The 72089-nt window shown below is 44.0% G+C and overlaps 2 protein-coding genes and 1 non-coding gene across 3 annotated transcripts; 2 read left to right on the forward strand and 1 right to left on the reverse strand.

The window, feature by feature from the left end:
* The first annotated feature begins 10195 nt into the window (after window positions 1–10195).
* On the forward strand, window positions 10196–10267 carry TRNAP-CGG. Its single transcript has one exon. It is a non-coding gene; the product is annotated as a tRNA-Pro (tRNA).
* A 2847-nt stretch (window positions 10268–13114) lies between these two features.
* Window positions 13115–21166, reverse strand: LOC123427377 (SH3 domain-containing protein 2-like). Its single transcript, XM_045111402.1, has 10 exons — window positions 20878–21166; window positions 19213–19329; window positions 19064–19133; window positions 18791–18942; window positions 18403–18504; window positions 14207–14407; window positions 14051–14113; window positions 13762–13917; window positions 13561–13635; window positions 13115–13425 (listed from the first exon to the last, which is right to left on the reverse strand). The coding sequence occupies exons 1-10, from the start codon at window positions 20929–20931 to the stop codon at window positions 13309–13311; spliced, it is 1107 nt and encodes a 368-aa protein (XP_044967337.1). The 5' UTR covers window positions 20932–21166; the 3' UTR covers window positions 13115–13308.
* Window positions 21167–37044: 15878 nt separating this feature from the next.
* LOC123430592 lies at window positions 37045–41199 on the forward strand. The gene is made up of 4 exons (XM_045114448.1): window positions 37045–37226; window positions 37323–37576; window positions 38289–38346; window positions 40344–41199. The coding sequence occupies exon 4, from the start codon at window positions 40344–40346 to the stop codon at window positions 40986–40988; it is 645 nt and encodes a 214-aa protein (XP_044970383.1). The 5' UTR covers window positions 37045–37226; window positions 37323–37576; window positions 38289–38346; the 3' UTR covers window positions 40989–41199.
* The last annotated feature ends 30890 nt before the right edge of the window (window positions 41200–72089 follow it).

Here is a 72089-nt window from a genome sequence, read left to right on the forward strand (position 1 = left end):
GGTCGCGTCGAAAGATGCCGCAGAAACACTCGGTTCCCGACAGTCTGTTTCGCAAGCACTTCCACTCGGATCGCTGGTCAGGAAAGATAAAATGGATAGAGGCAAGCAACGCCCAAGCCAAACCTAGTCCAGTCGGATCTGGACCTCAAGCACCGCTTCGGCGTTTCAACCCCAATCCATTCGGGGACTAATGATGGGGTCATAGTCCTAGGGTAGGGACATAGGCCTGCCGTACATGTCCTACCCAAGGACTACCTCACACAAAGGACAAGACCCTAAGTCTGCCCCGACTGAATTAAGGAGTCCCCATCATCCAGTCGGTAACAGACCCTGAATCATCCAGTCGGAGATTAGCATTCGGAGGACACCAAGCTAACCGACTGGGTACACTCGGTACATCGTAACCTCTCCGGAAGGAAACTGCCGTACGTTTTCGGGTGCATTTATTAGCATTTAGAGCATACGTTACTTGTAACGTACGCATTCAATCGTCACTACTCCACCCGTGAATCAGAACCGTTGTGGAGGGCAGCGCACTCTATATAAGCCGCCCTCCCCCACTGATAAAAGGGTTAGCAAATCATTGTACTCCATATTACACTCGGTAACAAGCTCCGAGAGCACTGAGACGTAGGGTTGTTACCTCCACCGCAGAGGGGCCTGAACTTATACAACCTCGCCGTAGCTAGGACTCTGCCCATCTCATTCGTATCCTACACATCTACTGTCAGGCTTATACCCACGATAACTGGTTTTTGAAAGAAGCTATGGGCGACCAGAGCACCGGGGAAGATGAAAATTACTCTGTGGCGCTTCGCACACAACTGTCTTCCGAGTGGACAACAGTTGGCTAGGAGGAACATTCCTGCTTCCCAGGTCTGTGTAGACTGCTCAGTTGATGAAGATGTGGAGCATGCGATGTTGCGCTGCCCTTTTGCGAGAGAGGTTTGGAAATTTTTCTGCAGTACCTTCGATTTCCACATGCAGCGCAAACACTTTAATGCCCCAAAGTATTGGTTGGCTAACTTCTTGGAGCGCCACAATAGACTATGTGCAACAATGCTAGCTGTGATCTTTTGGCATTTGTGGGATACTCGTAACAAGATTAGGGAGGAGGGCGGCTCGATCAACCCCTCCTCGGTTGCTGGGAAGATTTAGGCGTATGTCGAGCTTATTCGAGAACACCTCCTGAAATCTTTCACTGTCGTGAGACTAACTTGGCAGTTTCCTGGTCTCCGCCACCGACAAGATATTTGCAGCTGAATGTGGACGCTGCTATTTTCTCTGTGTAAGGCAGGATGGGTGTGGGCTTGGTGCTTCATGATCACCGCGACATTTTTATTGTTGCGTTGGGTGACAGTCTCCCTGACGTCCCTATATCCTATGAACCAAAGGATGCCTTATCGTTGTCACGCATTAACCCGTGAGGAGAAGGCTACACATCGCTACAAATCCTACGAAACATGCACTTGTTCTTAAACTTCTAATCCATCCACCACGGAAGTCTCGCAGTCCATCACGGAAGATTCCCATACCGAAGATAAACATCTCCACCCTACACATTTGCACGTGCCGCGGTGTCGGTTCTTCCAATCCAAACATCCAACTTAGTACCACGACAGCCAGTCGGCTCTAGCGTGCAGGGACGGCTAAACTAAAGCGCGGGTCGGTTTGTTTAAACCCGAGCGCCCCGGGAATTTCGTCGCGAGGGTGGGGGGGCCGGACGAGGTTGGTTTGGACGGACGGACGGACCACGAGAAGTCGCACTCGGCCGGCGCGGATAAGCCGACGACGGGTGGGAATCATGCACGCACGCACCTGCACCGCACTGCGCACCGAATCCATCAGTCATCGATTCGCAAATTTTTCTATGGAGAAAAATAAATAAATACAGTACTAGGAGTAGATAGTAGGCTCGTACGCCGCACAGTCCGCCACGTGAGCCCACCGGGCCCGGCCGGTCTCGCGCATTCAAACCCTTGCTAAAGTCTCGGCCCTCCTCCCTTGCAACGTACTCAATGAATGGGTTGGTGGCCCGCCGCACGGCAGCACGGCCGCGTTTTGGGCAGCACTGCTTGCACTCCAACGTATTTTTGCCCATACGTACGAAGGCGAGACAATAAAAATGATGACGGGCCATCACGCAAAAATCGTTCTCTACAGGCGCTCATAAGTGTATAGTAAAAATTAAATGGAATGAAATATAGATATAATAAAAAAAATCAATTTTTTTTGCGGGATAAAGAAAACTTATGTTCAATCCTATTATATGATGCTCTTGAGTACGTGACAGTCAGGGGCGTACCCAGACCGAAAATTACCCAATATCTGCATAAAAGAACACATGCCCACATATCAAACAATTCAATGATCTATGAGCACACTAATTTGACAAGCAAGTGCAAATTGGACCCGGTGTCACTAACACCGGCTAGCTCAACATAGCTCCGTCCCTATTGACAATCTTCTATGACCTCCCCGCGAAAGCTCTTAGGGGGGCGGCAAGCAAAAAATGTTCTCGAGTGAAACAAAATATGGAAGAACCAAACATTTCTTGTGAAACATTTTTTTCTTTCCTTTGTTTTTGAGACAGGAGACGACATCACTCAGCCTCGACCTACCACTCCGTCGCAATTTTTAGGAAAACATAGATCCACGTGTCTGATTTGTGTTCATGTGGGTTTTAAAATCTTCGTTGACGGGATAATGTGACCGACATGAATAATGGTTACTTGGCTTTCTCCATGTCAATGGCCTTCCTCCAAGGGGTGCCCATCGAGTCGAAGGATGGTGCCAAACACGAGAAATTCGCTCCATGTCTTTAGCATTTTTTTCACAACAATTTCGTCCTGCAAATGAGATGACCTATGTATTTTTGTTCTGTAGTTCATACAACGAGGCCTGGCCACATACTATTTTGTCACGGAATTTTCCCCCGCCAACACACACATAGGGTGATGGAGTTGACATTATCGTCCGACCCTCCTTGGTGCTAGTTTTCCCATGACGGCGATCTTTTCATATTGCGATTGTTGGTGTCTTTTGATCTTTGTCGATGACCCATGGCCGATTTTTTTTATAAATTTATGGGTTTCGACATTGTTGCTCTAGTAAGATGGCGCACCAATGGTGTGTGCTCACGGAACGTCACCTGTGGATGCAGAAGGATAACTTCTAAAAAGACTTCGAGTAATTTAGTCAATTTAATTTTATATAAATTTCAATTTTTCTAAGAAAAGGATTTGAAAGGAGTGCGCAACAAAGGATGGGTCCAATTCTTTCTTGACTGCTACTCATTTGGCACGAGGCCAGAATATCACTCACACTTAATTATTTTTATGCGACAAATTGACAAGTAGCTACATAAAGTAGTGTAGTAGTAGTATATTTGCAGCAATCACGACCGGAACTATGAAAGTTTTGAATTACATGTAGAATTCCTGGACTTCTCCAGTTAGGTCGACGTACTCTACTTAAGGGCCTCTTGATTCGCGGGATTTTAAAATCAAGATAGTTGAAAAAAAAAGGATCCCATGGGATTTTGAGTTGTTTGATTGCATCATAAGAAAATGAATGATTTAGCCAGAAATTTGAGTGAATGTTAGAAATCCTATGTAACGTAGGAGTACAAGGAAATCCTTAGAAAAAACTCTTTAGGATTCAATCTTATGAATCAAACTACCAACATAGCAAAAAATCATAAATATTCTAATCCTTCAACATTTCCATATTAATCCTTTGAATCAAATCAAAGGAGCCATAAGGCCTTATACAGTGTTGGGTGCCTAGGCACAAGTGTTTAAAAGCATCTTCACGCGTTAAACAAGCGTCGCGTTAAAAAATTAGTTATTTTTACGCCCGCGCTATCACTCCGGACGCTCCAGCGAAGTCGCAAAAAACGCGCGCGCGACATAACCAGTTCAACGCGGGGGCGAAAACGCCATCGCGCGCCGTTTATTTGTTGGGTCCGCTCCCGCACGGTGCATACTCGAGCGCCCGCTCACAACTCCACCTACCCATCCAGCCGCAGCGCCGCCGCCGCCCGCGCCTCCCAATTTCTTCCGAGATCGTTCCGACGCTTCCCCGGCCTATCCCCTGCGCCGCCGCTGCTTCCTCCGTCTCTCTTTAGTCACCGCCGCCCCTCGCGTGCGGCAGTCGTCCGAAGAACAGCACCCGGCCGTCCACTACCGCTCGACGCCCGCAAGGTGTTCAGCAAAACGCCGGCAAGGTATGTATTGGATTCAACTACACATTTTTTACATGAATTTGATGCATGTTGTTTGTAGTTTTTTAAAGCTTAGTTTAAATTAAACATTGTAGATGAGTTCCTCATATGATTCTTTCGAAGAAGAATTTGATATGGAAGAGGAGGAGGATCTTGCAATGATTCTTGCTATTGTGGAGAGAGCTTTTGGGATTATGGGAGAGAGTTTTTGAGATTTTGCAAGCCCAATTTGCTATTGTGAGAGGACCGGCTAGATTTTGGGATCAAAAGATGCTTTGGCACATCATGTATGCTTGTGTGATCATGCACAACATGATCATCGAGATTTAGACTACTCTTAGTATGAGCTCTTGGGACATCCCGTGCGAGTGCGGCGGAGGGCTGAAAGGGTGGTCCGTTTTGTTGCCTCTTATCATGTCATTTGGCGTCCCGAAACACATATTGATCTTCACAAGGATCTCATCTAGGAATGGTGGGCATGGAATGCCTGACAAAGAGCATTATGATTTCTGCATTTGATGTTGTATTGTTAAACTATTTGTTGTATTAAAAGATAAACTATTTGTTTGAGTTGTAACGAAATTGAACTATTTTTGTTGATTTATTTTGTTTGTGTTTGATTTTCTTTGCTTGTGTTTTGAGCGACAGCGCGTTGCATTTTAACGCGTCTGTTGGAGCTACGCGCACTGCATTTTATAGTGGCCGTTGGAGTCGGCGTTGACCGCCGCGTCAAAGCAGACGAACGGCGCGCCGCAAACTGATTTTTAACGCATTGCATGTTGGGCGGCTATTGGAGATGCTTTAAGGAGAGAGAATAGCTCGTGGCGAAAAAAAGAAATGGTCTCGCAATGCAGAGTGCTCAGCATAGATGTTTAAGGGGGTGTTTGTTTTCAGGGATTTTTTGGTGTAGGGACTAAAAAAATCTTTTTTAGTCTCATGTGAAAAAAACATGAGGGACTTTTAGGGACTAAAATGGGGTATTTGAGACTAAAGGAAGAAGCCCCCTATGGGAGGGTCTTTTTGAGACTTTTTTGATACTTTTCCCAATAGTGCCCCTAATTTTAGCATGTCATTTAATAACTTCTACTATATTACTAAGGATAACATGTTCTTTTTGCATGTTATTTAATGACCTTTAGTTCCTCTTTAGTCCATGAAAACAAACGGATAGGAGTAGGGATTTTTTAGTTGGGACTAAAAAAGTTTTCGGACTTCTGAAACAAACAGGGCCTAAATTGCTTTATTAATGTTCATGTAGCACCTAGCTTGACACATGCGTTGCATCTAGCCTAGCTTGGCAACTGCTACTTTCAAAGCTGGGATGGACGTGTAGGGAGCAGTTATGTTAGTCCTCTCCCAATGCATTGGTGTTTAGATAGGGTGCTATGTATATAGAAATCTTAGCAACTAGTCTTCTCAATGCATAAGTGCTTAACTTTTGTTGGTAAGCTTTTCTTATGAAATTCTTTAATAATTAAACTTTTTCATGCATTGGTTGATACTTTTTTACATGTTCACGCGTTTAGCACTTTTTTTTATAGGATCACCATAATGCTCTCTCTTCTCTTTAATTGCTTTACCACGTTATTGTTTTGTCTATGTGGCACCCTTAGCATCGATGCACTCAGAAGGGCCTATGCAACCACGGCTGGCACCGAGAGCAAAACTTTGCTTCTGCCTCCTCTCCCTGAGCACCGGTGGAGTCTAATCTCAAAGAAAAAACCGGGTTTTTTTCTCTCTAGCACCTGCCTATGCACCTGCCATTGTACACGGCCTAAAAGAGGTGGTGGCTTCGGCGGGGCGGCCAGCGGATTCAGTGCGATTTCCCGGTGGCTCTTATTCAAACATGTTCGCACTAGTTTATCAACCCATCCTCATTCTCCCCTGTAACTTTGAGTGGGGAGCAATGATGCGTGCGGTGGAAGATTTTCTCAACAGCCGTTGGCCTCGCTTTTCATCTCAGCCATCAAGTGTTTCCATACATGTATTCGGACACCGGAAGTACATAAGAACTAGACATCGAGCCCACACAAGGCAAAAGCCCTGTACAATGATGTTATTTTAGGAATGTGACATAGAATAAATGATGAGGTGGAGGCAAGGCCGGTCCTAAGATTTCGATGGCCCAGGGCCAAATAAAAACTTGAGACCCTTTGATAAAAATATGAAAATACGATTCAATGCATGTATGATATATGAAATGTCTCTTAGTTATTATCAAGCTTACCCTAATTTCTTGATATGTAAATAACCATAGTAAAAACAAGTTTCTCGTCTACACTAGCATTATATAGGACATGAATTAAATAGAAGATCATGGTCACATATTTTGTTATCATGTCTCCTGTAGGATTATTTTCTTCTAGACTGATTAATTTGTTTCTCCGCAGCAGCGATTATCACCGACCTGTCGTGGATGAAGTGTTTGTTCTCTTATACACTAGTATAAATGGATCCATTATGTGATTCTATCAATGCATGCATATGTTTTCTCTTATCACCATCAGATGCATACTCTTCTAGACGACATGACGATGCTGAATACAAGTAAATACTTGAAGATTAGCACAAAAGTTACAGATCAATCCAATAAAATCTATATCAAATAACCCTAAAATTTGTCAAGTATCATGGCAAAACCAGTACCTTCTCTGAAATCGGTATCACGCTTCTCAACGTTGCGGTGTGGAAATTAACGATTGCGCAAGTCCGTCTTTCTAGCCAGCAGAGTAGCAATGCTACACTTCTAACTCGGCGGTGGCGATCAGGCGTGCCGCGAATCAAACAACAACCTTTGTCGGCCGGAGAGACGATCCCCGCCTGATCGTCAGATATGCATCAACGCAGCCATGACAGATCCAATCTCCAAATCGCGTAAAAGACAAAAAACCTGTTTCCGTTGTATTTTCTGCTTTGGTCTGTTGTGCCGCCTAGAGTTCAATAGATCTATCAAGGTAAGTAATCGTGTGCATCGATGCTGTCATTAAGTTTCCCTTTTTTCTATGGCCGATATCTCCGTTAATTAAGTACGTACGTAACTGAACTCCATCCATCCAATCGTCAACCGATTTTTTGTAGTCTCGTTTGCTTATCTGAACGTGTCTAACCTGAGCGAGGCCCAGGCAATACGTATCTCCTCCTGGTGGGGCCCCGGGGCAGCCACCCATCCCCCCCCCCCCCCCCTCTGGACCGGTCCCGGGAGGAGGAGAAAGAACTAAAAAAAAGGCACCCCCCTCAGGACCGGCCCCGGGAGAAGGAGAAAGAACTAAAAAAAAGGCTTTGCCTTCTTTTATTTAAGAGAAGACAAGAGGTGATCTTCTATCGTAATATGTCTCATCATGTTTTTAGAAATAACTAAATATAGAAGATAAGACTAAGATATGATCCATTATAGACTCTCTTTTTTATCATCTCTAAATTACAAAAAATTTAAAATAAGACTATCTTATTAACCATTGTACATGTTCTAATTAGGTTGAATCGTACTACTACTGCTCCCGAGTCCCGACCCATGCATAATTGTTGCCTGCGTGCATTGCCCACTACGCGGTCACGAGGAGGATGGGTCGGGGGCTCAATAATGCACGTCACACCAACGCGAAGTCGCTCAAAAATGGAGAGCGCATCCCGTTATGCGCATCCAGCTCCCCCAAGTTCCAAACTGCCGGAGTCGTCGGCTAGCCAAACGCGACAGCACCGCTGAACTGAATGTTGCCGCTCCCACGAAACCAACCCTTTTTTCCACACGACACACGCAAGATGAAGATGGCTGGGCTACTGGAGAACAGCACCATGTGCTCGGCGCTCCGGCCATGAATACTTGTGATTCCTTCCTTGCAAGCAGTCAAAAGAACCTCACGCCTCTTGCCCATTTCAGTGTCCATCCACACGTCACATCCCTGGCTATGCACCACCACTGCCCTGTATCCGTATCCGTATACGAATGGAATAAATTATAAGTCGATGGCTGGCACTGCAGGCTTTTCTCCCCGCTGATTCCGTGCGGCGGTACGCTGGAGCTGGCCGGCGGCACCAACCAAGAGCAGAATGGTCAAGGCGGGCCGAGGAAAATAGTACTCCCTCCGTTTCTAAATATAAGTCTTTTAAAAAAATTCACTAGGAGTCTACATACAAAGCAAAATAAATGAATCTAAACTTTAAAATATGTCTATATACATCTGTATATAGTATACTAGTGGAATCTTTAGAAAGACTTAGAGCGGAGGGAGTATTAACCGGGACGGGAAAGCAAGGAGCAGGATAGGCTCACGGCACGCCGGGAAGAAGAAAGGGAGCCGGGCGCCGGCCAGGGGCGCGCTCTCTGTGCCGGATCATGCCCATGTGGGCGCCGGAGGAATGATAGGTGTTACGGTAAAGCGCGGCACTTGGCTTGGTTATCACTCACTCCAAGGCTGCAATGATTAGCTAGCTCTAGGACGGCTTGCTTGCTTATTTGGTTGGTTGCTTAGAGCAAGTATAATAGAGCTGAATCAGCTGGTTATATAATATATTTTTGTTTAGTTAGAGGATAGAGAAAAAGAGAGAGAAGGTAAGCGGGCTCTTAGCTAAGAATCAGCTTTAGCACGTGCTTCTAGGCATTTTATGAGTATGAAAGGTGGACCATATAGTAAAAAAGTAGTACACATTTGGAATGAACTATTGTACATGATAACTATAAGATGAGCTATAGATGACATGACAATGACTTATAACCAGCAGTTGGCTATACTATTGTACTTGCTCTTAACATAACACGGTGCGTCAGTCAATCGGTGGCAACAGGAGGAGTCACGGCCGGGCCAGGTATATTTGGAGCGGCGTGCCAACTGCTTCTTTTCTTTTCCGCGCCCCCCCCTTCCCTCCCTCCCTTGAACTACGTACTCCACGGTAAAGAGAGAAGGCTGCACAGTCGTGGTAGATCATGGCGGAAAGATGGGTACGGCCTCCACCCTGGCTGCTGCTTTTGTATTCTCACTCTCTTTCAGTATTCTGTGAATGTCTCTCGCGCGCGCTCGGTCTCACTCTGATGACTGACTGACGAGTCGCCGTGGTGTTGTGGCGGTGGTGGTGCGTGTGACCGCCGGCCGGCCTGCCTACTCTTTCCCGTTTGGTCACTTGCTTCTTGTCCTCTCCGATGGATGGATCTTGTTTTCTTTCTTTCTTTCTTTCTTAAAAGACGATACGCATCATGTCACAACTTTGGTCTATATCCAATAAGCACCGTGTCAGAGGCAGGCCTCCGCCCATCATCAGGTTCTTCATGTACTCATTAACTAACCAGACCCTGATATCAACTACAGAAGACCATGCGTATTTGCAGACAAAAACACACACACACGCCGTTTCGAAAAAAACGCGCGCGCGCACACACACACAAACAAACTGATAAGGCTACTGACAGACAACGTCTTACGTACTACGTAGGTTGCAGTAACGTGATGGGCGGTCGGCCGACGTTGCTATCACAGTATCACCGGTTCCGTGGTTCGCTCGCGAGATGACGAGTGACGCGGACGGACGGGGTGATGCACCGCAGCCGTGCAATAACAATCCAGCTAACGGATTTCGGTTTACCCACCGGAAGAGATGGAGCGGATGATTTGGCAGCTCACGCTGCCCGAAAGCATGCACGCTAGTCGCTAGGTGGTGTGTGGTGTGGTGTGGTGTGCCGCATAGGGAGTTAGGCACGGGGTGGTTGCTGCCGTGATGCAACTGCATGTTACTCTTTTGGCCATGTTTGAGAGGACGCCATAGGTTTGGCAAACCAAAAAAAAAAAAGACATGAGAGTGGACACGATAGGAGCGACTACCGAGGACAACTCATCTCTGGAGCACAAAGTAGTGTTAACTCATTCGGAGATTTCCCTTCGGTTAAAGACATGCACGGTGTTTGTTCCAACTGACGCTGCTCGGTGCAGTAAAACATTCTTCCCTGTTCTAATACCTTGTAATGATAAGAATCATCAATCCGGGTGTTTGGTCTAGTGGTATGATTCTCGCTTCGGGTGCGAGAGGTCGCGAGTTCGATTCTCGCAACACCCCACTCAAATATATTTTTATTAAAGCTTTTCGAGTCGATCTCTGCAGTCTTTGGCAAATATAGCCTTCTCCCATGGCCCAGGCCCAAGCAATCCTGTGTCAGTGTTTTCCTTCGGCTTTTTGTGCGGCCTGTTGGCCTAGTATCGCTATCTCAGGATCAGGATCGTTCCGTTTACGGCAACATTGATGTGGCTGGACCAAAAGTTGATTTCCACGCCATCCTGCTCCACAACAAACCAGCAACATGATCTTCACCGTTCCGAGGATCCCTTGTACTCCCTCCGTTCCTAAATATAAGTCTTTTAAACGATTTTACTAAGGGTCTACATACGAAGCAAAATGATTGAATCTATATTCTAAAGTATATCTATATACATCCGTATGTAGTTCATTAGTAAAATCTCTAAAAAGATTTATATTTAGAAACGGAGGGAGTACTTACTAGCGCCGAGGTAGCGCGCGACGCGCCCGTGCTCGAGTCCGTCTGTATTATATTGAAATAATCAAGAAAACAACATGTATTACATTAAAAAATAAAATAAAAAGAAGAACACGAATTTTATCTTTACCCTGTGATCTGTGTGAGCACGACACAAACATTAAATAATTTAACGAAATAAGTAAACTGGCTGGCCTATTAAACAAATTCGTAAGCACATATTTCCCCCTTTCGAAAGTAAAAAAAAAATGTAATGTGCATGGTAATAATATGTATTTGAATTCATTCTCATATGACATGTTTGATCAACAGTGAGAACGAATGAGAGTGTTGCCAATGTGTAGATCCTATGGTAGGGAAATATTTGTTGTCCAGTTTATATATCTTTTTCACCTACATTTTATATCTAGTTCCTAGTCGACACTCTTTCACTTTCTCTCAAACATGGTTTTATGCAGTAAAATTCAAATTTAAAGTTTTGTAAGTAATTTGAACATTAAATTTGACGTGGTGTAAAAATGGATAGTAATCGGTGAAAGCGTATTTTAGTGCACTTTATGTGAATGTATAATCTGTTAATTAATAGGACGTTCAACCCGCTTTTTAAACCGTGGTATAGGATAAGATGTATATTCATACTTCAGGAAGTTTTGGCGGCTCATTAACTTGTTCTACAATAGTTTTTTTAGCATGACTACCTTCTACGGATGATCAATTGTGTTGTATTTTTTTCTTTCTTTTTGAACAGGTCAAAGAATATAATAAGGAGTGGAGTGAAGAGGTTGGTCGAGTGACCATTTTTATTTTCATGTTGCCACTTTTCATTGGCTGCTTATGGACTGCCGTGATGGGGCGCGTCATAGAGGTGGCTTCATTAACCGCATTGTGGTTAAAGCAAGCTTCAGTAACCGCATTGTGGTTGAAGCCTTGATTTGGTTGGCCATGGGGAAGGAGAAGGTGAGGTAGACGATGACAACAACACTGGTTATTCTCCTTGCGTAGGTGAACCCACCGAGGAAGGAGTCTTTTTTTAGGGTTTTTCTCATGTCATTTCTTCTGGATTATTGTTCACTTGAATGCATAATGTTGATTGATTATTTTTATTGTCCTAGTTAATTCAGGTGTGTAGCTCCGGGTTACAATTCGGTTACTGTTTCGATATATGGTCCGGGTGGGTTAATATTTTCGATCTATTCAGGGGTTGGTTCGTTGCGCTGGTTTTATTGTTCGGGTTATTCAAGTTTGTTGTTTCAGTTTATTTGGCCATTGTTGCGGTTATCAATTCTGGGTTTATTCGGATAGTGATCTGATTTTCGGTCGGGTAACTATTAGTGCACTATTCATTGATGTTGTGGTGTAAAGATGGACATCAATTGATAAAGAATTTTTTTCCCACGTGTTACTGTTCTTGTAAATATATTATACCGGTTTACTGTTGTGTCTCGACAACATCATCATCGGAAAGGGTCGGGAGACGATCGTGACGGCTCTGCATCGGTATGCCAACAAAGAGGAATAATGCGTAAAAGTAAAAAATAAATAAATCATAATCCTCTATATAAGGACGCGAGGGCGAAGGAGGGGGAGAGAAATGTTGTGTAAAAAAAATCTCAGCTTTTTATAACGGCATTTTTTCATGTGAGAGCACTGTTCAAACGAAGGGTACTGTTCATGTGTAAAAAACTATTCGCCCGTTAATCGCTGTACACGTGGCGTTGTTCACGTGCAGGTACTATTCGCCAACACCGTTCGTATTGGACACGTAATTGAATAGTAAACTTCCAAAAGAAGTCAAAAAAGGAGAAAAAGCAAATGCTTGCCACTTTAGCATAACTTGGGGTTGGTTCGTTGCGCTGGTTTTATTGTTCGGGTTATTCAAGTTTGTTGTTTCAGTTTATTTGACGATTGTTGCGGTTAGCAATTCTGGGTTTATTCGGATACTGATCTGATTTTTGTTCGGGTAACTATTAGTGCACTATTCATTGATGTGTAAAAACTGTTCACGGGTAACTATTAGTGCACTATTCATTGATGTGTAAAAACTGTTCACCTACTTTAGTATAGTCCTCTATATAAGGACGCGAGGGCGAAGGAGGGGGACAGAAATAATGTGTAAAAAGAATCCCAGTTTTTAACGGCATTTTTTCCCCTGTGAAAGCACTGTTCAAACGAAGGGTACTATTCATGTGTGAAAAAACTGTTCACCCACTTTAGTATAGTGACTTACTACGGAGGATATATTCGTTGCCTGAATTATCTTCTTAGTGCCAGAAGCAACCATGGCTGTGACTTTCAGCTGACCATTTCAGGCCAACTGGCCGTTTTTTTCTTTCACATCAACATCTCTTATACGGGCGGAAAATGAACCATGTAAAAAGACTATATGAACTCCACCGGTGAGCAATTCAACGTTTCAAACAACAACACAGAGCTCGCTTAGGGCGCCAGTTTGGTGTTCTGAAATGTCAGATGTACATCATCCTCGCAAAAACTGGCTCACGGGGCGAAAATTCAATCTATACACATGAATACTGTGGAAGTCTGAAAGCACACTGTTCAACTATTAAAATCAAACACCTATAACCTATGTTCCTCCTCAAAACCCCTAGAAAATATGCGGGACTTTGCTCGCTAGAACACGCTCGCGCCTTTCGACGTAAGCATGTGGGAACCATCCTGCTTTTCCCTTGCATTCACCTTCGGCCCAGCCGTTGCTTGATATCTGAGTTCAGTTCGGACAAGACAGCGTCAGATTTAGCCACAAGACGGTATGTGCAGCTTCTAGGACCACGGATGGAGAACATTATTAACTTGGGAGAAGCATATAAACAACATCGATATGAAAAGTACTATTTACCTTTCGGACGATAACGATGTCACCAACTGATAAGTTTAGCTCAAACTCACTCTCAGCCTTGAAGGAATCGAGGGCCTGCATCATAATAAAGAGTACAAAAGCGCATTTAATGAGCTTCCAAGATATGATCAACTTCGTTTTTTTATGGAGCAACTTCGTGTACATCCAACATGCTATCTTTACAATGGAAATATGTCGCACCTCTCCCAGGAACAAATCGACAGAGTTGACTGCCTGATCAGCAGAAGTGGAGGCAAACATGCCATTAACTTCGTCATATGATGGTGGTGGCGGTGACGTATAACTTTCTGCTGCAGGGGGTGGAGGCGCTTCGATTTTTTGGCGCTCAGATACCATCTAGCAATTAAAATAGTCATTAAATTCATGCATGCAGCGTTTCCACATGCTTCACATCGCACACTGTGTGATGTGTCTATTGAAAACTAAGATATAAATTCGAGAAAACATAACAAATGCTGGAATCTCATACTTCTTCTTCCAAATGGTCAAGGATCTCCAGGACTTTCTGATGATAAGTTCTCTCGGCCTCAACCTTCGGGCCAGGCACGAATGTCAGTGACCGCATAATTTTCTGATGAGAAGTGCATAAGAAAATGTTGCATTAACTGGCACAGTTGATGGTTACCATTGCTATGAGGCGTTGTAATGTTAATCTTTGCTGCTGCCCCTCTACGGCGGCCATAGCTGAAACAGCTTCCTTTCCTAATCCCACCATGTTTGACTTCAGTTCTTCAAGTTTATACTCGGCTGCTTCCAACTTTGATATCACGTCGCTATTCCCAGCAGATTCTCTTACTCTGCTTTGACGCCTTGAAACTTCAACGACCTATGAAGGGCAAAAGTAAGTAAGATAAATACTGTTGTTGATACGAAAGAAATGATGTACCAAGAGAGCACATAATTACTTATAATAGTTCAAATTCAGAATGACTCGATTAAATTATATGATCTGACATTGTGACAAAATGATGCATGAAGTTCTTAAATGCGCAGAAGCTTATTAGAACTGCTGATACTAAGTATTTAATTGGGCCTTGAACAGTATGAACCGGCAAATTAGCATTGATATTGTTTCTTTGGAAATAACTCCGCCTATGCTGTCTCAGCATAGCCGGTCCCAAGCCCGGGTAAAGGAGGAGGGTTGTGATAGGCGTGGCGAGCCAACGTGAAAAACCCAGCCACTCTTATGGAGATGAAACCCAAAGGAAACTCGTTGGGGCGTAACCCTCTTAGCGACGCGCCACATCGGAACCCGGGTGTGGTGTCAAATGGGCAAGGGCCGGGCCGTCACCCCCTTGGTGGCGCGCCGTATCTTGATCTGGATACGGTGATAAGTGAGAAAGGGTCGGGTCGCTGCATCCTTAGTGGCGCGCTGCACCGACGCCCCGGTGTAGTGAAAAATGAGCAAGGGTCTTCGCATTTGACTCGACGAGTGCGGAGGGTAAGGAAGTTAGCCGAGCCTAGGAGGATACGCTTAGGTAGCTGGAACGTAGGGTCCCTGACGGGTAAGTTACGAGAGCTAGTTGATACGGCGGTGAGGAGGCGTGTTGATGTCCTATGTGTCCAAGAGACCAAATGGAAGGGACAAAAGGCGAAGGAGGTGGAGGATACCGGCTTCAAGTTGTGGTACACGGGGACAACTTCAAACAAGAATGGAGTAGGCATCTTGGTCAACAAGAGCCTTAGGGATGGAGTTGTGGACGTTAAGAGGCAAGGGGACCGGATGATCCTTGTCAAGCTGGTAGTTGGGGACTTAGTCCTCAATGTTATCAGCGCATATGCCCCGCAAGTAGGCCACGATGAGAGCACCAAGAGGGAGTTCTGGGAAGGCCTGGAGGACTTGGTTAGGAGGGTACCTATTGGTGAGAAGCTCTTCATAGGAGGAGACCTCAATGGCCATGTGGGTACATCTAACACAGGTTTTGAAAGGGTGCATGGGGGCTTTGGCTATGGCATCAGGAACCAAGAAGGAGAAGATGTCCTGAGCTTCGCTCTAGCCTACGACATGGTTGTAGCTAACACCCTCTTTAGGAAGAGAGAATCCCATCTAGTGACGTTCAGTAGTGGTCTACACTCTAGCCAGATTGATTTTGTCCTCTCTAGAAGAGAAGACAGACGCGCTTGCATTGATTGTAAAGCGATACCTGGAGAGAGTGTTGTCCCTCAACATAAGCTTGTGGTTGCTGACTTCCGCTTTAGGATTCGTGTCCAACGGGATAAGCGCGCCAAAGTCGCTAGAACGAAGTGGTGGAAGCTCAAGGGGGAGGCATCCCAGGCTTTCAGGGAGAGGGTCATTAAGGAGGGCCCTTGGGAGGAAGGAGGCGATGCAAACTTGATGTGGACGAGTATGGCGACCTTCTTGCGGAAGGTCGCTGTAAAGGAGTTTGGGGTGACCAAGGGAAGTAGAAGGGAAGCTAAGGACACCTGGTGGTGGAACGATGAGGTCCAGAAGGTTATTAGGGAGAAGAAGGACTGTTTCAGATGCCTATATCTGGACAGGAGTGCAGCTAACATGGAGAAGTATAAGGTGGCGAAGAAGGCAGCAAAGCGGGCGGTGAGTGAAGCGAGAGGTCGGGCGTATGAGGACCTCTACCAACGTTTAAACACTAAGGAAGGTGAAAAGGACATCTATAAGATGGCCAAGATTAGGGAGAGGAAGACGAGGGATGTCGGCGAAGTCAAATGCATCAAGGACGGAGATGATCAGCTTCTTGTGAAGGATGCGGCGATCAAGCGTAGATGGCGGGAGTACTTTGACAACCTTTACAATGGAGAGGTTGATAGCTCTACCATTGAGCTAGACGACTCCTTTGATGATACCAGCATGTGCTTTGTGCGACGTATCCAGGAGTGTGAGGTTAAGGAGGCGTTAAAAAGGATGGAAGTAGGCAAAGCGATGGGTCCTGATGGTATCCCCATCGAGGTGTGGAGAGGCCTTGGAGACATAGCGATAGTATGGCTAACTAAGCTTTTCAACCTCATTTTTCGGTCATACAAGATGCCCGAAGAATGGAGGCGGGGTATTTTAGTACCAATCTTTAAGAACAAGGGGGATGTTCAAAGTTGTACTAATTACCGCGGAATCAAGCTGATGAGCCATACTATGAAGCTACGGGAGAGAGTCATTGAACACCGCTTAAGAAGGTTAACAAGCGTGACCAAAAACCAATTTGGTTTCATGCCTGGGGGGTCTACCATGGAAGCCATCTTCTTGGTACGACAGCTGATGGAGAGATACAGGGAGCAAAAGAAGGACCTTCATATGGTGTTCATTGATTTGGAGAAGGCCTATGATAAGATACCTCGGAATGTCATGTGGTGGGCCTTGGAGAAACACAAAGTCCCAATAAAGTACATTACCCTCATCAAGGATATGTATGATAATGTTGTGACAAGTGTTCGAACAAGTGATGGCGACACCGATGACTTTCCGATTAGAATAGGGCTACACCAAGGGTCAGCTTTGAGCCCTTATCTTTTTGATTTGGTGATGGATGAGGTCACAAGGGATATACAAGGAGATATCCCATGGTGTATGCTCTTTGCGGATGATGTGGTGCTAGTCGATGATAGCCGAACGGGGGTTAATAGAAAGTTAGAGTTATGGAGCCGGACTCTAGAATCGAAAGGTTTTAGGCTTAGTATAACTAAAACTGAATACATGAGGTGCAGTTTTAGTGCTACTAGGCACGAGGATGGAGAGGTTAGCCTTGGTGGGCAGGTGGTACCGGAGAGAGACACATTTCGATATTTGGGGTCCATGTTGCAGAAGGATGGCGATATCGATGAAGACGTGGGCCACCGAATCAAGGCTGGGTGGATGAAGTGGCGCCAAGCTTCTGGCGTACTCTGTGACAAGAGAGTGCCACAAAAGCTAAAAGGGGACAGCTATCCGACCTGCGATGTTGTATGGCGCGGAGTGTTGGCCAACCAAGAGACGACATATCCAACGGTTAGGTGTAGCAGAGATGCGCATGTTGAGATGGATATGTGGCCACACAAGGAAGGATCGGGTACGGAATGACGATATACGAGAGAGACTTGGGGTAGCACCGATTGAAGAGAAGCTGGTCCAACATCGTCTCAGATGGTTTGGACATATTCAACGGAGGCCATCGGAAGCGCCGATGCATAGCGGACGGATAAAGCGTGCTGAGAATGTTAAGAGGGGTCGTGGTAGACCAAACTTGACATGGGAGGAGTCTGTTAAGAGAGACCTAAAGGTTTGGAATATCGACAAAGACTTAGCCATGGACAGGGGTGCGTGGAAGTTAGCTATCCACGTTCCAGAGCCATGACTTGGTTTCGAGATCTTATGGGTTTCAACTCTAGCCTACCCCAACTTGTTTGGGACTGAAAGGCTTGGTTGTTGTTGTTGTTGTTGTTGATTGTTTCTTTGGAAATGATTACAATTAACAGTTCAAGTGATGGAAACCACCTTCAGATGAGAGGCTGAATTGATCTGTCCATATACACAGTAATAGTGTGATGGTTCCTCTACACAAAAATAACAAATGTGCAGTTGAGAAGCAAAGCCAGTTCAGAGTCCAGCTATATCCGTCATTTTACTCTACACATATGATGTTCTCGACTGTGCGTCTATGATACTTGCAATATAAGGAGCACATGACAGTAGAAGCATAAACTGAGCATGCTATTATAGTGTGGAGTTCTGGACCATGTAGCTTATGTGGATCGTGAACGAGTGTTATCGTCAACTTCCAAATAACTACAAGGGGATATTCCGGAATTATTTCTAACATCAAGAATACAATTTCATCATTGCATAAGATGTACTAATATGTGAGCAAGGATTTTCACCTGAGCATCAGCTTCTTGCCTTATTCTGTCATATCTCTGGGCTAGATGTCTAGCATCCTCTAGAGGGGCACCCATTACCATTGCCCGTAGAGGCTCTGCCACCTAGAATTCGGTAATTAATTACACAATGTATCAAACATATTATACCCTGGTTACACGCTTACATGTAAGAATATTAAAATAAATCAGTTCAGTTATACTCCAAACAATATACAATCTATAAGAAAGTAAATATCCATATAGACATTTAAGGGGTTATGCATTTCTAAATATATACATGAGTTATGAATATGAGTGAAGTTATAGTAAAACTCAGTGCACTGGAAGTCATCAGTCAGGAGGATCTTGTCATAAGGTAAAACGTAAATCCAGCACTTGGAAAACACACCTGAGTACCAAATGCTTTCAGCATGTTCCCGCGTTCCTTTTCTATCAGTGAACGCGCCTTTCCATAGTATGTAGCAGCTCTGGACAAAGTATTACCACTTGTACATGTGTTTTCACTGCCATATTTCTGGCTGTCATCAGACAATTTGTTTCCTGAAAATTTAGATTAGATGTAAGTACACAATTAATAATATAACAAACCATTGATTAACAATGAAGATCAAAATTACTCCCCTGAGCTAATAGAAAATGATATACAGTTGGAGGAGCATACCTATCTCAATCTGCTTAGATCCTGTCACTATGTAGCCCTCCACACCCCGAACAACGTCCCTTTGAAAATGCTGGCAAAAGATGCCAATGTTTTAATCCAAAGGAATCAATGTAGACAGAAAAGAGATGATGAAATTGTGTTACTCATACTTTGGCAGCACGAGTTGATAAGTAAAGTTTTTCCAATCTCTGATGTAATTTAACTTCTGACTCGTCTGTGAATGCATTATCAGAATTTCCACCAGCCCCAAACTGCTTAAACACACCCTGCAACAGTACATATATGTCAGAATATTAGTTTACTCATACGAAAATAGAAAAGTTTGATGTTTTGACGCCACTAGCAGGGGTATATTAAAAAAAAATTGAAGTAGATATCATGTACTATGTGTGGCCAGCTATAGCTCAGTAATCTCTACTCAGTATAAAGGTTACAGCCAAGTAATTCCAGTTTTGCAATGCGTGAGAGGTAGACTTGAAAATGGGGTGCTGTTGAATTTCTGCTTCACTTGGCAAAGAACAAGCATGAGTAGAAAAATACTAGTATGTGCAATTACAATATTGCAAATTATAAGTTCATTTCATTTTGTGCACGTGCTGTTTGATGTAGCCCTACCCAATAACTTCACCTTTCTTCTATCAATGAAAAGATACGCAAGCTCTTGCTTATCCGCGGAAAAAAGAAATTCACTTCAGAATCTTGAGACCGCCTTTACTCAGCTGATAGTTCTTACTATAAATTCTTGAACAGACATCCATACTATGTACTCCCTCCGTTCGAAAGTGCAGTGTTTTTTGAACTAAAACCACGAAACTTATTTCCGAACAGAGGGAGTAGTAAAGAAAAGATTTTGTAAAGGGCTAGAATCTTAACGGTAAACCACCTTCTGCATTTTCAGACAAAATAGTTATCTCGAAGGCAAACATAATCATGATAAGTGTTTGTTGGCTTCTAAGTTCTGACTTATAATACCATCAACCTGAGTGCTCCTAAGGCAATGTAACACGTTTATTACAGCCAATCATCCTACGCCTGTGCAAGATAGATGCAAAGCAATCATATTGGTAACTACTCCCTCCGTTCCTAAATACAAATTCTTCTAGATATTTCAATATAGACTACATATGGATCAAAATGGGGGGATCTACATTCTAAATATAAACGGAGGGAGTAGGTGTTAGTCTAAATAGTGTACTGGGACAGGTCACCCTTTGCTGAGCAAGGTCCCTCGCTGTGTATTATTCTCCGTAAGTGCCAGATCTCCCTTGCGCTGCTGTCATGGGTGGAGACCTAAAAAAACGCCTTCGGGTTTCTTCCTCCAAGGGTCGAGTTTTTTTGCGTGTATCGGGGCAGATTGTGTTTATGGGCTTATGGCAGTTCTATATTTATGATTCATGAGCAATCCTTTTATCAGAAACCTACATACGCATCCTTCAAACCAAATTTCTATTCTTTTTTTGCTGTAAAACACTCAGTTAGTTTAGAAACAAATAGCCAATTCGATCACCTCAATCTCTACTTGAGGATCACAACTTCCCCCACTTCTGAACTACTCTACGATCAAGCGGAGTAAATTGCCAACCCTCTTATCTCTATCTATCCATTTCTCCGGTCTCCGGCACCAATACAGCCCGCTAAGGTCAACGGCCTCTCTAGACATACTCCAAACAAATCAGACGCCGAGCCAATTACAGGCACAACACCATCACCAAACCGCTACTGTGCATGCGCGCCCAACCGAGCTGCTCGGGGCACTCCACCCAGATCGATCGAGAAAAAACTGCGAGCGGCGGTCGAGCGAGACGGGGCCTGACCTGGCGGGCGACCTGCTCCTTGAGCCTGGAGGCCTGCTTCCACAGCGCCTCCATGGCCCGGGTTCGCGGGCGGCGGCGCGGCAGACGGAGGGGAAGGGGGGGTCGGGGAGGGCGGCCGGACCCAAGGGGTCGCGCGGCGGGGGGAGGCGGCGAACGGAACGGGCGACGACGCTTTGGTCTCCCCTCCTTTTACTTTGGGTTTTCTGACCGGGCGAGGCCGCCTGCGGCTTCCTTCCTCGGAGGATGTTTTGGTGGTGGTTGGCCTCGTCGCGGTCGCGGTCGCGGCCTTCCCCCGCTGGAACCGCGTCGCCGACGCCCCGGGAACAATAAACGGCGCGGTCGCCCCGGGCCCGCATGGTGGTGGGTGTAGGGCCAGCGGGGAGGGCGTGATGGTTCGTTCGGCCGAGGAGCACGCCCCCGTAGGCCGGCCGTGTGTATCATGCCAACCACCTGTCGGCGCGAGCAATCTGAATTATTTCTTTGGAAGAATCTTTTTCATTGTTTGACCTATTCATCAAATATCGTGGCGGTATAAGAGATATACTCCTATCTCTCACTAATCTTCCCTAATAATAAAGCATGTAGTGCTTCTTCCATACGTCGTCGGTCATTTTGTAGAAACATCCCTTGCTTTTCCGGTATTTAACCCGCAGTATGTTTTTAAGTTATAAAAAATCGTTTCGCTCATTTACATAAACCCCCCTCCCCGGCTTGTCCATTCCCGTCCTGAGAGAGAGAGGACGCAGGACGCCAACGTTGACTTTGTCGGGGGAGGGGTCGGCGAGGAAGGCCTCGGTGACGCCGAGGAAGGGGTCCTTGGGCGCCGACTCGACGTGGCCGTGGAGATACGCCATGGCCCGTGCCGGGAGCATGGGCGGGGCCCCGCGCCGCCGGATAGCGGAGGCCGCGCGGCGGTAAAGCGCCATGGCGGATCCGGCTTGAGGGGTAGGCGGTGGGCTTCTTGGCCGGTCGGTCGGTCGCCGGAGCAGGGGAGGGGAGGGGAGTGGTGAAAGGAAATATGTGTTTGTGTGTGTGTGTGGAAGCTCGCGGGAGATTCGGCAGGGGGAGGAGATCGCGTGGTACGCGGACGGCGAGACTGTCGTGCGCAGCGAGCATAATCCCAACATCGCTTATGCCTACGGTATGTAAAGCCGAGTGATTGATGGTGAGACTCACTAAATTTGAAGTGTTGGAGGATGAGTGGATTGTTTGAGGGCCCGAAGTAGTATAATAATAAAGCAAATACGGGTTCTGGTCGTCCGTCGTGGCATTTTTGCGAAAACACCCTTTCGTTTCTTCTAAATCAACATGTAGTCCTTTGCCGTCCTTTATTAAGTTGAAAAACTTTTCACTTTTACAGAATCACCCCTCCTTGCACGATGGGCTTGAGCACGGCGTACTCGCGGGAGCTTCGGGCGCAGGTCGTCGGCGCCTCGTGCCGACGGTGTCGAGGCAGAAGGAAGTCGGTGCTCCGCCGCCCCTCCCTCCCCTCCCCCTCCTCCTCCTCCGGACCGCCCCTCCTCCTCCTCCTCCCCTCGCTGATGCGAGAATGGGCCTGCGCGCCGCCCCTCCCCCTCCTCCCCTCGTCGAGGATAGCGCGGCGGCTTCACTCCGGCCGCCCCTCCTCCTTCCCTCCCTGATGCGAGATTGCGCTGGCGCCTCCGTGCCACTCCTGTTGGAATTATGCCCTAGAGGCAATAATAAATGTATAGTTATTATTATAATTCCTGTATCAAGATAATAGTTTATTATCCATGCTATAATTGTATTGAATGAAGACTCATTTACATGTGTGGATACATAGACAAAACACCGTCCCTAGCATGCCTCTAGTTGGCTAGCCAGTTGATCAATGATAGTCAGTGTCTTCTGATTATGAACAAGGTGTTGTTGCTTGATAACTGGATCACGTCATTGGGAGAATCACGTGATGGACTAGACCCAAACTAATAGACGTAGCATGTTGATCGTGTCATTTTGTTGCTACTGTTTTCTGCGTGTCAAGTATTTATTCCTATGACCATGAGATCATATAACTCACTGACACCGGAGGAATGCTTTGTGTGTATCAAACGTCGCAACGTAACTGGGTGACTATAAAGATGCTCTACAGGTATCTCCGAAGGTGTTAGTTGAGTTAGTATGGATCAAGACTGGGATTTGTCACTCCGTGTGACGGAGAGGTATCTCGGGACCCACTCGGTAATACAACATCACACACAAGCCTTGCAAGCAATGTAACTTAGTGTAAGTTGCGGGATCTTGTATTACGGAACGAGTAAAGAGACTTGCCGGTAAACGAGATTGAAATAGGTATGCGGATACTGACGATCGAATCTCGAGCAAGTAACATACCGAAGGACAAAGGGAATGACATACGGGATTATACGAATCCTTGGCACTGAGGTTCAAACGATAAGATCTTCGTAGAATATGTAGGATCCAATATGGGCATCCAGGTCCCGCTATTGGATATTGACCGAGGAGTCTCTCGGGTCATGTCTACATAGTTCTCGAACCCGCAGGGTCTGCACACTTAAGGTTCGACGTTGTTTTATGCGTATATGAGTTATATGGTTGGTTACCGAATGTTGTTCGGAGTCCCGGATGAGACCACGAACGTCACGAGGGTTTCCGGAATGGTCCGGAAACGAAGATTGATATATAGGATGACCTCATTTGATTACCGGAAGGTTTTCGGAGTTACCGGGAATGTACCGGGAATGACGAATGGGTTCCGGGAGTTCACCGGGGGGGCAACCCACCCCGGGGAAGCCCATAGGCCTTGGGGGAGACACACCAGCCCTTAGTGGGCTGGTGGGACAGCCCACAAGTGGTCTATGCGCCAAGAGAAGAAAAATCAAGAGGAAAAAAAAAAGGAGGAGGTGGGAAGGGAGGAGGACTCCCTCCCACCAAACCTAGTCCAACTCGGTTTGGGGGGGGGAGAGTCCTCCCCCTTGGACTCGGCCGACCCCCTTGGGGCTCCTTGAGCCCCAAGGCAAGGCCCCCTCCCTCCCACCTATATATACGGAGGTTTTAGGGCTGATTTGAGACGACTTTTCCACGGCAGCCCGACCACATACCTCCACGGTTTTTCCTCTAGATCGCGTTTCTGCGGAGCTCGGACGGAGCCCTGCTGAGACAAGGTCATCACCAACCTCCGGAGCGCCGTCACGCTGCCGGAGAACTCTTCTACCTCTCCGTCTCTCTTGCTGGATCAAGAAGGCCGAGATCATCGTCGAGTTGTACGTGTGCTGAACGCGGAGGTGCCGTCCGTTCGGTACTAGATCGTGGGACTGATCGCGGGATTGTTCGCAGGGCGGATCGAGGGACGTGAGGACGTTCCACTACATCAACCGCGTTCTCTAACGCTTCTGCTGTACGGTCTACAAGGGTACGTAGATCACTCATCCCCTCTCGTAGATGGACATCACCATGATAGGTCTTCGTGCGCGTAGGAAATTTTTTGTTTCCCATGCGACGTTCCCAACAGTGGCATCATGAGCTAGGTTGATGCGTAGATGTCTTCTCGAGTAGAACACAAAAGTTTTATGTGGGCGGTGATGTGCGTTTTGCTGCCCTCCTTAGTCTTTTCTTGATTCCGCGGTATTGTTGGATTGAAGCGGCTTGGACCGACATTACTCGTACGCTTACGAGAGACTGGTTTCATCGTTACGAGTAACCCCCTTTGCTCAAAGATGACTGGCAAGTGTCGGTTTCTCCAACTTTAGTTGAATCGGATTTGACCGAGGAGGTCCTTGGATGAGGTTAAATAGCAACTCATATATCTCCGTTGTGGTGTTAGCGTAAGTAAGATGCGATCCTACTAGATACCCTTGGTCACCACGTAAAACATGCAACAACAAAATTAGAGGACGTCTAACTTGTTTTTGCAGGGTATGATTGTGATGTGATATGGCCAATGATGTGATGTGATATATTGGATGTATGAGATGATCATGTTGTAATAGAAATATCGACTTGCACGTCGATGGTACGGCAACCGGCAGGAGCCATAGGGTTGTCTTTATACTAACGTTTGTGCTTGCAGATGCGTTTACTATTTTGCTAGGATGTAGCTTTAGTAGTAATAGCATAAGTAGCACGACAACCCCGATGGCAACACGTTGATGGATGATCATGGTGTGGCGCCGGTGACAAGAAGATCGTGCCGGTGCTTTGGTGATGGAGATCAAGAAGCACGTGATGATGGCCATATCATGTCACTTATGAATTGCATGTGATGTTAATCCTTTTATGCACCTTATTTTGCTTCGAACGACGGTAGCATTATGAGGTGATCTCTCACTAAAATTTCAAGACGAAATTGTGTTCTCCCCGACTGTGCACCGTTGCTACAGTTCGTCGTTTCGAGACACCACGTGATGATCGGGTGTGATAGACTCAACGTTCACATACAACGGGTGCAAAACAGTTGCGCACGCGGAACACTCGGGTTAAGCTTGACGAGCCTAGCATGTGCAGACATGGCCTCGGAACACATGAGACCGAAAGGTCGATCATGAATCATATAGTTGATATGATTAGCATAGGGATGCTTACCACTGAAACTATACTCAACTCACGTGATGATCGGACTTGGGATAGTGTAAGTGGATCATGAACCACTCAAATGACTAGAGAGATGTACCTTTTGAGTGGGTGTTTAGCATATAATTTGATTAAGTTGAACTCTAATTATCTTGAACATAGTCTAAATCCACTTTGAATATATTTGTGTTGTAGATCATGGCTCACGCGACAGTCATCCTGAATTCTAATACGTTCCTAGAGAAAGCTAAGTTGAAAGATGATGGAAGCAACTTTGTAGACTGGGCTCGTAATCTTAAGCTAATCTTACAAGCTGGGAAGAAGGATTATGTCCTTAATGCTGCGCTAGGAGATGAACCACCCGCTACGGCTGATCAGGATGTTAAGAACGCTTGGTTAGCACGTAAGGAGGACTACTCAATAGTTCAATGTGCAGTCTTGTATGGCTTAGAACCGGGACTTCAACGTCGCTTTGAGCGTCATGGAGCATTTGAGATGTTCCAGGAGTTGGAGTTTATCTTTCAGAAGAACGCCCGGATCGAGAGGTATGAGACCTCCGATAAATTCTATGCTTGCAAGATGGAGGAAAACTCGTCTGTCAGTGAACATGTGCTCAAAATGTCTGGGTACTCAAACCGTCTAGCTGAGCTGGGGATTGAACTCCCGCAAGAAGCTATCACTGACAGAATCCTTCAATCACTGCCGCCAAGCTATAAAGGCTTTGTGTTGAACTACAACATGCAAGGGATGAACAAGTCTCCCGGCGAGTTGTTTGCGATGCTGAAAGTCGCAGAGTCTGAACTCCGTAAAGATCATCAAGTGTTGATGGTGAGCAAGACCACTAGTTTCAAGAGAAACGGCAAAGGCAAGAAGGGCAATTCGAAGAAGAGCGGCAAGCCTGTTGCCAATCCGCCGAAGAAACCCAAGGCTAGACCTAAGCCTGAAACAGAGTGCTTCTATTGCAAGGGTATGGGTCACTGGAAGTGCAATTGCCCCAAGTATCTGGCAGATAAGAAGGCGGGCAAAGAAAAATCAGGTATATTTGATATACATGTTATTGATGTGTACTTAACCGGCTCTCGTAGTAGTGCCTGGGTATTCGATACCGGTTCTGTTGCTCACATTTGCAACTCGAAGCAGGAACTGCGGAATAGACGAAGGCTGGCGAAAGACGAAGTGACAATGCGCGTAGGAAATGGTTCCAAGGTTGATGCAATCGCCGTCGGCACAGTGTCACTTCAGCTACCATCGGGATTAGTGATGAACTTAAATCATTGTTATTTAGTGCCTGCGTTGAGCATGAACATTATATCTGGATCTTGTTTATTGCGAGACGGTTACTCTTTTAAGTCTGAGAATAATGGTTGTTCTATTTCTATGAGTAACATCTTTTATGGTCATGCACCGAATATGAGAGGATTGTTCATATTGAATCTTGATAGCGATACGCATATACATAACATTGAGACCAAAAGAATTAGAGTAAACAATGATAGCGCCATATTTTTGTGGCACTGCCGCTTGGGTCATATTGGTGTAAAGCGCATGAAGAAACTCCATGCTGATGGACTTTTGGAGTCACTTGACTTTGATTCACTTGACACGTGCGAACCATGCCTCATGGGCAAGATGACTAAGACTCCATTCTCTGGAACAATGGAGCGTGCAAGTGACTTGTTGGAAAGCATACATACCGATGTGTGTGGCCCAATGAGCGTAGAGGCACGCGGCGGATATCGTTATTTTCTCACCTTCACTGACGATTTAAGTAGATATGGTTATGTCTACTTGATGAAGCACAAGTCTGAAACATTTGAAAAGTTCAAGCAATTTCAGAGTGAAGTGGAAAATCGTCGTAACAAGAAGATCAAGTTCCTACGGTCTGATCGTGGGGGTGAATATCTGAGTTTCGAGTTTGGTGCTCACTTAAGACAATGTGGAATTGTTTCGCAGTTAACACCGCCTGGAACACCACAGCGTAATGGTGTGTCCGAACGTCGTAATCGTACTTTGTTAGAGATGGTGCGATCTATGATGTCTCTTACTGATTTGCCGTTATCATTTTGGGGTTATGCATTAGAAACAGCTGCATTCACTTTAAATAGGGCACCATCAAAATCCGTTGAGACGACACCATACGAACTGTGGTATGGCAAAAGGCCAAAGTTGTCGTTTCTTAAAGTTTGGGGATGTGATGCTTATGTCAAAAAGCTTCAGCCTGAAAAGCTGGAACCCAAAGCGGAAAAGTGCGTCTTCATAGGTTACCCAAAAGAGACAGTTGGGTACACCTTCTATCTCAAATCCGAGGGCAAAGTGTTTGTTGCTAAAAACGGAGCTTTTCTCGAGAAGGAGTTTCTCTCGAGAGAATTGAGTGGGAGGAAGATAGAACTTGACGAGGTTGTCGAACCTCTCATCCCTCTGGATGGTGGCGCAGGGCAAGGGGAAACCTCTGTCGTTGCGACGCCGGTTGAGGAGGAAGTTAATGATGATGATCATGAAACTCCAGTTCAAGTTTCTGTTGAACCACGCAGGTCGACGAGATCACGCGCTGCTCCAGAGTGGTACGGTAATCCCGTCTTATCAATCATGTTGTTAGACAACAATGAACCTGCAAATTATGAAGAAGCAATGGTGGGCCCAGATTCCAACAAATGGCTAGAAGCCATGAAATCCGAGATAGGATCCATGTATGAGAACAAAGTGTGGACTTTGGAGATACTACCTGAGGGCCGCAAGGCTATTCAGAACAAATGGATCTTTAAGAAGAAGACGGACGCTGACGGTAATGTGACTGTTTATAAAGCTCGACTTGTGGCAAAGGGTTTTTCACAAGTTCCAGGAGTTGACTACAATGAGACTTTCTCACCCGTAGCGATGCTTAAGTCCGTCAGAATCATGTTAGCAATAGCTGCATTTTTCGATTATGAAATCTGGCAGATGGATGTCAAAACGGCGTTCCTTAACGGTTTCCTTAAGGAAGAGTTGTATATGATGCAACCCGAAGGTTTTGTCGATCCTAAAAATGCTGACAAGGTGTGCAAGCTCCAGCGATCCATTTATGGACTGGTGCAAGCATCTCGGAGTTGGAACAAATGCTTTGATGAGGTGATCAAAGCATTTGGGTTTATACAAGTGGTTGGAGAATCTTGTATTTACAAGAAAGTGAGTGGGAGCTCTGTGGCGTTTCTAATATATTATGTGGATGACATATTACTGATTGGAAACAACGTAGAGCTTTTGGAGAGCATAAAAGGTTACTTGAATAAAAGTTTCTCTATGAAGGACCTAGGAGAAGCTGCTTACATTCTAGGCATTAAGATCTATAGGGATAGATCAAAACGCCTGATAGGACTTTCACAAAGCACATACCTTGATAAAGTTTTGAAGAGGTTCAAAATGGAACAGTCCAAGAAAGGGTTCTTGCCAGTTTTACAAGGTACGAGATTGAGTAAGACTCAGTGCCCAGCAACTGATGAAGATAGAGAGCATATGCGCTCCGTCCCCTATGCTTCAGCCATAGGTTCTATCATGTATGCGATGTTGTGCACTAGACCGGATGTTAGCCTGGCCATAAGTATGGCAGGTAGGTTCCAGAGTAATCCAGGAGTGGATCACTGGACATCGGTCAAGAATATCCTGAAGTACCTAAAAAGGACTAAGGAGATGTTTCTCGTGTATGGAGGTGACGAAGAGCTCGCCGTAAAAGGTTACGTCGATGCAAGCTTTGACACAGATCCGGACGACTCTAAGTCGCAAACCGGATACGTATTTATTCTTAATGGGGGTGCAGTAAGCTGGTGCAGTTCCAAGCAAAGCGTCGTAGCAGATTCTACATGTGAAGTGGAGTACATGGCTGCCTCGGAGGCGGCTAAGGAGGGTGTCTGGATGAAGCAGTTCATGACGGATCTTGGAGTGGTGCCAAGCGCACTGGATCCAATAACCTTGTTCTGTGACAACACTGGTGCCATTGCCTTAGCAAAGGTTTCACAAGAAGACCAGACACATCAAACGACGCTTCAACCTCATCCGCGACTACGTCGAGGAAGAGGACGTAAATATATGCAAAGTGCACACGGATCTGAATGTAGCAGACCCGCTGACTAAACCTCTTCCACGGCCAAAACATGATCGACACCAGAACTGTATGGGTGTTAGATTTATTACAATGTAATTCACATGGTGATGTGAGGGCTTGATTATTGACTCTAGTGCAAGTGGGAGACTGTTGGAATTATGCCCTAGAGGCAATAATAAATGTATAGTTATTATTATAATTCCTGTATCAAGATAATAGTTTATTATCCATGCTATAATTGTATTGAATGAAGACTCATTTACATGTGTGGATACATAGACAAAACACCGTCCCTAGCATGCCTCTAGTTGGCTAGCCAGTTGATCAATGATAGTCAGTGTCTTCTGATTATGAACAAGGTGTTGTTGCTTGATAACTGGATCACGTCATTGGGAGAATCACGTGATGGACTAGACCCAAACTAATAGACGTAGCATGTTGATCGTGTCATTTTGTTGCTACTGTTTTCTGCGTGTCAAGTATTTATTCCTATGACCATGAGATCATATAACTCACTGACACCGGAGGAATGCTTTGTGTGTATCAAACGTCGCAACGTAACTGGGTGACTATAAAGATGCTCTACAGGTATCTCCGAAGGTGTTAGTTGAGTTAGTATGGATCAAGACTGGGATTTGTCACTCCGTGTGACGGAGAGGTATCTCGGGGCCCACTCGGTAATACAACATCACACACAAGCCTTGCAAGCAATGTAACTTAGTGTAAGTTGCGGGATCTTGTATTACGGAACGAGTAAAGAGACTTGCCGGTAAACGAGATTGAAATAGGTATGCGGATACTGACGATCGAATCTCGGGCAAGTAACATACCGAAGGACAAAGGGAATGACATACGGGATTATACGAATCCTTGGCACTGAGGTTCAAACGATAAGATCTTCGTAGAATATGTAGGATCCAATATGGGCATCCAGGTCCCGCTATTGGATATTGACCGAGGAGTCTCTCGGGTCATGTCTACATAGTTCTCGAACCCGCAGGGTCTGCACACTTAAGGTTCGACGTTGTTTTATGCGTATATGAGTTATATGGTTGGTTACCGAATGTTGTTCGGAGTCCCGGATGAGATCACGGACGTCACGAGGGTTTCCGGAATGGTCCAGAAACGAAGATTGATATATAGGATGACCTCATTTGATTACCGGAAGGTTTTCGGAGTTACCGGGAATGTACCGGGAATGACGAATGGGTTCCGGGAGTTCACCGGGGGGGGGGGGGCAACCCACCCCGGGAAAGCCCATAGGCCTTGGGGGAGACACACCAGCCCTTAGTGGGCTGGTGGGACAGCCCACAAGTGGTCTATGCGCCAAGAGAAGAAAAATCAAGAGGAAAAAAAAAGGAGGAGGTGGGAAGGGAGGAGGACTCCCTCCCACCAAACCTAGTCCAACTCGGTTTGGGGGGGGGAGAGTCCTCCCCCTTGGACTCGGCCGACCCGAGCCCCAAGGCAAGGCCCCCTCCCTCCCACATATATATACGGAGGTTTTAGGGCTGATTTGAGACGACTTTTCCACGGCAGCCCGACCACATACCTCCACGGTTTTTCCTCTAGATCGCGTTTCTGCGGAGCTCGGGCGGAGCCCTGCTGAGACAAGGTCATCACCAACCTCCGGAGCGCCGTCACGCTGCCGGAGAACTCTTCTACCTCTCCGTCTCTCTTGCTTGATCAAGAAGGCCGAGATCATCGTCGAGCTTTACGTGTGCTGAACGCGGAGGTGCCGTCCGTTCGGTACTAGATCGTGGGACTGATCGCGGGATTGTTCGCGGGGCGGATCGAGGGACGTGAGGACGTTCCACTACATCAACCGCGTTCTCTAACGCTTCTGCTGTACGGTCTACAAGGGTACGTAGATCACTCATCCCCTCTCGTAGATGGACATCACCATGATAGGTCTTCGTGCGCGTAGGAAATTTTTTGTTTCCCATGCGACGTTCCCAACAACTCCCCCCTCACTCTAACCTTCCTGCAGCACACGCCGCTCGGCGCCTTCCGCCCGTCGGCCTCCTCCTCCCTGGGTCTCGGCTGGTCGATCCTGCCCGTGGGCATGTGGCTGGACTGCCCGACACCTCAACTTCGGCGCCAACCGGCTCTGCTCTAGCTCTTCGGCGATCCTGCTTGCCTGCCTGGGACGCGCCCCCAATCAGTCCACTCTGAATCTCGTCCCAGGTACAGACCCATCGATCCATCTCTGCCTAGCCGCTATTTCTTTCCTCGATCTATTGGCCTCCATTAGACATTGTAGTCCGTATGCCTGCCTGATCGCATCAACACATGTGAGAGCTGTAATTTATCACTGATTTCTGTTCGGAATGGCTAAAGATGCAATCCTTTCAATCATTTTCTCATATACAATCCATCTCGTGAATCCAGTTAGTAAGAACACGTCAACCATTATGTAAAAAAGGACATAAAAATAACTTGGAAGTGGAATATCTTACAAGAATGCTTCAGAAGACGTGAACGTGCTGGATAATGTACATCAGTACATGCCTGACATCTCAAGTGTGTATTTTCTGGAAATGAGTTGGATTATATACTTTCAGCCACCGAATTATAGCAGCATGGGGTTCAGATTTGCTGTTAATATAGTGCAGTAAAGAAGAATATAGGTTCAGAACTGATATAGGTTCAAATATGTTTCAGAAATGTGTAATATTGTGCTGAAGTTTCAGAATTGATATATGTTCAAAATTCAGTGACAAAAATTAGTGACTGTAGTTTTTTTATATATGTTCATAATTCAGTGACCGAGTTTACCGAAATGTTGTTCAGAAACGAAACTTGATACATGGGTTTCCTGCAATGTTAAGCATGGGGTTCAGATTTGCCGTTAATATAGTGCAATAGAGAAGAATATAGGTTCAAAATTGAGATAGGTTCAAATCAGTTTCAGAAAACTGGAATATTGTACTGTACTTTCAGAATTGATATAGGTTCAGAATTGAGTGGAAGAAATCAGTGTACTGTATGTTTTGATATATGTTCATCATTTAGTGGCCAAATTTACTGAAATGTGGTACAAAAACAATGCTTGATATTTGATTAGGGACATATATGGAAGCGTTGTTGCAAAAATATTCAGTAAACGATATGCATATTCATTAACAACAGTTGGCATTATCCATGACACGTAACAATTGTGTACTTATACTTGCATGACAAAATTCCAATATCTTTACATCGGTGTTTGAACACAATGGCATATTCTATGGGTTGGATGATAGAAGGAAATTTTGGGGAAGCACTCAAGAGGAGTATGACAATTGGGGCTGGTATTATCTTTTGTCTGGAGAAGATGGAGAAAAGAGAGATTTCTCTCCCCAATAATAACAAAGCAAATACGGTTTCTGGTTGTCCGTCATGGCATTTCTGCGAAAACACCCTTTTGTTTCTTCTAAATCAACCCACGGTCCTTTGCAGTCCTTTACTAAGTTGAAAAACGTTTCACTTTTACAGAATCACCCTCCCTGCACGATGGGCTCGAGCACGGCGTACTCGCGGGAGCTTCGGGCGCAGGTCGTCGGCGGCTGGTGCCGGCGGTGTCGAGGCAGAAGGAAGTCGGTGCTCCGCTGCCCCTCCTCCTCCTCCTCCCCTTGCTGATGCGAGAATGGGCCTACGCGCCGCCCCTCCCCCTCCTCCCCTCGCCGAGGATAGCGCGACAGCTTCACTCCGGTCGCCCCTCCTCCTTCCCTCCCTGATGCGAGAATGGGTCAGGGATAGTGCATCACCAACGCGGATGAACCAATCATGGCTATGGCGCTGGGCGGACACATGTACAGTCCACCCTCGGGGAAAAGGAACAGAGCCTCGTGGGAGGTAAAATACATGGAGGTGAGGGGGAGATCCAGAGGGAGTTAGTGTGAAGGGAATGATCTACAGGGGTCAGCCGGCGATGGCAACGTTCGCCGGACGGGAGGCGAGGGTCTGCAGGCGTCTGGCTCGAGGGGGAGGTGCGGGAGGCGACATACGAGCGTCGGAGTTGTTGCAGTGCGGCTGGCTGCGTATGGGCTCCTAGCTGGCGGCGAGCCTGCGCGCGAGTGCTGGCTGGGCCTATGGCGGAGGCGCCGGAGTAGGTCTGGTGGTGCTGGTCGGCTGTCGGTGGTGTACAAGGATGGTGGATGGAGAAGTGCCACTGTGTGGTCGATGGAGAAGATAAGAACTAAGCGGTGGAACAATAATTCTTGGTGGGATTGAGTGCATGTTGCATTGTTTTCTCTGCTGGTAGATGTCTTTTTTTGGGTAGAGCTAGATGTCGATCTCTGCTAGCATACACTCAATGTTTAAGCCTACAATATTTTAGTCTTAATTATGAATACATTAATAGTTATAGTACTTCAAAGATGTGTGCCTCAGAATATTAGAAAGATTTGTTTAAAAAATATTGAAAAGAAATACTATTTATTTATGGAAAATATATTTGGGGCTCACTTCTCGACTAACTAATCATCAATATATTCCTCGAGTCTGGATGTTTTCATGCCGCTGATGAGAGAAAGGATTAAGCGTTGAGAGAATACAACAACAATGCATCCTGCTCCAAATGGGTCTCGAAGAGTGGTTGCTTCATATTTTGCCATGCATGCTAGCTAGGGAGAGAGAGAATCATGTGGTCATGCCTACGCCGACCATGTCCTCGGTCCTTCCGTGCACCACCTCCATTCCCGTGGCTACTCGCCTTCATCATATCATCTCACCCGCAACTTCACATGTCCTAATCCTTATCATGTTCGACCTTTATTGATAGTGTCAAGGGAAGTAGCCGTGTTGGCGTAGTTGGTGTGCTCAAAAAAGTATCAAGCATTGTAAATTCATTACTATCTAATGGGTCATTTCATCTTTGAAGTGGTCAAGTAATAAATACGAATTCATGATAAGACGAGGAAGAATATAACAGATTGAGAAATAAAGCTCACTATTTCACCATGATAGATAAACTATCGAATATCATGTAAACCATGATTTTTTTCATACATATTGCAACGCACGGGTTCTTTTGCTAAAACATTAACTTTTATTAAAAATATAATGAAATTCCCACGTTTAATCATGTTATCAATGTTTGTTAAAATGAATATTAAAAATTGATGCACAATGGGACATGAAGTAGGTTATGTCCATTTTTTCGCCCGGTGCATCGCACGGGCATTTGTACTTGTAAGATATAACAAAGGTTACATGCATGCACGTAGACCATCTAAATATGACTAAAAACATTAGAATGAGGGAAGGCACACCATCAGTCCTTACACACATACCACTTCTCAAGAACCCTCGCATCGCCCCTGCCCTGGGCGACTCGGGGGCTTCCAACCCTAGCCGCCGCCGCCCTTTCTTCCTTCCCTCCTCGCCGCCGTCGGGCGACGTCGCCGGGTGAAACCTGCGTGGCAGACGGCGGCGGCGGGGGGACTCCCTCTCCCGGCGCCCCTTCTTCTGCGGGCGGCGGATCTAGGCAGTTGACGGCGGTGTCCTGTGGCAATCGCGGTCGGGCGCGAGAGGCCAGGCCTCGGCGAGCGGTGGCGGGGAGCGGGGCGCTCGACGGCGGCCCTCGGCATGTGGTTGCGGGCGTTGGGCTAGCGACGGTGCTTCGGCGTGTGCATGCGGTGGTGACCCCTGTGCGCCAGGCGACTCCCTCTTTGTCCCGGACGACGCGAGGGGTGGCGGCGTCTGCGGCGGCGGTCCTCGCTGGATGCTGGTGGCCATGGTGTTGCTTGTCCTCCACCCCGATCTACTCCGATCTGCAGCGGATCCGGCCCCTGATGGCTTCTTGCTGGTCTTGGGTGCTGGCCTTGCAGATCCGGTGGTTCGAAGGGTTCGGGGGAGTCCCTTGGCCGGTGTGACGGCCACTCCGAAGGCAGCGCCTTTGGGTGTTGTTCTCCTTGTTGGAGGCTTCAGAGAGGATCCTCTTCCTTCCACCCCTCCCAGGAGCTCAGGTGAAAACCTCAGATCCCCTTGTTCTAAGCGACGACGACACCGCGGTGGCGTTTTCCTTCTTGAAGGCGTTGCTCCGGGGCGACTCAAGTGGCGACGGTTCAATGTCGACGCATTTTGGTCATCTTCATCTTGGAGGCTGTGACGCCAGCGGCGCTCGTCTAGTGGAGCAACGACATTGCTGTTTGCGTCATCAGGCTCGAGATGCTCTAGGGGAAACCCTAGATCTGGGTCTTCCTGGATCGGACGATGATGGCGTTTCCTGGGGGCATCGTTTTGGAGCAAGTGCTGGCTGGAGGAATGGTGGAGCGGTGCTTCATCTCACATATTGATGGCGGCGGATATCGGCGGCATGGCGCTGTGGGGACTCGGCGACCGATGCGTGAAGAGGGACTTGCGCAGGAGGAGGTAGCTGTCTGGCGTCATGGTGACATCGATGACAGAGTGGCTACACAAGGTAGAAGCCTCAATATCCGCTCTAAAGACGGATCAGTGGAAGATGACGGCGACATCACACGAGTGCATCAGATCAGTTTTGTGCCCTACACCCGGTATGTGGCAGATGGCTCGACCAGCTCTGCTGGGGCTCCCGGTTTTTGATGTTAGGATTAGGTAACTGGTGTGGGTATGTGGCCGAGCTAGCACCCCTTCATCATATGGATAAGAGTAGCGACAGTTGTTGCGAAGTTGACGGATTCACACATATTGTTGTAATACTTTGTAAGTTACTCGCAAATAATCAATAAAAAGGCTGCATGCATCTCCCAGATGCACAGGCCGGGGGTCATCCTCCTTTTCTAAAAAAACACCATCAGTCCTTACATGAGCCATGCAAATCTTATAGTTCAGTTGTGCTAAAACCTTAATGAACCTGTGCATCGGATGAATATTTTTTAGCAACACCAAATAACTTACAATTACAGCTAAACATCTATGCACTTTGATCGAAATGAATGTGACAATTGAATTTTCATTTGTATTTGATTTCATTTTTATTGACACGTGAATTTCATTCACAGATCCCTGACAACATACCTTGTTCAACAAGTATGAGAGAAGGTAACATAACACCCCAAAAATCAGAAGAAAAATAGTATCAATTTATTTGAAAGTCAAATTTGATTTTATTTGGAATTCTAAAAAATAATTTTTTATAAATATTTTATTTTGTGTCTAAAAAATGTCCATGCTATAGGATTTATTTTTCCTATCATATTGATATATAATACCCTATATATTATTTTGTGTACAGTATGTTTATTTTTCCGTTTTATTTCTAAAAAAAATGCAACGTCCGCTTGCCAGGCCAGGCCATCCCAGCCAGCCAGCGGTGCGCATGCATACACAGCCCACTTACGCACGAGGGCAGCTGCCCTAGCGAGGCTGGAGCCAGAGCTGGTTCCTCCCAGCCGCCGCCGGTCTTGAAGAAAGAAAGGGCAACGCACCCACACCCCACGCCACGTAATCTCTCTTCCTTCCAATTTCCTCTCTCTCGTACTCTTTCTCTCCCTGGCGCGTGGGACCCGCCTGACCTTCTTCCTGTCCACGAAAGGAAACGAACTGAGATATGTACGCTTACCTATAGGAACCGATTCAAATCCTTCTCCAATCTTATCCCGAGTCAACCCCTGCCCCAAGCATATGTCCTATAAATATCCGAGACTCTCCTGGATCGATTTTCCTAAAAAAAACCACGCCGAAACCATCTATACGTCTCGCACTCGTCGTTTGGATCTCGCATAAGAAAGATGCGGTTCATCGTCGGATTCCAACGCCTGTGAGCCATCCCGGATCTCTATCTTCTGCAGTTCGACTTCTTTCGGTCCCTATCTTTTTTTTGACAAGGTCCAATCTCGTTTATGCATCTACACAGACCACCTCAAGCTCACAACGCCGCCGTAGTTCACGGAGTTCACCTTGAAGCTCTGCTCGCTCTCGTCACCACCAACCTTCACCTTCAGCAAAAATTGGTCGCCCTCGACGTCCCGCATCTGTTGGACAATTTCCCCGACGCCGTTGATCGTCGGAGCTCCCGCACCATCATCATCTCTTCCCTGCCTCCTCACGTTCGCCCCGTGTAGCTTTCCTATTCTGTGCGTTTGGCTAGTAGTTTTATCTCCGTATTAGGTAAGTAAAGACCGTCCATCTTTTAGTCCTTGTAGTGAACGCTCAGTGATAGCCACGTGTTATGTGTCCGTAATCTAACGTTTTAGAAAAAAAAACCCGTTTTTAGATTAGATCTTAGTTTTGTTTTTTTGTATCTTTAGTTTTATAACTCCGTTTGAGTTGATTCTTTTTGCTAATGATTCAATAAAATCTCATCTATCACGTGGAACCATCCAATTTTTTTTGAATATTTAAATTTTGAGTTCAAATATATTTGTATTAAACACTAATTTAGGTATGACTTTTATCTAAAAAATGGTTTTTGAGTGTTTCTTTTTCCTTCTGATTTCTATTTGTTATATCTTTTGAGAGGATTAATAAAATAATAATTTGTTTTTATAAATTTTTGATCGGGACAGATTCAAGATCTATGTTAACTAGGCCGTAACTTTTGTTTTATAAAACCTTATTTGATTCTTTTTGTGTAGAAAAGTTTAGGTGAAATACTTTTTGTTAATTTCAATTAAACTTAGTTTATATTTCTATTAAGATGTTATTAGAAATCTATTTATAGCTTGTTTTAGTAAAAGCTTTGCGATGGAGTTTTGGATGAATTCTTTATTTGGTTTTCTCTCTTGTCGTCGTTAGTGTTATTGATTGTTTTAATATTATTAGTTAATAATTGTTGTTATGTTTATGTTGTGCTTATTGTGTGAATTGTTTGTCTCATTAGATCACGGAGTGCGAGGCTTGCTATTTAGAGTCACTCGAGTTTGAAGACTGTCAGCAAGGTAAGTTCACATTGATCATGTGTTACCTATGAATTTTATTGCATTAGTTCAATTTTTCCACCATTGCATGCAAAGTAGGTAAATTGGAAACTTGGTTCTTGAGTAGTATCATGTGGTAGGCATCCATAAACCCTTGTCACTTTGGTCCGGGAGACGATATTTTATTTTTGCTATGCTTTTAGTAGACGGGGTTGGTTGAATGTTTATCATGAGAGTTGTGAGACTTAATTAGTGACCAAGACCTCAAGGCTTCAAGTTTTTCAAGACCTCATGATGCAATATACCTCTGGGTGGAAATTGGTTGAACGACACCCTGTAGTACCCAGTGGTAGCCTAGGTGTTGCTGGAGAAGTACCAGTATTCACGAGGAAAGTTCCACCCAGGCACGAAGAGATGGATGGATACTTCAAGACCACGGCTTACCTGCACAACCACAAGCCATTATGGGCTCTGGCTTGGTTGGACATCATGGCGACTCTGGACGGGCGGTGCTACGAGATGTAGAAGAACGGTAGGAATAGATGGGCACCGACAGTGGCTCAGAGGAACCCGTTGGAAGACCATGTTTTGATCATCCGGTTCTCAAACACCCTGGAGGCGATCAAATCTTGTAGGGAATGTGTGCAAAACTCTGCAGAGTACCAAACCCAATCGATTAGCCGTGTCCACCATTAAGGACAACTTGAGCCAAAGGAACTCAAACTATTAGAAATTCTCGACACAAATAAATTTAGTGATGTGGGAATTATAATTTGGGTATGAAAAATGGTGGGTGGAACCTTCTCATTAAACAAACAACATGTAGTAATTATTTTCGCTTTTGCCCCCTCTCTTATTGTAGGAAAAAATTGCTTTTCGCTAAAATTACAGCCTCACCTGCCATATATGCATATAGTATAGATGATATTTTCACCCCTCTCTTTTGTGACTTGCCGGCATATTCAATATGCCGACCTACACGGTTGCAACGTGTCATGTTGAAGAGTACTTTTCCGACCAGGAGTGAGGACACGATCTATGCTCGGTGATATGCTCTTGGAGTCAGATAGACTCAACTACCTTTGAAGCTTCCGCTAGTTTTCAATTATTTTTATCTCATAAGTTGGCCTTCAGCCACTTTATTGTAATCTTTATTTGTAATAAAGAACTCGATATGATATTTCGATTAATAAAGTAGTGTGGTTGAGCTCTTGATATATACATTGATGTACTGTGTGTGTACCAGCATGATCTTGGGATAGTATAGAAACACTAGAGACTTGATCGTTTCAGGTCGGGGATGGTATCTAGAGCACCCACTGACCGTAGGACGTAACCTCTAAGATTGGAAAAGCCTTAGGAATAAACCATTTTACTTATGTCCATAAAATTTCTATATTCTCACTAGCAAAAGGGCCCATGCATTGCAACGGGAGAAAGAAATACCACACGGCACACGCTCTTAATTTATAAAAAATGTCTATAATTTGAGAATTTATAGTTACGATACAAATAAAGATGGTCTTATCCTACAAAAATGCAGTTCAAAATTTCACAGGTCTTCTATTTTAATACGGCTTGCATGTAGATTTAATACGTACAAAGAATCAGTCAACTGACCTTCAGTTTCATCTCTAATCCTGATTTTGTTGACGTGTTCATCCCCAACCCGGATGAGTACCGGTATGAAAGAAAGACGAATAATGACTTATTTATTAAGATTGCACCCTAGATAGTATTTTTATTAAACGTTTAACAGATAAAATAATATCATATTTAAATTCTACATATTTTTCTAATCAAATTCCATGTATAGTATGTTAAATTTGGAGTTACGGTTTAAAAGATATGAGTATTTAAAAAAATATTTAATATATACTACGAGTTTAATGTCATAAATAGTAAGGTTTTTTTTGTAAAATCACCTCGGTGGGTTTTCCGACGGAAGCGATAGCCTCTTTATTATTAGGTAAAGATATACTCATTTCTGACTTCTCTTTGATTTCCAATATTTGTAGATGGCCACATTCAACCCATTTTTTGTCACGGAGTTTTGCCAGCCCGATGCAACAATGCCCTACGGCAAAGAGCTGGTGCAGATCGTCAAGGACATAAGGATTGCTCTGCCAACAATCACCGGGAAACCAATCATGTCTTTCCCGGCAGACGCTCGCTACAGGATTGAGGTGCACATCCCTGGAAGGACCTTCGGGAATCGCAGAGAGCTCATTGACTTCAAATTTATTGCACCAAGCTGGATTCTCGGGAGGGACATGGCGATTCACTCTGCACTCGGGCGTATTAAGGAGGTATACAAAGGATGCCCCATTTCGCCGGACCCCTACATGGTCTCCTTCAGAGGAGAAGATGGAGAAATCATAAAGACCAAGACTGAATACTCTATCCTTTCCTATGCCCAAACATTGGAGGCACACATGAGGACTTTGGAGCTCCATGTAATCAAAGACACGAAGAAGATCAACCAACTGATGCTCCGTGAACTTGACCTCGAAGCAGAAGCACGAGAGTCCAACTACAAGCACGAGGATGAAGTGAAGGACTTCCTCGAGAGGATCGAGAAGATGAAGACCCGCATTGCAAACCTGGAGGAGCAATTGGACATGGGAGAAAATCTTCACCCAGAAGGCGACACGACCCCTTGATCAGCAACAAGGATGACTACGAAGAGAGCTCTATCGATGGACCCACTACCATGTACTTCTGAGGAGGATACATAGTCAAGACCACCAAGTTATCTTTACCTTATGGTTAAACATTTAGGGTGATGTTTAAGTTTATTGCAAGACTTGTATCTACGTTTGAACCTTGAGTTGAATTAATGAATGAATGTCTGGTGTGATGATGTTTGTTGCATTTTGTTAGAGCATATTTCTCCATATGTGGTTTTGGTAATTAATGACAATCCCTATGGACTAATGGCTGCCTTAAGTTATATTCAAAGGATTTTTCCATAGGCACTTCTTGAAGTCCATCTGTTGGTTTCAAGGAGTTTATATGATGACCAAGGTGGTATTCAAGGTATATTCCAAAGATTGGTCATAAAGACTCAAGGTTGATCAAGACTAAGCAAAGAGTAAATCAAGATGATCAACACACAAAGTGTACAAGATGTACCGAGAGGGACCAAGTGATCCCATGGTATGGTAAGCATTGTCCATAACGCTTTTGTGTACTAACCCATGGTCTTCGTGAGAGTTCTATGTGGGGTTAGGTGTGTTTCCATGGGTTTGCATCAAGAGGAAGATCTCATTCAACCTATGAAGGATGACATCAAGTGATGATCGTCATCAAGATTGCGGTGTGCAAGTTCAAGTGAGCATTGATAACCCACAAGTATAGGTGATCGCAACAGTTTTCGAGGGTAGAGTATTCAACCCAAATTTGTTGATTCGACACAAGGGGAAGCAAAAGAATATTCTTGAGTATTAGCAGTTGAGTTGTCAAGTCAACCACACCTGAAAGACTTAGTATCTTCACCAAAGTTTTAGTAACAGAGTAGTGTGATAGCAACAGTAGCAACGGTAACAGTAGCACCAGTGACAGAAGTAGCGGTAACAATAGCAGCAGTGACAGCAGTAGCGACAAAGTAACGTAGCAAGGACCAGTAGGAAAAGACTCGTAGGCATTGGATCGGTGATGGATAATTATGTCGGATGACATTCATCATGCAACAGTTATAAGATGGGGAGATATGTAACTAGCTCCAGTTCGTCAATGTAATGTAGGCATGTATTCCGTATATAGTCATACGTGCTTATGAAAAGAACTTGCATGCCATCTATTGTCCATCGCTCCCGTGGCAGTGGGGTCCTAATGGAAACTATGGGATATTAAGGTTCTCCTTTTAATAGAGAAACGGAACAAAGCATTAACACTTAGTGAATACATGAACTCCTCATACTATGGTCATCTCCGGGAGTGATTCCGGCTATTGTCACTCGGGGTTGCCGGGTCATAACACATAGTAGGTGACTACAACTTGCAAGATAGGATCAAGAACACACATATATTGACGAGAACATAATAGGTTCAGATATGAAATCATGGCACTCGGCCCCTAGTGACAAACATTAAGCATGGCAAAGTAGTAGCAACATCAATCTCAGAACATAGTGGATACTAGGGATCAATCCCCATCAAAACTAACTCGATTACATGATAGATCTCATCCAACCCATCACCGTCCAGCAAGCCTACGATGAGATTACTCACGAACGGTGAAGAGCATCATGGAATTGGCGATGAAGGAAGGTTGATGATGACGACGGTGACGATCTCCCCTCTCCGGAGCCCAGAACGGACTCCAGATCTGCCCTCCAGAGGAAGAGCAGGTGGTGGCGGCGCCTCCATATCGTAAAACGCGATGAACTGTTCTCCTTGATTTTTTATAGGTGAAAGGGACTAAATAGAGATGGAGTTGGAGGCGGCGGAGCCCCGAGGGCCCCACAAGACTGCTAGGCGCGGCCAAGGGAGGGGGGCCGCGCCTCCTGGGCTTGTGGGCTCCTCGCTCCACGCCTCCGGTTGATTCTTGCGCCAGTATTTTTTATATATTCCACAAAAAATCCTCGTAAATTTCCAGGTCATTCCGAGAACTTTTATTTCTGCAAAAAAACAACACCATGGCAATTGTGCTGAAAACAACGTTAGTCCCGATTAGTTCCGTTCAAATCATGCAAATTAGAGTCCAAAACAAGGGCAAAAGAGTTTGGAAAAGTAGATACGATGGAGACGTATCAACTCCCCAAGCTTAAAGCCTTGCTTGTCCTCAAACAATTCAGTTGACAAACTGAAAGAGACAAAAGAAAAACTTTTACGAACTCTGTTTGATCTTGTTGTTGTAATTATGTCTAACTCATATTCAGATTTTCAGCAAGATCATAAGCTAACCACATAAGCAATGACATTTAGGTCTCAAGATATACTAATATCAATGACATAATCAACTAGCGAGCAATAATAATAAGTTTCAAACGTCAACACTTCAATCAAAACAATCATGAAGCAATAGGAACAGATGGTATCTCGCTAGCTATTTCTGAGATCGCAAAACATAAATGCAGAGCACCTTCAAAGACCAAGGGCTAACTGAACATTGTAATTCATGGCAAAGAAGATCCAGTCACAGTCATACTCAATATCAATTAAAAGCAAAGCATAAAAATGACGGAGATGCTCTCTAATTGGTGCTTTTTCAAAGAAGAGGATGACTCAACATAAACATAAATAGATAGGCCCTTCGCAGAGGGAAGCATTGATTTGCAGAGGTGCCAGAGCTCAAGCTTTCAAAACAGAGATAAATAATTTTGGGTGGCATGCTTTCATTGTCAATGCGATGACCAAGAGTTTTCACCATCTTCCATGCTACACATACTATAGGCGGTTCCGAAACAGAAAAGTAAAGTTTTGACTCCCCCTCCCACCGATCAATCACACTCCACGACTAGCCGAATACTCGGGTGCCATCCATACCAACAACAATCCAAGGGGAGTTTTGTTTGCAATTATCTTTTCGATTTGAGCATGGAACTGGGCATTTCAATTACCGTCCCCTTTCTCGTGAATGATAGTGAATAAACACGTATCGAGGATAACATGCCTAGCATGGAAGATACTGACCGCCCCTTGTCACCACATGAGCGGTTCGGGCATGCAAAACAGATTATTTCTTGAAGGTTTAGAGAGTGGCACATGCAAATTTACTTGGAACGGTAGGTAGATACCGCATATAGGTAGGTATGGTGGACTCATATGGAACAACTTTGGGTTTATGGAAGTGGATGCACAAGCAGTATTCCCACTTAGTACAAGTGAAGGCTAGCAAAAGACTGGGAAGCGACCAACTAGAGAGCGACAACAGTCATCAATATGCATTGAAATTAACCAACATTGAGTGCAAGCATGAGTAGGACATAAATCACCATAAACATGAATATCATAGAGGCTATGTTGATTTTGTATCAACTACATGCGTAAACATGCCCAAGTCAAGCCACTTGAATCATTCAAAGGAGGATACCATCCTATCATACTACATCATAATCATTCAAAATTCATGTTGGCATCCAAGACAAACCATTATAAGCTCCTAGCTAATTAAGCATGACATCAGAAACTATGATCTCTAAGTTGTCATTGCAAACATGTTTCTCTCACAACAAAGCTGAATTAGGAACGATGAGCTAGTCATATTTACAAAATCAAAATAGATCGAGTTCATACCAGCTTTTCCCGGCTCAGTCACTTCATCATATATCGTCATTATTGCCTTTCACTTGCATGTCCGAATGATGTGAACAATAATAAGAGTGTTCGTGCATTGGACTAAGCTGGAATCTGCAAGCAAACACAAAGGAGAAGACAAAGTAATATGGCTCTTTGACAGATAAGCAGATATGCATGCGAGAGCCACTAAACATTGTAACCATGGTCTTCTACCTTGACCCAAAGAAAAAGAAAACTATTTACACGGGAAAGCTCCCAACAAGCAAAAGAAGAACGGGAAATCTTTTTGGGTTTTCTCAATCTAAACAAACACACGAGAAGAAAGCAAGAAAAAGAAATAAACTAGCATGGATGATATAGTGGCAAGGTGTGAACACCGACTAACAAAGTGAAAGCATGAGCATGAATGTAAAGTCGGTGAGAAACACGTACTCCCCCAAGCTTAGGCTTTTGGCATAAGTTTTTCTACTCCCAAGGAGGGAAGTAACCGTCTCCGGGGTACTCCGGAGTGTACTGAGGTTGCCACTGCTGGGTGAGCTCCTCTGGCTCCCACTGATAAACTGGCATTTGGTACTCGACTGGTAGCTCGGGCACGGGTTTGAGGTGTAGAATGAATTTTTCTGGAGGTAGGAGAAGGAGATGGGAGATGGAATAAGTGAAGGGGGGCCACATGGGGCCCAGAAGGCTGGCAGGCACGGTCAGGGGGGGGGGGGGGGTGCCCGCTGCTACTTCTCAAACAACAGCGCCAGAAATTGACACGTTGACGGAGATTGGGCTTGCGTTGGTTTTTCCCTTGAAGAGGAAATGGTGATGCAGCACAGGAGCCGTAAGTATTTCCCTCAGTTTGAGAACCAAGGTATTGATCCAGAAGGAGGGTCTCGTCAATTCCAGAGTACCTGCGCAAACACAAACAAGCTTGCACCGAGCGCTTCAAAGGGGTTGTCAATCCCTTCAAGATTGTTTGCAAAGTGAGACCTGAAGGCGGAAAGTGCAACGAAGTAAAAAGTGTAAGGCTGAAAATATGGTGTGGAGTAGACCCTGGGGGCCATAGTGTTCACTAGAGGCTTCTCTCAAAATAGCAAGTATTACGGTGAGTGAACAAATTATTGTCGAGCAATTGATAGAACCGCGCAAAGTCATGACGATATCTAAGGCAATGATCATACATATAGGCATCACGACCGATACTTTCTGCATCTACTACTATTACTCCACACATCAACCGCTATCCAGCATGCATCTAGTCTATTGAGTTCATGACGAACAGAGTAACGCTTTAAGCAAGACGACATGATGTAGAGGGATAATCTCAAACCAATAATGAAAACCCCATCTTTTTACCCTTGATGGCAACAACACGATGCGTGCCTCGCTACCCCTTCTGTCACTGGGTGAGGTCACCGCACGATATGAACCCAAAACCAAGCATTTCTCCCATTGCAAGAATCATAGATCTAGTTGGCCAGACAAAACCCACAACTCGAAGAGAATTACAAGGATATGAAATCATGCATAAGAGAGATCAGAAGAAACTCAAATAAGATTCATAGATAATCTGATCATAAATCCACAATTCATCGGATCTCGACAAACACACCGCAAAAGAAGATTACATCGGATAGATCTCCATGAAGATCATGGAGAACTTTGTATTGAAGATCCAAGAGAGAGAAGAAGCCATCTAGCTACTGGCTATGGACCCGTAGGTCTATGGTGAACTACTCACGCATCATCGGAGAGGTCATGGTGTTGATGGAGAAGCCTTCCGTGTCCGAATACCCCCTCCGGCAGGACACCAGGACGTGCCCCAGATGGGATCTTGCGGAGACAGAAGCTTGCGGCGGCGGAAAAGCGATTGCGATGATCTCTTATTTTTTGGGAATATTTGGGAATATATAGGCGCAAGATCTAGGTAAGGGGACCTCGAGGGGGGCCACAAGCCTGGATGGCGCGCCCCCTGGCCGCGGGGTGGGAGCTTGTGGGGCCCCTGGGGCTCTTCTGGCTTGGCTCCCACGTTCTTCAATCTTCTTTTTTTCCAGAAAAAATCTTTTCGGGGATTTTCTTCCGTTTGGACTCCGTTTCAAAATCTCCTCTGAAAGGGGTAAAAAACATGGAAAAACAGGAACCGACACTTGGCACTGAGTTAATAAGTTAGTCCCAAAAAATAAATAAAAGGCATGCAAAACATCCAAAGTTTGACAAGATAATAGCATGAAACCATAAAAAATTATAGATACGTTGGACACGTATCAAGCATCCCCAAGCTTAACTCCTGCTCGTCCTCGAGTAGGGAAGTGATAAAAAATGTATTTTTGATGTGGAATGCTACCTAGCATAGTTGTCCTTTGCAACTTCTTTCACGTGGCATGAATGTTCAGATCCGTAAGATTCAAAACAATAGTTTGCTATTGACACGAAAACAGTAATACTTCAAGCAAACTAGCAAAGTAATCATGAACTTTCGAAATAACAAGGCCAAAGGAAGTTATCCCTACAAAATCATATAGTCTGGCTATGCTCCATCATCCTCACACAACTAATGTAAACCATGCACAACCCCGTAATTGGCCAAGTAATTTTTTTCACACTCTTACTTTCTCAAACTTTTTATAACTATCACACAATACATGAGCGCGAGCCATGGATATAGCACTATAGGTGGAATAGAGTGTGGTGGTGGTTGTGAGACATAGAAGGAGGAGATGGTCTAGGCTATGGAGATGCCCATTAATAGATATCAATGTGAATGAGTAGGGATTGACATACAAGAGATGCACTATAGCTATAGGTATATGAAAGCTCAAAAGGAAAACTAGTGGGTGTGCATCCAACTTGCTTGCTCACGAAGACCTAGGGTAATTTTGAGGAAGCCCATCATTGGAATATACAAGCCAAGTTATATAGTGAAGATTCCCACTAGCATATGGTAGTGACAAAGCAAGAAGCTCTCAATCATGAAGAACATGGTGCTATCATGAAGCACAAGTGTGGAAAAAGGTAGTAGCATTGTCCCTTCTCTCTTTTTCTCTTTTTTTTCATTTGGGCTCTTAGGCCTCTCTTTTTTTGTTTTTTGTTTTTGGGCTCTTTGGCCTCTTTTTTTTTTATTTCCTCACATGGGACAATGCTCTAATAATGATGGTCATCACACTTTTATTTACTCACAGCTCAAAGATCACAATGATGATGACTCCATAGGAAATGCCTCCGGTAGTGTACCGGGATGTGCAACGATCTAGTATGATCATGCAATGGCAATATGAGAGTGACGTCACGAGTCATGAGATGGAACGGTGGTAGTTGCATGGCAATATATCTCGGAATGGCTATGAAAATGCCATAGTAGGTAGGTATGGTGACTGTTTTGAGGAAAGAATTTGGTGGGTTTGTGCACCGGCGAGAATTGCGCGGCACTAGAGAGGCTAGCAATGGTGGAAGGTGAAAGTGCGTATAATCCATGGACTCAACATTTGTCATAAAGAACTCACATACTTGTTGCGAAAGTTTTTATTAGTAATCAAAACAAAGTGCTAAACGCATACTCCGAGGGGAAGGGTTGGTAGGTGTAAACCATCGCGCGATCCCGACCTCAACACAAAGGATGACAATCAATAGATCAATTATGCTCCGACTTCCTAACATAGCGGTTCACCATACGTGCATGCTACGGGAATCACTAACTTCAACACAAGTATTTCTAGATTCACAACACCCTACTAACATAACTCTTAATATTACCGAATCCATGTCTCAAAACTAATTGAGAGGAATTGAAACTTCTCTTTCTACTCAATGCACATGAAGATGGAGGTTTTTGCATCCTCTTTGGGTACCTAGCACATGGGACTACTTTCATAGCATAAGCCAACTACCAAATCACGCACCGCCGTGCTCTAAAGATATAAGTGAAGCACATGAGCAAAAGTATCTAGCTCAAAAGATATAAGTGAAGCACATGAGCAAAAGTATCTAGCTCAAAAGATATAAGTGAAGCACAATGAGCATTCTAGCAAAATCACGATGAGTGCATGTCTCTCTCTCTCAAAAAGGTGTGCAGCAAGGATGATTGTGACACAACAAAAAGAAAAGACTCCTAAGATACAAGACGCTCCAAGCAAAACACATATCATCTGGTGAATAAAAATATAGCTCCAAGTAATGTTACCGATGGATTGAAGACGAAAGAGGGGGTGCCTTCCCGGGGCATCCCCAAGCTTAGGCTTTTTGGTGTCCTTTAATTTGGCTTGGGGTGCCTTGGGCATCCCCAAGCTTGAGCTCTTTCCACTCCTTATCTCTTTTTCCATGAGAACATCACCCAAAACTTGAAAACTTCACAACACAAAACTTAAACTGAAACTTGTGATAGCATTAGTACAAGAAAACAAACTACCACTTATTTTGGTACTGTAGCAAACTTGAATTCTATCTATATTTATGATGGGCTACTGTATTCTCACTTTCCCATGGCTAGTACCCCCCGATACTAATGATAGTTTCATCAAAACAAGCAACCAAGTCAACAAAAACAGAATTTGTCAAAAACAGACCAGTCTCTAGCAATCTGTATACTTCGTATACTTCTCGTACCTCAAAAAATCTGAACAACTATGACGGTGTGGGGAAGAAGCATATCAATCATCAGCAAAAAGAATCCACTCAAAAGCTCTTTATGAATAAAAATGAAAAATCATCTCGTGAGCGAAAAGTTTCTGTCTTTTTCCAGGAGGATCAAACAACTGTTACCAAGACTAATCAGAAAGGCTTTGCTTGGCTCAAACACAAAAAGAAACACAAAAAACACAATCAAAACAGAATTATGAAAGTGTGGACGCAACAAAATAGAAAGAAAAAGATAAATTCATTAGGTTGCCTCCCAACAAGCGCTATTGTTTAACGCCCTTAGCTAGGCATAGAAGCGATAGAATCACGTATCATCGTCTTTGGTGCTCAAACCATAAGTGGCCCTCATCATGGATTCATAAGGCAATATTATTTCCTTTCTAGGAAAGTGTTCCATGCCCTTCCTTAAAGGAAATTGAAATCTAATATTACCTTCCTTCATATCGATGATAGCACCAATAGTCTTTAGGAAAGGTCTACCTAGAATAATAGGGCATGTAGGATTGCAATCAATGTCAAGCACAATGAAATCCACGGGTACATAGTTCCTATTTGCAATAATAAGAACATCATTGATCCTTCCCATGGGTTTCTTGACAGTAGAATCAGCAAGATGCAAATTAAGAGAACACTCTTCAATCTCATTAAAACCCAGAACATCACATAAAGACTTTGGAATCGCAGAAACACTAGCACCCAAATCACACAAAGCATTGCACTCATAGTTTTTGATTTTGATTTTGATGGTAGGTTCCCACTCATCATGAAGCTTTCTAGGGATAGAGACTTCCAATTCAAGTTTCTCTTCAAGAGATTTCGTCATAGCTTCGACGATATGATCGGTAAAGGCTTTGTTTTGGCTGTAAGCGTGTGGAGAGTTCAACATGGATTGCATCAAATAAATGCATTCAATCAAGGAGCAACTATCATAATTGAATTCCTTGAAATCCACGGTAGTAATTTCATTACTACTCAAAGTTTTAACGTCTTCCACTCCACTTTTAATGCTTTTAGCATCAAGGTAGATGGACTTCGAATCATTGGGGCTCTTTTCAACCAAAGTGGATTCATATCCAGCCCCATAATCATTAGGTTTGACACAAGAAAACAAAGATTCAATGGGAGTCACACCAAACACTTTAAGATCTTCGTGATTCTCATCACGAGAACACACCTTTTTAAGCCATTCATGTCTAGCACGAATTTGGGCGGTTCTTTCTTGGCTCTCAATCATAGAAACACGCATAGCTTTCAAAGTTTCATCCATGTTGATTTTGGGAGGAGACATCTAAATTTCAAAGCATCAACATCACAAGAAATCCTATCAATGCTCTTAGCCAAATCGTCAATTTTGAGTAGTTTTTCCTCTATGGACGCATTGAAAATCTTGTGAGAGTTGATGAATTCTTTGATATTACTCTCTAGATCAGAGGGTAATCTATTGTAATTTCCATGAGTATTGTTGTAGGAGTTGCCAAAATTATTAGAGGAGTTATTAGGAAAATGCCTAGGAACATAGTTTCCTCTAAAAGCATTGTTGTTGCCAAAGTTATTCCTACCAACAAAATTAACGTCCAAGCTAGCATTGCTACTCTTAATCAAAGAAGACAAAGGCATATCATTAGGATCCAAAGGAGCACTTCTACTAGCAACCAAATTCATTAACTCATCCATCTTAGCACTCAACGAGTTAATTTCTTCTATAGCGTGTACCTTCTTACTAGTAGGTGACCTTTTAGTGTGCCACTGAGAGTAGTTCGTCATGATGTTGTCTAAGAGCTTTGTGGCTTCTCCTAACGTGATTTCCATGAACGTTCCACCTGAGGCAGAGTCCAAGATATTTCTAGAAGCAAAATTCAAGCCAACATAAAAGATTTGAATAATCATCCAAAGGCTCAAGCCATGAGCGGGACAATTTCTGATCATTAACTTCATTCTCTCCCAAGCTTGTGCAACATGTTCATGATCAAGTTGCTTGAAATTCATGATATCATTACGGAGAGAGATGATTTTAGCCGGCGGAAAATACTTGGATATATAAGCATCTTTGCACTTATCCCAAGAACCGATACTATTTTTGGGCAAAGAAGGAAACCAAGTTTTTGCGCGATCTCGCAACGAGAAAGGAAAAAAGCTTCAATTTAATCACGTCATTATCCACATCTTTTTTCTTTTGCATATCGCAAAGCTCAATGAAGGTATTGAGATGGGATGCGGCATCTTCACTAGGAAGGCCAGAGAATTGCTCTTTCATAACAAGATTCAACAAAGCGGCATTGATTTCGTATGACTCCGCACTAGTGGCGGGAGCAATCGGAGTACTAATAAAATCATTATTATTAGTATTCCAGAAGTCACAAAGTTTGGTGTTTTCGTTCATGGTGACTTCAGCAAGCAAGCAAGCAAGCACACAAGCAAACAAAAAGTAGGCGAGAAAAAGGGCGAACGAAAAGGCGAACGAAAAAGGCGAATTGGTGAAGTGAGGGAGAGGAAAACGAGAGGCAACTGGCAAACAAAGTAAATGCAGGAGATGAGTTTGCGACACTTACTTGGATGAGTTCTTGACTTGATCTTCCTCCCCGGCAATGACGCCAGAAATCCTTCTGCTACTTCTCAAACAACAACGCCAGAAATTGACACGTTGATGGAGATTGGGCTTGCGTTGGTTTTTCACTCGAAGAGGAAAGGGTGATGCAGCACAGGAGCAGTAAGTATTTCCCTCAGTTTGATAACCAAGGTATCGATCCAGAAGGAGGGTCTCGTCAAGTCCAGAGTACCTGCGCAAACACAAACAAGCTTGCACCCAACGCTTCAAAGGGATTGTCAATCCCTTCAAGATTGTTTGCAAAGTGAGATCTGAAGGCGGAAAGTGCAACGAAGTAAAAAGTGTAAGGCTGAAAATATTGTGTGGAGTAGACCCTGGGGGCCATAGTGTTCACTAGAGGCTTCTCTCAAAATAGGAAGTATTACGGTGGGTGAACAAATTACTGTCGAGCAATTGGTAGAACCGCGCAAAGTCATGACGATATCTAAGGCAATGATCATACATGTCGGCATCACATCCGAGACAAGTAGACCGATACTTTTTGCATCTACTACTATGACTCCACACATCGACCACTATCTAGCATGCATCTAGTGTATTGAGTTCATGACAAACAGAGTAACGCTTTAAGCAAGATGACATGATGTAGAGGGATAATCTCAAACCAATGATGAAACCCCTATCTTTTTACCCTTGATGGCAACAACACGATGCGTGCCTCGCTACCCCTTCTGTCACTGGGTGAGGTCACCGCACGGTATGAACCCAAAACCAAGCACTTCTCCCATTGCAAGAATCATAGATCTAGTTGGCCAGACAAATCCCACAACTCGAAGAGAATTACAAGGATATGAAATCATGCATAAGAGAGACTAGAAGAAACTCAAATAAGATTCATAGATAATCTGATCATAAATCCACAATTCATCGGATCTCGACAAACACACCGCAAAAGAAGATTACATCGAATAGATCTCCATGAAGATCATGGAGAACTTTGTATTGAAGATCCAAGAGAGAGAGAAGAAGCCATCTAGTTACTAGCTATGGACCCGTAGGTCTATGGTGAACTACTCACGCATCATCGGAGAGGTCATGGTGTTGATGGAGAAGCCTTCCGTGTTCGAATCCCCCCTCCGGCAGGGCACCAGGATGTGCCCGAGATGGGATCTTGCGGAGACAGAAGCTTGCGGCGACCGAAAAGCGATTGCGATGATCTCTTAATTTTTTTGGGAATATTTGGGAATATATAGGCGCAAGAATACCTCTTTTCTTTGGAGTTGGCTTCGGAGGTGGTTCGGGAACAGTCCAAGCATTCTCATTGCACAAGATATTATTCAATAGAATCTCAGCTTGTTCCACAGTTCGTTCCCTGAAAACACAACCAACACAACTATCTAGGTCGTCCCTAGAAGCATCGGTTAGTCCATTATAGAAGATATCAAGTATTTCATTTTTCTCAAGAGGGTGATCAGTCAAAGTATTCAGTAGCTGGACAAGCCTCCCCCAAGCTTGTGGGAGACTCTCTTCTTCAACTTGCACATAGTTATATATATCATGCAAGGCAGCTTGTTTCTTATGGGCAGAAAAATATTTCTCACACAAGTAGTAGATCATATCCTGGGGACTACGCACACAACCAGGAGCAAGAGAAGTGAACCAAGTCTTAGCATCATCCTTTAGCGATAAAGGAAACAACTTAAGGATATAGTAGTGGCGGATCTTTTCCTCACTCGTGAATAGGGTGGCTATATCGTGCAACTTAGTAAGATGTGCTACAACCGTTTCAGACTCATAACCATGAAAAGGATCAGATTCGACCAAAGTGATTAACTCAGGGTCGACAGAGAATTCATAATCCTTATCGGTCACAAAGATAGGCGAAGTAGCAAACTTCGGGTCGTATTTCATCCTAGCGTTCAGAGATTTTTCTTTCCACTTGCGCAGTAATTTCTCAAGATCATAGCTATCCTTACAAGCAAGAAAGTCCTTAGCTATCTCTCCCTCCATAACATAACCCTCAGATATATCAGGCAATTCATATCTAGGAGAGCTAGTTCTAACAGGTGAAATAGCAGGTTCTACTTCAATAATCTCAGCAGTTTAGAAGTATCATCACATTCAGCAGCAACTCTAGCAATTTGTGCATCTAGGAATGCACCTAGTGGCAAAGAAGTATCAAGCAAAGCATCATCACAAGCATCATGGATAGCAGAAGTAGTATCATCAAGCACAGGCGACACATCAAAATTTCTAGCAGGAGGTGGTGTCGCAAACTTACTCATAACTGAAGGTGAATCAAGTGCAAAGCTAGATAGCAGTTCCTTACCTGTCCTCGTAGTTGAGGGCAAGACTTTAGTTTTTGGATCTCTCAGATTCCTCATAGTGATCAACAGAAGTAAATCTCAAGTGACTCAGAGAATAGTGCTAGGCCTCCCCGGCAACGGCGCCAGAAAATAGTCTTGATAACCCACAAGTATAGGGGATCGCAACAATTTTCGAGGGTAGAGTTTTCAACCCAAATTTGTTGATTCGACACAAGGGGAAGCAAAAGAATATTCTCGAGTTTATGCAGTTGAGATTTCAAGTCAACCACACCTGAAAGACTTAGTATCTGTAGCAAAGTTTTAGTAACACAGTAGTGTGATGGCAAGAGTAGCAACGGTAACAGTAGCAGCAGTGACAACAGTAGCGGTAACAATAGCAGCAGTGACAGCAGTAGCAGAAAAGTAACGTAGCAAGGACCAATAGGAAAAGACTCATAGGAATTGGATCTGTGATGGATAATTATGTCGGATGACATTCATCATGCAACAGTTATAAGATGGGGAGATATGTAACTAGCTCCAGTTCGTCAATGTAATGTAGGCATGTATTCCGTATATAGTCATACGTGCTTATGAAAAGAATTTGCATGACATCTATTGTCCATCCCTCCCGTGGCAGCGGGGTCCTAATGGAAACTACGGGATATTAAGGTTCTCCTTTTAATAGAGAACCGGAACAAAGCATTAGCACTTAGTGAATACATGAACTCCTCATACTATGGTCATCTCCGGGAGTGGTTCCGGCTATTGTCACTCTGTGGTTGCCGGGTCATAACACATAGTAGGTGACTACAACTTGCAAGATAGGATCAAGACCACACATATATTGACGAGAACATAATAGGTTCAGATCTGAAATCATGGCACTCGGGCCCTAGTGACAAGCATTAAGCATGGCAAAGTAGTAGCAACATCAATCTCAAAACATAGTGGATAGTAGGGATCAATCCCCATCAAAACTAACTCGCTTACATGATAGATCTCATCCAACCCATCACCGTCCAGCAAGCCTACAATGAGATCACCCACGAACGGTGAAGAGCATCATGGAATTGGCGATGAAGGAAGGTTGATGATGACGACGGTGACGATCTCCCCTCTCCGGAGCCCAGAACGGACTCCAGATCTGCCCTCCAGAGGAAGAACAGGTGGTGGCGGCACCTCCGTATCGTAAATTGCGATGAACTCTTCTCCTTGATTTTTTTCTGGGCGAAAGGGACTAAATAGAGCTGGAGTTGGAGGCGGCGGAGCCCCGAGGGCCCCACAAGCGTGCTAGGCGCGGCCAGGGGGGCCCGCGCCTCCTGGGCTTGTGGGCTCCTCGCTCCACGCCTCCGGTTGATTCTTGCGCCAGTATTTTTTATATATTCCACAAAAAAATCCTCGTAAATTTCCAGGTCATTCCGAGAACTTTTATTTCTGCGCAAAAACAACACCATGGAAATTCTGGTGAAAACAACATTAGTCGGGGTTAGTTCCATTCAAATCATGCAAATTAGAGTCCAAAACAAGGGCAAAAGAGTTTGGAAAAGTAGATACGATGGAGACGTATCAAGCATCACGAAGATATCATGCTTGAAGCTTGCCGTCCATTGTGGTGGCAATGGACTTGTCAAGATGCGATGAAGAGTGGCTCACCCATAGTGAGTATGGGGGAGCAATCAACTAGTCTTCATCAAACCAACACAATCAAGAAAGGTGGTCCATCTTCAGGAAGCCAAGATCATCATCATCTAGCTCAAGAGGACTAGGTGCAAGCTATAGTTTTGCCCTTGATAGGTTTTCTATTTTAGGATAGATTGTCGTACTGTCAAGGGGGGCTCTCAAGTGAGTAGCTTGATCGTATCGTTCGATGAGAGCTCAAACCATTTGCATCCTTGCATCATATTTCTTGGTTCTTGTTTGGTCTTTCTCTTTGTAAGTTTTAGAGCTTATGGTCATCTTCATGACAAGCTCGAGCTCATCGAAAACGGAGTCCATATGCATCTTCTATGATGTTTCCGATGTTGGAAGTTGTTGCCGGTTCTTCATTCATAGAGGTCTCACATCTCTATATCATTGGCATTTTCATAACTGCATGTTCTTAAGAGGTCGCTGTTTGGATTGCTCTTGTCGTCCTGAATCCAACAAGCTTGAGTTTGCTCGATTCAAAGCTCGTATGCGAAAGTTATGGCAGTTTCAGTGGCCAGCGGTAGTAGTTTTTTACTACCGCTCTGTGGGCGGTAGTACCGCTCTTTGGGCGGTAGTAGTTTTTTACTACCGCTCCATCGGACTTTTTTCTCATCCTTTTGCCTCAACAATGGTAGGCACAATAGTAACTTTTTGCTACCATGGTTGGTGAACCTACCGTGCGGTAGTACCATTCCTAGCAGCGGTAGTACCGTTTCGCTCGGGCTGTGAGTGCGGGTAATGGTTAGATTCTTTCCCCCACTATATAAAGGGGGCCTTCTTCCCCATTGGATCTTATCCATCTTTTGAGCTCGTGTTCTTCCCCATTGTTGACCTTCTTAGAGCTTGCTAACTCTCAATCCCTCCAATGATTCTTGCTAGTTCTTGAGGGAAAAGAGAGAGGAGATCTAGATCCACATCTCCACTAATCACTTTCTCCTCTATGTGAGGGGAGCCCCTTGGATCTTTATCTTGGATTTATTTGTGAGCTCCTTGTTCTTCCTTTCATATTTATCCATAGCTTTTGTAGTTGTGGAGGGATTTGAGTGTGAGGGACTTGACCACTTCGTGTGTTCCTGCCATTGCATTAGTTGCATCGGTTTGAGTTCTCCACGGTGATACGTGGAAGTGAGAAGTTGGGAAGCTTATTACCCTTGGGTACTTGGTACCCCTAGAAGCTTGGTGGTGCTTCGGAGCTGAATCATTGTGGTGTAAAGCTCCGGGCAAGCGTCGGGGTCTCCAATTAAGTTGTGGAGATTGCCCCGAGAATTTGTGGTCACCTCGAAGCCATATGCCATTGTGGTAAAGCTTCATGGTGTTTTTGTGAGCCTCCAATTAAGTTGTGGAGATTTCTCCAACCTTGTTTGTACGGGTTCGGTGACCACCCTCAAGGGTCCCTTAGTGGAATCACGACATCTTGCATTGTGCAAGGGAGTGAGGAGATTACAGTGGCCTTAGTGGCATCTTGGGGAGCATTGTGGCTCCACACCGCTCCAAACGGAGATTAGAATCCGCAAGGGTGTGAACTTCGGGATACATCATCGTCTCCGCGTGCCTCGGTAATCTCTTACCCGAACCCTTTACTTATGCACTTTACTTTGTGATAGCCATATTGTTTCTTGTCATATATCTTGCTATCACTTAGTTGTTTGTCTTGCTTAGCATAAGTTGTAGGTGCACATAGGTGAGCCTAGTTGTTTTAGGTTTTGTGCTTGACAAATTAAACGTTAGTTTTATTCCACATTTGTTCAAGCCTAAACCGTAATTATTGTAAAGCGCCTATTCATCCACCCTCTATGCGATATCCACGCCCTTTGAATTGGTATCAGAACCAGGTTTCTCATTATTAGGTTTAACCACCTAGAGAGTAAGGATGTCGACTAGGGGTTTAGGATACTCTCACAATCTTAGTTTCGACGACACAAATTTTGATGTTTGGGTTATTCACATGCTTATCTCTTTAGGTTCATGGACCCAGATTTAGAGAAAATTGTAGATATGGGTTTTTCTCCTCCAATGGATTCTCAAAATATATCTTTAGAGGATGAGAAAAGCTATTATCTCAATGCTCAAGCTTCTAATGTGCTTTTTGATGCTTTGAGCAATGTAGTTATATTTCAACTCATGCCATTCCGGGATGCTCATGAGGTATGGACAAAGTTTCAAGACAAATATGGTATGTCCAGGATTTGTGGGAATGATTGTTCTCCCTCCACCTCCGGTCGTGTGGTCTTCTCAACTTCATCTACTTCACCTACATGTGGATTGCCACAAGGTAATGATATGGTGAGTAGTGGTGATCATTGCAATGATGATAGTGGGCTTATTGTTGATGATCCTTCATCACTATACTATAAAAATGCTTCATTTTTGGGCGTGAACACTTCGAGCACTCTAAATGTTTTACATGCTTGTGTTGATAGTCCTTGCATATCATGTAAAAACTGCTTGACTAAATCTCATGATGATATGCTTTCTATATCTTGTTGCCATGATAAACATGTATATATTTCCTCGAGTTGTTGTGCTAACAATGTAGAGGAAATCCATCACTCCATGGAACAAGATGTGGCCTTGAATGATGCTTCAAGGGATCCTACATCATCATCTATTGTTTCTCACTTTTTCCTTATGGCTAAGGCTTCAAAGGTATCTCCTACCTTGAATCCCAATATGTCTCTTGATGATGATGATGATAATGATGAAGAGAGTGATAATATTGCATCCTTAAAATTTAAGGATGAAATGATTTTTAAATCTCTTTATAAGAATAAACTTGATTGTTCCAACTTCATGGAAATCATGTCTATTGCCACTGAGGGCAATAAATACATTGAGGCGTTGGAAGCTCATCTCAAGGAGCATGAGGCCACCACTAATACAATGGAAGGCCATGAGCGTGATTACGCTAATGAGATAGCGGAGCTATCCCAAGCTCTGGAAAATGAACAAACCACCAAGGAATCTCTCGAGGAGACCTTTGCTCTAGAATTATCTAGATTAAAGGAATCCCATGATAGAGCTGTCGAGGTGGCTAATGATTTTCGAACTAAAAATGATAAGCTTGAAGTTGCTCATGCTAAACTCCTTGAGGACTATGACCACCTCGAAAATGGCTCAAGGGCTATTAAGAGTTCGCTCATCGAACTCACCGAGTCTCATGCCCAACTTGAAGCTTCTTATGCTAAAGAGCTTGCCAAGTTGCCTTCTCCTCTTATTGTTAATGATGATGCTTGTGCTACTAACTCTCTTTCTTGTGAAGCATCCATATTAAAGGAGAATGTTGAGCTAAGGGCTCAACTTCAGTTGCTATCTAGCAATTATGGGAAGTTGGAAGAAAGTCATGTAATGCTCACAATCTCTCATGATGATATTCTAGTATCCCATAATGTGCTAAAATTAGCTGATGAGGCCATTATTACCAAGGTAACTTCAAGTGAGCCTCATGTGGACATTAGCACTACTTCTAGTCAAAATGCTATATTGCCATGTGCTAGTCCTTGTAATTCATCTACTCATAATGTTGCTACATCTTGTGATGAATTACTTTCCATTCCTTGTTGCTCTAACAATGATGCTTATACTTCTTCTAGTACTTGTGTTGATACTAACCATGTAGAGGAATTTAAAGAGCTTAAGGCCCAAGTCACTTCTTTGAAGAAAGACTTGGAAAAGAGTCATGAAGGAATGTTCACACTCAACAATGTCTTGTGTGGGCAAAAAACCCCAAATGACAAAGATGGACTTGGGTTCAACTCTAACAATAAGAACAAGTCCAAAAGCTTCAAGAAGAAGGGCTAAGAACAAGTCAAGAACCCGGAAGCAAAATGTTTGTTTTTCTAGAAACAGGTCCTTTCTCGAGAAAAGTTTCTCTCGAAAGAATTGAGTGGGAGGATGGTGGAAACTTGATGAGGTTATTGAACCGTCACTTCAACCAATGAGTAGCAAGGCGCAAGAAGATGTTCCTGTGGCGCCTACACTAGTTGAAGTGGAAAGCTGATGATGGTGATCACGAAGCTTCGGATCAAGTTACTACCAAACCTCGTAGGTCGATAAGGAAACACATTGCTCCAGAGTGGTACGGTAATCATGCCTTGGAGGTCATGTTGCTGGACAACAATGAACCCACAAGCTATGGAGAAGCGATAGTGGGCCTAGATTCCAACGAATGGCTGGATGCCATGAAATCCGAGGTAGGATCCGTGTATGAAAACAAAGTGTAGACTTTGGAAGAACTACTTGATGGTCGTAAGGCTGTTAGGTACAGATGGATCTTTGAAAGCAAGACAAACGACGATGGTAAATGTCACCATTATAGAAAGCTCGACTTGTCGCAAAGAGGTTTCCGACAAGTTCAAGGGGTTGACTATGATGAGACTTTCTCACTCGTAGCGAGGCTAAAGTCTGTTGGAATTATGTTAGCAGTTGCTGCATTTTTCGATTACGAAATATAGCAAATAGATGTCAAAACATTGTTTCCTTGATCGTTTCTTAGAGGAAAGGTTGTATGTGATACAAGTAGAAGGTTTTGTCGATCCTAAGGATGCTAACAGGTATGCAAGCTCCAGCGATCCTTCTATGGACTGGAGCAAGCATCTCGGAGTTGGATTATACGCTTTGATGAGATGATCAACACTTTTACCTTTATACAAAGTTTATGAGAAACTTGTATTTCCAAGAAAGTGAGTGGGAGCACTATATAATTTCTAATGAGTATATGTGGTTGACATATCGTTGATCAGAAATGATGTAGTATTTCTGGAAAGCATATAGGGTTGTTTGAAAAGTGTTTTTCGAAGGAAAACCTGGATTGAGATACTTGAACATTGAGCATAAAGATCTATAGAGATAGATCAAAATGCTTAATAGAACTTTCAACCGAATACATATCATGACAAGATTTTCAAGGAGTTCAAAATAGATCAGTCAAAGAAGGAGTTCTTGGCTGTGTTGTAAGGTGTGAATATTGAGTAAGACTCAAATCCCGACCACGGCAGAAGAAAGAGAAAGGACGAAGGTCGTCCCCTATGCCTTAGCCATAGGCTCTATAGTATAACATGGTGTGTACTGCACCTGATGTGTGCCTTGCCATGAGTCAGTCAAGGGGTACAAGAGTGATCTAGGAATGGATCACTGGACAACGGTCAAATTTATCCTTAGTAACTAGTGGACTAAGGATTTTTTCTCGATTATGGATGTGATAAAATGGTTTGCCGTGAAGGGTTACGTCAATGCAAGTTTTGACACTAATCCGGATGACTCTGAGTAGTAAATCGGATTCGTATAGTGGAGTAGTCATTTGGAATAGTTCCAAATGGCGCGTGGTAGCAACATCTATAGGATGACATAGAGATTTGTAAAGAACACACAAATTTGAAAGGTTCACACTCATTGACTAAAAAACTCTCTCACAAGCAAGATATAATCAAATCCCAGAACTGTATGGGTGTTAGATTCATTACAATCACATAGTGATGTGAACTAGATTATTGACTCTAGTGCAAGTGGGAGACTGTTGGAAATATGCCCTAGAGGAAATAATAAATTGGTTATTATTTTACTTCCTTGTTCATGATAATCGTTTATTATCCATGCTAGAATTGCATTGATTGGAAACTCAAATACATGTGTGGATACATAGACAACACAATGTCCATAGTGAGCCTCTAAGGACTAGCTCAGTTATCAAATATGGTAAAGGTTTCTTGACCATAGATATGAGTTTTCATTTGATAATGGGATCACATCATTAGGAGAATCATGTGATGGACAAGACCCAAACTATGAACATAGCGTATGATCGTGTTAGTTTATTGCTACTGTTTTCTGCATGCGAAGTATATGTTTCTATGACCATGAGATCATGCAACTCTCGGGCACCGGAGGAATGCCTTGTGTGTATCAAATGTCACAATGTAAATGGATGACTATAAAGGTGCCCTACAGGTATCTCCGAAGGTGTCTGTTGGGTTGGTGTGAATCAAGACTAGGATTTGTCACTCCATATGACAGAGAGGTATCTCAGGGCCCACTCGGTAATACAACATCACAACAAGCCTTACAAGCAATGTGACTAAGGAGTTAGTCACGGGATCTTGTATTACGGAATGAGTAAAGAGACTTGTCGGTAATGAGATTGAATTAGGTATGGAGATAACGATGATCGAATCTCGGGCAAGTAACATACCGAAGGATAAAGGGAGCAACATACATGATTAACTAAATCCTTGACATAGAGGTTGAACCGATAAAGATCTTCGTTGAATATGTAGGAGCCAATATGGGCTTCCAGGTCCTGCTATTGGTTATTGACTGGAGAGTCTCTTAGTCATGTCTACATAGTTCTCGAACCCGCAAGGTCTGCACACTTAAGGTTCGATGACGTTTCGGTATTGTTGAGTTATGTATGTTGGTGACCGAAAGTTCTTCGGAGTCCCGGATGAGATCCCGAACATCACGAAGAGCTCCAGAATGATCCAGAGGTAAAGATTGATATATAGGAGAGTGGTTTTTGAACTCCGGAAAATTTTCGGGCATTTCCGGCAGTGTATTAGGAGTGACGAATGGGTTCCCGGGGTACACTAGGTGGAACCACCCTCCCCAAATTGTATCATGGGCTATGGGAGGACGTGGACCAGCCCCTAGTGGGCTGGCCGAAGCTCCCACTAAAACCCAATGCAGCTAGGAGGTGGGAAGGAAAGAAACCCAAGTGGGCAAGGGAGGAATCCTACTAGGAGTAGGATTGGAGGTGGACTCTTCCACCTCCTCCACTTCGGCCGAACCCTGTGAGGGTTTTGAGGCTGCCTCCTCCCCTCCCTCCTTCCTACACATACTAGAGGATTTGAGGGCAGCCCCAACCCTAATAAACCACGTGCTGCCCTCTCTATCTCTCTAGGTCGTTTTCTCCTCTAGATCAGTTCAGTAGAGCTTGGCAAAGCCGTGCTGGATTAGTCCACCACCACCACCACCACACCATCGTGCTGGAGAACTCATCTACCTCTCTGCCCTCTTGTTGGATCAAGAAGGCGGTGATCGTCATCGAGCTGTATGTGTGCTGAACGTGGAGGTGTCGTCCGTTTGGCACTAGATCGGGATGGATCGTGATGGGATCGCGGGACGAATCGTGATGAGATCGCGGGACGGGCTGCGATTTGGATCGCGAAGATGTTCCACTACATCAAGCTCGTTATATATGCTTCCGCTTAGCTATATACACGGGTATGTGCATCCAATCTCTCCTCTCGTAGATGGTCATTACCATGGATAGATCTTATGTGCGCGTAGGATTTTTTTGTTTCCCATGCGACGTACCCCAACAGTTAGTAGCTGCTTGTGCAGTTGATGCACACAACTGCCTTTTTCCAGTTGCTTTGGGTGTGGTGGAGGTGGAATCAGAGGAAACTTGGAGGTGGTTCTTGGGGAATATGTGCAATGTCATAGGGTGCCTAGAAGGATTGGCTATACACACAGATGCTTGCAAGGGTTTGGAGACTGCAGTAGAACAAGTGTTCCCTGAAGCAGAGCATAGGGAATGTATGCGACACCTTGCTGGTAATTTCATGAAGAAATTCAGGGGGAAAGTTTTTGATGACAACCCGTGGCCAGTGTCGTACACATGCAGCCAGAAGAAGCATATCCACCACTTGAGGGCGATGTACGATGAAAATCCCTCGATGCAGACATACTTGGAAACACATCACGACAAGTTGTGGACAAGAAGCAAATTTGGTCACACATGCAAGGTGGACTATGTGACAAGTAACCTCGCTAAAAGTTTCAGCGCAAAGATTAAGGGATTGAAAGCTCTTTTTGTGTGGGAAATATTTGACAAGATAAGGCAAATGATAATGCATAAGATGGTATTGGGAAATAGAATTGGGCATGTTTCATATGCTGGCCATCTCATCATTCCATCTGTGATCATATCTTTGCATTTGAAAGGTAGACATTATCAGGGTAATATGAGTTATCTTAGACGGTCGGAAGTTGAGGCTGAGGTGACATATGATAACGGGCAAGGAGGGTGTTGGAGGTACCAAGTGAATTTGAGAGAAATGACATGTAGTTGTATGCGATGGCATATCACTCGCAAGCCCTGCATATGATGACGAGTTGATGGATATACTTCTCGCCCCTCGTTGGTTACCCCAAGTGGAAGGTGGAGATGTAGTCAGCGGCAATTTTCCCTTACATGGAGACTCTAAGGTTTATCGAACCAGGAGGACTCCTAGGATCAACAAGTAGGTGTTTTCCACCCTGGCGCTAGCAGAAGACGTGGACCTGCACACACAACAAATAACTTTGCTCCCAACGAGTACAGAGAGGTTGTCAATCTCTCCGGCCTTGTAGTTTGCAAAGGATCAAAACAAAAGCGGAAGGTAATAGTGATTGCAACGGAAAAGTAAATGAAAGCGGTAAATGATGGAGGTGTAAACAATGATGGTGATATGGACCGGAGTCACATGGTGTTCACTAGTGATGTCTCTCTCCCAAAAGACAATAAACAACTATGCTTGGGTAAACAAATGACAGTTGGGCAATTGAAAGAATTATGATCGCACCGCAATGCTAATTATGCCACTTGATAGTTAGAGGTTCAATAGTAATGGGAAGTACGCCAAGACAAGTAGACCGTTTATTCATCAACATATACTTACTAATCATCCACCTTGAGATATCTATCGAGAAAATCTCTCTGGTATTAAGTTGCGAGCCCCACCCAAAGTGTAAACTCAAAGCAACGGACAACTGCATTAACGAACTATGCGTAAGGTAAACAATCCTTGGAACCGTGGTCACAAACACCGTTGTTTTCTCCCTGGTGGCAACAAGCACATCCCCTAGTCTCATGTTTCTATCACTCAAGCTAGACATCGAGGGGCATGAACCCACAATCATGCATAACGCTCCCTCTTGGAGTTACAATCTACTACTTGGCCAAAGCAATAAAAAGCAACGGAGAACATGCATGAATCACTAAGGAACATAATATAAAAGGATAATCAAATATATAACTCATAACAATCTGAACATAATCTCATAACCCATCGGATCCCAACAAACCGAGCATAGCAATAGCAAGAGAATTACATAGATGCCTTGATCATGTAGGGTAGCTCACAAGGACTAACCATTGAAGCACAAGATTGGAGAGAAGACATCACATAGCTACTGGTCATGGACTCATGGTCCAAGGAGGACTACTCACGACACGTCCGGGAAGCGTCCATGGCGATGGAGAAGCTCCCGAAGGTCAATCCTCCCTCCGTTAGGGTGCCGGGAAGAGGTCTCCTGATGCTCCCGATCTTGGAAGCGCTGCGGCGGCGGAACGATGGAGAAATTTGCGATTCCAGAAAGTCTGCGAGGGTTTCCTCTCAGGACTCTAAATATAGGCCAAAGGAGGGCACCGGAGGAGGTGGGACCCACCCAGGCGAACTCCTGGCGCGGCCTAGGGCCTGGTCGTGCCAGCAGGCCGCTTGGGAGGACCTTGGCCCTCCTCTGGCCCTCCTTCGGTGATCCGGAAGCTTCTGTTTCGCTGATTTTTTATATTTTTTTTCTGGATTCTCGGGCTTCGGAAAATTGGCTAAAAGCCCGTGCAAAATAGACATCAGCAGACAGAAACTGGCACTGGGTGCACTTAGTTAGTAGGTTAGTCCAAATATGTGTAAAATGATATAAAAGTGTAGCAAAACATATAATAATGTCACCCAAAAGATCATGGAACAAGCAGAAATTATAGTTACGTTTGGGACGTATCAACATGCTTAATTTCTACTCGTCCTTGAGTAGATAAATGATAACACAATAATTTCTGTGGTGACATGCTAACACACATATAAGAACATCAAAGTAAAGAAAGTGAGGTATGCAATTCAAGTCAAGACAATAACAAGCAAGAGTTTATATCTAGTATTGAATTTAGCAAAGTAAGAACATAAAGGTGCAAGAGCTCTCGCTGTCCGTGACTCGAATGTCTCCAAATGGTGTTTGCGTGCAAGAAGTGGGATATGGGTTGAGATTATAATTTTTTTAATTGAGAACTCAATCTACTAAACCTCACACTTAGTCTCCTTCGGAATCTTATTTTGACTCATCCCCAGACCACTAGTCAGGCACAAGTCAAAATGATCCTCTCCCTTTCGACTTTGAGCACTCATGCAATGATGAGCATAAGCAAGATATGTTGGCACTTAGGATGGCAAATAGAATAATGATGGGGAAGGAAGACAAAAAGGTGTGAAAGGCTCACATCAATGAGGACTACCATAGGCGAGAGAAAGCCCAATGATATATATGATGTGAGGAGTAGGGATTGTCAAACGGATGCACATATGAGCTAAGGTAAGCTCTCCAATGGAACTAGTGGGGGTGCATCCAACTTGTTTGCTCATGAAGACCTAGAGCTCATTTGAGGAGGCTCATCATTGGAAAATGCAAACCAAGTTCTATAGTGTAAGGATCCCCACATAGTTATGCATGAATGATAATCTCTATGTAGTACTAATATAGCAATGGAGTACAAGTGTGGATCTTTCAAAAGGAATATTAGTGTTGCCCCCTTCTCTCTTTTTATTTATTTTTCTTTTTATCTTTTTTATTTTTGTGGCCTCTTTGGCTCTTTCTTTTATCTCTCATTTGTTCTCTTTGGGATCTTTTATTTTGTCCACTTTGGGATCTTTTCCTCACTTAAGGGCAACACTCTATGTTTTACAAGAATAAAAAGGAAAATCATCACACTTTATAAGAAGTACTCAACATAAATACAAGTGAAAACTATCATGATGTATGCAAATGTATGCCTCTGCCGGTGTAGCAAGATATGCAATGATACTAGCGCGTCATGTAGCAGTAATGAGGGCAAGGCCCTACTAGCATGCGGCTCCTCGATCAAGCAAAAGCATGTATGACATGAAGATCAAGTCATGAGATGGTGGATGCTGCATGGCAATGTATCTCGGAAAGGCTATGGAAATGCCTTAATAGGTAGGTATGGTGGCTGTTTTGAGGAAAGATATAATGAGGATTATGTATGACAGAGTGTATCATGTCATGGGTTTGGATGCACCAGCGGAGTTTGCACCAACTCTCAATGTGAGAAAGGGCAATGCACGGTACCGAAGAGGCTAGCAAAATATGGATGGTGGAAGTGCCAACAATCGAATACTCACATTAGTCCGAAGAACTCATACACTTATTATCGGTAACTCTCTATCTAGTTAGGAGATTCACAAAGAGACAAGTGCCCCGAGGAGGAGTGTTTGGGGGTTTGGTTATCCTTGCGCATCCTTTACTCATGGTAACGTGAGGGTACTCTATATATTTCAACCCCTCCACAGGTTAGCGATCAATTTAGTAGCTAGAGTTCTCAACTAATTATTAGTTTTTGTAAAACACACAGATGTCCCAAAATACGACACCTATCACTAATAGGCTCAAGCTATTGACACCAATAGTCCAAACATTACTCAAATCAATACCTCAAAACTATTGCAAGTTACTACTATACTTAAATATCAACCTCAATTACCTACTCATGAAAGACACACAACTAAGTGCAACGAGTCAACTCTCTAAACAAGATAAGCATGATAACTCAAGAGAGTTCCAAAATCAACCTAAATAATAGCTCTTAAAAAGATAAGCATGAAAACTAAGAGCTAAGCATGATAGTAGCTACAAAAAGATGAAGAACACACAAAAAGGATAAGCATGAAAACCTATGTTGTGTTCTAGAGTGGAATGGAGCGTGTCTCTCTCCCAAACAAGGTAGGCTAGGCTCTGATTTGTTATGAACAGTAAGCAAAACTAAAACAAACTAATAAGCAAATAGCAGGACGCTCCAAGCATAGCACATATCATATGAAGTGATAAAATATAGCATGGAGATGGACGAACTGATGATTGTTGATAGAGAAGGGGATGCACGGGGGCGTCCCCAAGGTTAGACGCTTGAGTCTCCTTGAATATTTATTGGGGTGCATGGGGTATCCCCAAGCTTGAGTGCTTGACACTCCTGTATATTCTTTCATCATCTCTCCCATCGCATACTTGAAAACTCCCTTCATATGAAACTCATCATAAGCTGATTAGAGTGGTTAGTACCCTTAATAAATAATTCATTACCTGCTGGAAACAAAGATTTTCCTGAAAATCTACTGCTTCTTATGAATTCTAAAAGGTTTTTGCAAATAAAAAGCAAGCTTAGGATTCGCAAAACAAGGGAAACACAAAACATGGCAGAGTCTGTTTAAAACAGAACAACACGTAGTAAATAATTTATCCGGGGCACTTGTGCAACTCAAATAAAAAAACTCAGAACAGATGCCAGAAAGACAATTATATGGAGCATGCTGTGAAAAAAATTCAGATCCAAAAGATGATCTGGTGATTTTTGGTGAATTTTGCCGCGAGGCAGACATAATCTGTTTCTGGCCAACACGTCACAACTTTTGAACTTTCTTGCAATCAGAGGCTATAACTTGGCACAAAGCTTAAAAATAAAGATACAATGATGTTTCTATAGTAGTAACACACATCAAGACCACTAAAACATAAAGTAAAAACAAATTGGGTTGCCTCCCAACAAGCGCTTTCTTTTATGCCTTTGAGCTAGGCATAATGCAAGAACATCAAGTGCTATCAACTCCAAAAGAATAACTTGCCCGTGTAACGGACTCATAAGGTAACTTAATCTTATTTCTAGGGAAGTGTTCCATTCCCTTTTTAAGAGGAAATTGGAATTTAATAATTCCCTCTTTCATGTCAATGATAGCACCAACGGTGCGGAGAAAAGGACGTCCCAAAATAATTGGACATGAAGGATCACATTCAATGTCCATAATAAGAAAATCAACGGACACATAATTATCATTGACAATAATAAGAACATCATCAATTCTCCCTAAAGGTTTCTTTATGGAAGAATCAACAAGACGATCACCAAAAGAACATGGATCATAAGGTTTCCAATCAAGCATATCATACATTCTTTTGGGCATAATGGAAGCACTAGCTCCAACATCACACAAAGCAAAGCGAGAGATATTATTCAATTTTATTTTCACCATAGGATCCCAACCATATTATAGTTTCCTAGGAATAGAAGTCTCTAGCTAGAGCTTCTCCTCCCTAGCTTTGATAAGAGCATTGGTAATATGCTCTGTGAAGGCAATATTGAGTGTACTAGTGTGGGGGTCTTTAGCCATTCTTTGCAAAAAGGTGATCACTTTGGAGAGACTACAATTGTCAAAATCAAGATTACGACCATTAATTAAAGTGGTAGTAATGTCATCTAAGCTCATTCTTTTGGTAGTCTCTAAATTCAAAGGACCTTCTTGTCCTATAGTAGAGGTATTAGCATCACCATTAATAGGTCCATTGGGACTAGGAGTGCGATGGGTGCTAAAAGTTTTGAGGTCCTCAACAACTTGTATATTAGCAATGGTAATGTGTGTAGGAAGGCTCTTAATTATTTCTTCCTATTCCTTTTCTCTATCTTATCTATATTTAAGTTTGGCTAGCATTCTTATGTTCTCATTAATTTGGACTTGGATAGCATTCATGGGTGTGGTGTTCCTTTCCTCTAGTGGGGAAGTTCTAATTTTAAGCATCTCTACATCATGAGCTATGTTGTCCACCTTCAAAGAGAGACTATCTATTTTTTCTAGTTTCTCTTCTACACTCTTGTTGAAGGCTTTTTGAGAAGTGATAAAATATTTAAGCATGCTCTCTAATTCAGTAGTGGAGTTTTTTGTGCTAGGATAATTGTTGTTGTTCCCGTAGTTGTTGGATGGGAACGGTCTAGGATTGCTACCAAAATTACTCCTATAAGCATTGCTATTGAAGTTGTTCCTAGAAATAAAATTAACATCCACTTGGTCTCTTTCTTGAGCAACCAAAGAATTTAAAGGAACATCATGAGGATCAATAGGAGCTTGCTTAGTAAGTAGAGTCATGATCATGTCAACCTTATCATTAAGGGAGGAGATCTCCTCAACAGAGTTTACCTTCCTACCTGTTGGAGCTCTCTCGGTGTGCTATTGAGAATAATTTTTCATCATCTCATCCAATAGCTTTGTGGAAGCACCAAGTGTAGTTGACATAAAGGTTTCTCCCACGGTCGAGTCTAACAGATTCCGTGAGGTAAAGTTCAATCCTGCATAAAAAGTTTGGATAACCATCCAAGTAGTCAAACCATGTGTAGGGCAATTCTTAACAAGAGATTTCATACGTTCCCAAGCTTGAGCAACATGTTCATTATCCAATTGCCTAAAATTCATAATGTTACTCCTCAACTGAATAATCTTAGCAGGCGGGTAATACTTCCCAATAAAAGCATCTTTGCACTTATCCCAAGAATATATGATATTCCTAGGCAAAGATTGAAGCCACACTTTAGCTCCCCCTCTCAAGGAGAAAGGAAAAATCTTAAGTTTATCAATATCACCATCTACTTCTTTATATTTTTGCATGTCACAGAGCTCAGCAAAATTGTTCAAGTGCAAGGCATCATCATCTCCAGCACCAGAGAATTGATCTTTCATAACTAGGTTCAGTAAAGCAGGTTTAATCTCATAGGACGTGGCTCCAGTGGCGGGAGAAACACTATGAGTGTAGATAAAGTCATTGTTGTTGTGACTAGTGAAGTCACACAACTTGGTGTTTTCAGTGGAACCCATAGCAGCAGCAACAAGCAAGAACAAAGCAACTAATTTTTTTGTGGTTATTGGTATAAGACTCTAAAGCAAAAATTAGAAAGCAAACTAACAAGACTAAAAAGCAAAGGTAAAAGATAGTGTGCAACTCCCCTATCTTGAAGGTTGGAGTCCCCAGCAACAGCGCCAGAAATTCGCTTGATGACGAGTTGATGGATATACTTCTCGCCCCTCGTTGGTTACCCCAAGTGGAAGGTGGAGATGTAGTCAGCGGCAATTTTCCCTTACACGGAGACTGTAAGTTTTATCGAACCAGGAGGACTCCTAGGATCAACAAATAGGTGTCTTCCACCCTGGTGCTAGCAGAAGACATGGACCTGCACACACAACAAATAACTTTGCTCCCAACGAATACAGAGAGTTTGTCAATCTCTCCGGCCTTGTAGTTTGCAAAGGATCAAAACACAAGCGGGAAGGTAATAATGATTGCAACGGAAAAGTAAATGAAAGTGGTAAATGATGGAGGTATAAACAATGATGGTGATATGGACCAGAGTCACATGATGTTCACTAGTGATGTCTCTCTCCCAAAAGACGATAAACAACTATGCTTGGGTAAACAAATCACAGTTGGGCAATTGACAGAATTATGATTGCACCGCAATGCTAATTATGCCACTTGATAGTTAGATTTTCAATAGTAATGGGTGGTACGCCAAGACAAGTAGACCGTTTATTCATCAGCATGTGCTTACTAATCATCCACCTTGATATATCTATCAAGAACATCTCTCTGGTATTAAGTTGCGAGCCCCACCCAAAGTGTAAACTCAAAGCAACGGACAACTGCATTAACGAACTATGCGTAAGGTAAGCAATCCTTGAAACCGTGGTCACAAGCACCATTGTTTTCTCCCTGGTGGCAACAAGCACATCCCCTAGTCTCATGTTTCTTTCACTCAAGCTAGACATCGATGGGCATGAACCCACAATCATGCATAACGCTCCCTCTTGGTGTTACAATCTACTACTTGGCCAAAGCAATAAAAAGCAACGGAGAACATGCATGAATCACTAAGGAACATAATATAAAAGGATAATCAAATATATAACTCATAACAATCTGAACATAATCTCATAATCCATCGGATCCCAACAAACCGAGCATAGCAATAGCAAGAGAATTACATAGATGCCTTGATCATGTAGGGCAACTCACAAGGACTGACCATTGAAGCACAATATTGGAGATAAGACATCACATAGCTACTGGTCATGGACTCATGGTCCAAGGAGGACTACTCACGACACGCCCGGGAAGCGTCCATGGTGGTGGAGAAGCTCCCGGAGGTCAATCCGCCCTCCGGCAGGGTGCTGGGAAGAGGTCTTGTGACACTCCCGATCTTGGAAGCCCTGCGGCGGCGGAACGATGGAGAAATTCGCGTTTCCAGAAAGTGTGCGAGGATTTCTTCTCGGGACTCTAAATATAGGCCAAAGGAGGGCACCAGAGGAGGTGGGACTGACCGAGGCGACCTCCTGGCGCGGCTAGGGCCTGGCCGCACCAGCAGGTCGCGTGGGAGGCCCCTGGCCACTCTCTGGCCGTCCTTCGATGTTCCGGAAGCTTTTGTTTCGCTGATTTTTTATATATTTTTTCTGGATTTTTTTGGGCTTCAGAAAATTGGTTAAAACCCCCTGCAAAATAGACATCAGCAG

The sequence above is a fragment of the Hordeum vulgare genome, chromosome 2H (assembly GCF_904849725.1).
Source record: "Hordeum vulgare subsp. vulgare chromosome 2H, MorexV3_pseudomolecules_assembly, whole genome shotgun sequence".
Classification (NCBI taxonomy): domain Eukaryota; kingdom Viridiplantae; phylum Streptophyta; class Magnoliopsida; order Poales; family Poaceae; genus Hordeum; species Hordeum vulgare.

What these genes read in the sequence shown, in the direction of transcription:
- LOC123427377 (XM_045111402.1), bottom strand. Translation starts at nt 20,931, where the DNA reads ATGGAGGCGCTGTGGAAGCAGGCCTCCAGGCTCAAGGAGCAGGTCGCC. An exon ending in TGAAAGCATTTGGTACTCAG is followed by an intron (nt 18,505 to 18,790) that starts GTGTGTTTTCCA and finishes ACCGAATTCTAG; the next exon opens with GTGGCAGAGCCTCTACGGGC. An exon ending in GGCAAGAAGCTGATGCTCAG is followed by an intron (nt 14,408 to 18,402) that starts GTGAAAATCCTT and finishes TGCCCTTCATAG; the next exon opens with GTCGTTGAAGTTTCAAGGCG.
- LOC123430592 (XM_045114448.1), top strand. Translation starts at nt 40,344, where the DNA reads ATGGCCACATTCAACCCATTTTTTGTCACGGAGTTTTGCCAGCCCGAT.